We start from the raw sequence: 71,899 nt of genomic DNA on the forward strand, positions 1-71,899 counted from the left end.
CTTTTTTATCTCTCATTGTATATCAAGAATCTTTCCCTTAGACAACATCTTTTTATTTGTCGAAATTGTCCTTATATATGATATAAATATTACACTTTTACTTTTATTTTTATTTTTTTGAAATTTTAATATTTCAAATTTCCATATTTTTCTCGACTTAACATCATTATTAAGATAAATTGATAAATAAATTTTAGATTTATTTTTTATATTATTTTATAAATGAAAAAAATTAAATATTATCGAAAAAATAATATTTATACATAACATACAATATTAAATATATTACATGATTATATATACATGCAACGCGTGCGTGCGATTATGCTAGTTTAATAAAAAAAACTTGATCCATATTCACACTATCTTATTGCATGCTAGTAGAAAACTTGCCATATCCTATAATTAGGAATCATCCGAGTTTCTAAGCATGAAGTCCCAATCACAAAATAAAGTGCTCTAACATGCTAATTAGTGTTTTCGGAACCGAACCGAACCGGCCGGTTCGACCGGGAACCGGTTGCCGGACCGGTTTGGTCCGACCCCAGAAATCGAAAAACCGGTCCAATCGGTCAAAACCGGTCAAGAACCGATTGGACCGACCAAGAACCGAAAACCGGTTAAACCGGTTGAACCGGTTTTTTGAATTTTTTTTATTTTTTTGAAAATTTAATTTTTTTTATTTTTAAACCTTAGATTTAATATTTGTATATATAAATACATTATTATTTGAAACTTCTACTTCATTTTAAAAAAAATATTTTAATAATTATTGGTTTTTTTAAAAATAAATAATTTATAACTATAATTGATATTTTAAATATATTTACATATTTATTTAGCTTTCAAACTATGTTAAATATATATTTTATGTCTATTTATATAATTTTTGAGTTTTTAAAATTCCAAATATATTATTTATTATATTAATTTATATAAACGATTTTTCGGTTCGACCGTCCGGTTAAAACGGTCCGACCGGTTGAACCATTTTTTTTTAAGTAAACCGGCTCGATCACCTGTTCGGTTATGAAAACACTAATTATTGCTAATAGTTTCGAATTCAATAGCACTAGTCATTTTGTCTTATTTAGAGGATTATAAACCTTTCACAGAATTAGAATTCCTAAGCTAATACTGATTAATTCACTGCATCTTCTCGTTCATTACATTAGGAAATCTAACCAAGCACTTGAAATGCGACATTGATTAATGATGGTAGACGAAAAAATCATGGAGATCTTTTAATTAACTGTTTTTCAATTATTTAATAAAATTTGAGATGAGTTTTAATTATATCATAACTTAATTCTCAACACAACAAAAATTATCCGATTTAAATTTTTTACGACATCCAATTAAAGTTTTAGTCATTAAATATTTTCTTATTTACAAAAATAATATTCACGTTGTGTTTTTTTTTGGATATTTTTATTTATGAAAATGTCATTCACCTTTGTAAAATTGATGTATCTATTGCGTCCTTACTCTTATTTACGAAAATGCAACATTTTAAACATTTTTAAATTTAAAATATTACAATTTATGTTTTTGTTTTTGTTAAAAACACACACTATACAAACATAAAACATGTGCACTGGAATATTGATATATATATTTTTTGAGGTGGAATACTGATATATATTAGTGGCTAATGAAAATTTTACGTTACGTATTTAAATTTGTTTTACTTAAAATTTCAAAGAAGCACGAGGGCTACTCGAGTCATTTCACGAGTCCGGGCCAATTTTCTTGCCAAACCTTTTGCCAAATTTCCTCGCATGCTGATCGATCAGGATAAAAAACCCTAATTTTGGTAACGAACAAATCCAGAAAAGACGAAGAATTCTCTCTCGAAATTTTCGTTGTCGAAAACCCCGATTCAATTAACAAGCTGTCGACTTTGCAGATTCCCTTCGTATCGTCAGACGTCAATCAGTTTTTCATTAGATCTACTGACAGTCCTGTTATCGAAGATTCCTTTAAATGTTATGTAACTAAATCAAAAGGCAAGATTTTCAGTTTCTTTTTCCTGGGTATTTGCTATGGCGGATGCGCTGTCTGTGATTCCAGCAGCTGTTCTTCGTAATCTTTCCGATAAGCTCTATGAAAAGCGCAAAAATGCTGCTTTAGAGGTAATGCATTACGTACGACGATATGCGTGTTTTTATGTTTGTTTGTGTGAGCGTGCTTTTTTGGAAAATTTGTGGCGAGTTTGAAATATTAGGTTTACAAGTGTGTCGGACTTCAATTTTGTCAGATATTTTTATAATCTGGAGGTTTTGATTCGATCTAGGTGGAAGGGATAGTAAAGCAATTAGCCGGTTCTGGGGATCATGATAAAATCAATGCCGTGATCAATTTGTTAGCCAATGAATACACTTTCTCACCCCAGGCGAATCATCGGAAAGTATGCTACTCATTTAATTTCACAAGCAATGTTGGAGTTCATTCATATAGTATGTTAGCTGAAACGTTTTATTTGTTTGTTTCTATTTTTAGGGAGGGTTAATAGGATTGGCTGCAGCTACAGTGGCTTTGACATCAGATGCCGGGCAGCATCTTGAAGTAAGATTGTTAAAGTGATGATCCAGTTTCATATTTTTTTCCCTGTTTTTTTTCCACTCCTGGATTTTTGTATTTTTATTCTTTTATTGTAATTTGTAACAGTGCCCTTTTTAAATTTATAAGCGCCTCTAATAAATATATTTTGGTTTGTGTTTGTTTGTGCAACTGCTTATTATTTGACAGCGCTCAGGCAAGGAAAGAATTTTTACTTAACCAAATGTATATCAGATGACCCATCTAGTTATCTCATCTGTTCCACTGTTTTTAATGCCCTTTTTTAATTATATAAAGCCATTATGTCTTATTAATTTACATTAATCAGGTTAGTTTGTGGGAAGTTAATCACCTAATAATGCAATCACACAGTTGATTTGATTGTCTGGATTCTTGGAAAACTTGATTTCTTTGTTTCTTGATTTACCATCAATGCTTTAGAATTTAATAAACCACATGCTGCTGTGGTGATTGAAGATGAAAAGTTGCAGTTTTCATGAATATTCATGGCTGAATGCCTATTTTATTTCCTACATCTAAAGGTTTGGGCATAGTAAACACATTTAGATTCCTGCTTCAGGGAACTCAAAGGAAGAGCTTGCTAAGCTCCTTCCTTTTCAAATGTAGCAAGCAGTTAGGCATAAAAATGGCCAAGCAAGTTATGCTTCCCATCACTTTTGATCAGGGATGCTGCATAACATTTTATAGTTTGTTTACTTGGATGTACCTATCTTTTTACCTCAGTAAATTTGGCCGAAGTTAATGTTTTGAATTTTGGACTTTGTGATTCAACGATTAAGACTGTGGGTGAGGAAGTATGCATTGTAGTTTTGTTGAAAAATGTTGAAGTATCATGGACTCAAGTTAATTTTAAGGGCCCTTGGGAATTATTGATTCAAGAAAGAAATAATGATTTTAAAATAAAATAATTTTTACATGCTAAGAGCTAATGAATTGGTAAACTTTGGGTATAAGATGCTGTAATATGTTACCAACACACCTTGTAAATGTGAGATGCCTCAAAACCCACAAAGTACAACAGAAGGACCACACAGAGCCCAGGTTCGCCTTTTTGAGAGGAATTTCTAATTATTGGGCATGATTTCCTTAGCCCAAGTGTGTTATCTTTCTCTTATATTATGAATCCATTTGAGTTTCCTATAAAAAAAAAGTTGATCAATCTGTTTATTGCATTTTTATGTTAAAGTTGAGATGGATATGAATGCTAGAAACTGGTCTGAACTCTGAAATATCATAGAAGTGACATTTTCAAAATTGCACTGCATGTAACTTGGCCTTTTTGCTTCTTTGCTTGTGAAGTTAATTCATGTATAAAAATGAAGATATTTTCCACCCCGAAAATGAGTCGAGGTTGCCAGTTGGTAAGCAGCTTGCTCCTTTGGACTTGATATTAGTTTGATTCACCTTTAAGTGACTGCTGTTGTGTAAGAGTTGAATTCTCCATTTTGAGAATCAGAAGAATAGTAAAACAATTTCCCCCCTTGAAGTAAAACTATAGTGCATGTATCTGAGTTCTTACGTGCCATTTCTCTTATAGCTGGTTTACATTTCCTGCTCTTCTTTTACTTCCTATTTGTCTGGTTTATTGTTTATCGGGTTGTTTTTGATGAAGTTTCTTAATCTAATGCCTCTCTCTCCTGTGGTTGTTCCAGCAAATTGTACCCCCCGTTTTAACTTCCTTTAGTGATCAAGACAGCAGAGTTCGATATTATGCTTGTGAAGCTCTGTATAACATTGCAAAGGTACAAAACTGAGGACTTCTGTTATGTTCCATGTTTCCTTGTGTGATTTAGGTGTTGTGATTGCTAATTGACAGGTTGTGAGAGGCGATTTTATCGTGTACTTCAACCAGATATTTGATGCATTGTGTAAGCTTTCAGCAGATTCAGATCCCAATGTACAGAGTGCTGCTCATCTTTTAGATAGACTTGTAAAGGTATATGGTTTCTTTTTCCTGAGTTTGCATGCATGCATTAATTTGTGCATAACAGATATAGATACAATTTTTTCAGTATTTCTAATTTTGGCTGCTTGTAATGCAGGATATTGTCACCGAAAGTGATCAGTTTAGGTCTGCTGTCTCACTTACTTTGTTCACATAGCAGTGTATCAAACTGAATTCTTTGATATCTCTAATAATGCAGCAATTATTTTAACTTTCTACTGCTGCCATTTTCACCTGATTCAGCATTGAAGAATTTATTCCATTGTTGAGAGAACGAATGAATGTCCTAAACCCTTATGTCCGCCAATTTCTGGTAGGATGGATTACTGTTCTAGATAGTGTTCCAGATATTGATATGCTCGGGTTTCTCCCTGATTTTCTAGATGGTGAGAAGACCAAAATACTTTCACAATCTCTAGCTGTGTTCTTGCAGATGTAGGTTCTCACATTGGTGATGAAATTGCAGGCTTATTCAACATGCTTAGTGATTCTAGCCACGAAATAAGGCAACAAGCTGATTCTGCACTTTCTGAATTTCTTCAAGAGATCAAGAACTCTCCAGTAAGATTCAGTGATGCTACATCATTAATTTCTTTAGTTGTGATTAGAGACGAGCTTTTGTTGAGGAATTCTGCCTTTTAATGAGCCATGTGCATTAAAGGAAAAGAACCTTCTCCTGTAACCAATTTTTTAGGGTATATGAGTATATCCATAAATTTTGTTCAGTATATTCTTGCTCATAACTTAACTCTATGTTACTTTGCACACGCACCACTGAAATAAGTCAGTGAACATGGGACTTTTCTAGATTTATCAAACAGATGTAAGACAGCATGTTACAGAAGTTGAGAACGTCTTACAGGAACAATCCTTACCAACTGAGAGATGGTATTTGACTTGACGGCTCCCAAGCGTGTTATAATAGCTTGTATGAGGTCCACCCCACCCCGCCACCCCCCCTTCCCAAAAAAAATAAAAAAAAATAAAAAAATCAAGGACACAATCTTAGAATACTCAGAAACATAATAGCTTAATGATTCTGACCTACCAAAACGAGAATAACAATGAAAAAACGAGAAAGAGGGAAGATGCGGACATAATATAATCATCAGCTAAGATGACATCGGATATTGAATATCATTTGAATCCTAGATTTGAATATCAAAATGTTTCCACAATTTTCACATAATACCACATTTTACACCTACAACATGAGAAATCACAATTTTTGAGTTTTGGAATGTTTTTGAAAAAGGGAAACTTTGATCATGCAAAAATGGGTAACGTAAATTCTTGAGTTATATGTTTAACCTTTATAGATGAGGTTTTGAGAAGTTAAGAAAGATAATTCCTGTTCAATCTGTAAAATATTTTTAGAATGTATAGATCTTAAATTGGAAATATTTTTATTTCAAGCGAACACCGAGTGATTGACAAGGAATTGGAATGCATCGAACTTCTAATTGTGCTTACTCTTTATGAACTCGGCTACCTTGTCACGACTTGTATTTCATTACTAAACTCTATCTTAAATGAAGAAAACATGTTTTTTTATATCGAAACAATTGGGAACTAGTAAAACCCACCCATTTGGTATTTAAAATGATTGACACAGCTGTCGGAAGGCCTTTGTTGATTTTGTACGAACAAAAGTTGAAAGGTAGGGTAAGAAAGAATTTTGCTTATGGAGGCGTTCACTCTCTGGGAACCCTATTTCTTCGATCATTTATTGAATAATTTTTGCTATGTATATGGATTTTGCCCTAAATATTCTTGTCAGAACATACTTTCAGGTACCTTGTTCTTTGATTGATTTATCGGTGACAATCAGTTAGCCCCTTTGCTAATCATGCATACTTTTTGCTCAGAACACCTCTCTTTGCGATATCAATTTGGAACTCTTCAGCCTGATCCCCTCCTCCAGCGTTGTTCCTTCCTTCTTTAGGTTGAGAATCTAGGCGACTGTCCCTGATACCTAACATGATTGTTTCTCTCATTCTTATCAATGATCAATTCTAGCCCTCGGATCTAATATTAATCCACAACTTTGATATTCTTGATATCAAGTTGATTGCTTAAATAAGGATTATGTTTTGTGCCTCTGATAATTGACCTGTGTTATACCCATGGAGATCAACGTTTCCTGCAATTCAGTTTATACCTCGATTCGTGCTTATAAAGGGCATGACTTGTGACCGAAATTGGATAATGTGATGTCATATTGAAGACTTGATTACATTGTGTATGTTCCTAAAATAGGAGACACTTCCATAGATTTTGTGTTAGAATGCGACCTAAGTATTTCTATGTTTACTTTGCCCTCTGACGAGCCTTTATTTTTTCGATTATTGGTTTACCTTTTTAGCAATTACTTGAGAAGTGCTACTTTTGAAGTCTGTAGATTATGGTCGAATGGCTGAGATACTAGTGCAAAGGGCTGCTTCACCTGATGAATTTACTAGATTGACTGCTATTACCTGGGTAAGTACTTTTATGTGGTTTTATGATGTGTAGTAGTAAGATATTGTTTGGGTTACATTCTGTCAGATTTGGTTTTATGCACAACTTCTCTCTCCAGATCAACGAGTTTGTCAAACTTGGTGGGGATCAACTTGTACCTTATTATGCTGATATTCTTGGTGCAATTTTACCATGCATATCAGACAAGGAAGAGAAAATAAGAGTTGTAAGTTTCATTCTTCTTTTTGACTGAAAATAACGCTTCAACATTATATTCCACAGCTTTTGAAAGAACTGATTGACCTTAAGGACTTGTAAACTGAATTGTCATTTATTTGTTTCATGTCTTGCTTGACCTCCCCAATTAAAATTCTGTTCTTGCGGGTGCAGACTTATGTTACTGTTTGACGTTCAGGTTGCTCGTGAAACAAATGAAGAGCTTCGTGGAATGAAAGCTGATCCAGCTGAAGGATTTGATATTGGAGCAATTCTCTCTGTAGCTAGGAGGTATCTTTTGCCTATTTCAAGAGCTAGGTTTATGGTTTACTGTATTTCACTTGTGGTTTATTGACGACCCTTATAGAAGATGATCTGATATCACATGGTGCTATAGTTGCTTTTCCCAATGCCATTTGGAGTTTGGTGGACGAGTTGTGTTGAAAATTTTAACTTTTTCAATGTATCAGTCATCTGTCTACTGAGTGGGAGGCAACGCGTATTGAAGCTCTACACTGGATATCAACCCTTTTGAATCGACATCGAACAGAGGTGATGATGAATATATCCTATTTCCGAGGCACATTATTTAAAGGAAATTTTCATGACGCGTATTCATGGAACATGTACGCCTTTTAGTATTTGTGGGGTTTGAACTGATATAGCATCTCATCCGCACAATACTAATAGAATGAATCATCTACCATCGAAGAGTAAAAGATGATTTTCTGTGCAGTTATGCGCTATCAGACATTTTGCAAATTCAGTAAAAGCTTATTTGAATGCACATGTTATGCTAAATTTGAGGGTTAGGTTGCATATCTGCGATTAATTGTTTTGTATGAATTGGAGATTTTTGTACACATACTGTAGAAGTGAAACTTGGACACATATAAACTTAAGGTCACTGAAAGTTGGTGTCTAATCTTTACCCGGTTGGTGTCTAATCTTTACCCGGATAAAATATATTTGGTTGTGATCCATCTACTACCTTCAAAATCGTTGAACTTTCAATTGCATCATTTTGGAATTGATGTTTAGATTTCCACTTTCCATTTTCTTACTTGAAACAGGTTCTATCATTTTTGAACGATATCTTTAAAACTCTTCTGACGGCACTTTCAGATCCATCTGATGAGGTATTTTCTCCACTCGCTTTCCACATTTTCTCAATGCCTATTTTTAAAACCAATTTCTGCTTCAATTTCAGCTGTAGTCTTTTCGATGGAGACATTGTAAGAGTTAGTTTCTTTGCTTTTACAAACTATGCAGTCGAAGCTTAATTTTGCATGTAAGAACCATATGACAAGGGAAATGCTTTGCCTACATATTTCTATGTCTCTATTGATTTGATAGAGTTGATGCTTTACTCGCCTACACTAGTTGTGGAAATTCTCTATCACGATCTCCAGATTGGGGTTTCACTGTGTTGAGTTTACATTAACCCCAGCGCCGTTTAACTTACCATTTGTGGATGAGACCGATTGTATATGTGGCATGTCCAACTTCTTAAGATTCTTTACATTTGGCGTGCTCTTTTATGTTGGTTAACATTTTCATTTCTCATGATCAGAGATTTAATTTCTGCATAGTAACAAATATTCTCCTTGTTTTCCATTTGGTCTCAGGTTGTACTGTTGGTACTTGAAGTCCATGCATGCATTGCCAAAGATGAGATGCATTTTCATCAGCTCACTTTGTATTTAATTCAAACTTTTAGAGATGACTATTCTCTCTTGGAGAAGTGAGTCATTTGCCTATGCTTCTATGAATATACTGAAACAACTTTATTTGATAGTTTTTATAACCGTAGTAAAGTAACCCTTTGTTCTAACAGGCGTGGCGCTCTGATAATTCGTAGACTTTGTGTGCTACTTGATGCTGAAACTGTGTATCGGAAGCTTTCCATAATACTTCAAGGGGAACCAGATTTGGATTTTGCATCAATCATGGTTCAAGTACTATGTTGTTCACACCTGGATTATATAGTGCTGCATTCTTTTTGGTCTCGTCTACCGTCGATAGATAACCAGTTTCGATTTTACGTCTTTTGCTTATTTATGATTCCCAGTCATTGTATACCCCTTTGTGTTTATCTTTTATTTTTTTTGCTTCTTTCTATCTCGGGCACGGTTGGGGTCCATCGGTTGGTCAGCAAGAGATATTCCTTGTGTTTAGGTTTTATTTTTTTTTGTTTCTTTCTATATCGGGCACGGTTGGGGTCTATTGGTTGGTCAGCTAGAGATATTCCTGTGGATGTGACCCATTTTTTGGTTTTCAGGCTCTGAACTTGATTTTACTCACTTCTTCCGAGTTGGCTGGCATTAGAGATCTCCTAAAACAATCACTGTTGAATGATTCTGGAAAAAGTTTATTTCAATCTTTATATGCTTCATGGTGCCATTCACCAATGGCTATCATAAGCCTTTGCTTATTAGCTCAGGTACGAGCTTTGTTATTAGTAGTCAGCATGCCTTTACCTGCCTTTGCCTCTGCCGTGCTTTCTGTCAATGTTATTACGATTGTCTTCTTTTCTATGCAGACTTATCAGCATGCGGGTTCTATTATCCAATCTCTGGTTGAGGAAGATATTAATGTCAAGTTCTTAGTCCAATTGGATAAATTGATCCACCTTCTGGAGACTCCCACCTTTGCTTACCTTAGACTACAGGTAATTTTAGTAGATGTGGTTAACGATGACATATTTCAACTTTTTTCAACTACAGACATCACAATTTCAACTTACATCACTGACATAATTGGTTTCAGTAGCAACATTCTCTTATAAACAGACTTGGGATGCACATATAAAAGTTTTTCATGTATTTAAGTAACTATGTCAACTTGTGTTACATTTTTTTCTCTATTTAGCAGTAAAACCTATGCATGTGAAGTTATGCATGTAATCACTGCTTATTTTTGTACATGTTTGATCTGGTATTAATCCATTCACAGTAGATAAGTTATACCACAAGAAGAGGGACCATAGAAATTTTAGCTGTTGGAATCTGGTGTGAGCATTGGTATGGAGAAGTTGAGGGGCAATGCACGTTGTATTTGATCAAGAAAATGGTGTCCATTCGTCTTGCATAATAATGCTATGATGCGGCAACTTGTTTAGTCCTTGAATTCAATACTGAACAATTATAATGTCTATGTCTGAATTGAATGTCAGCTTAAGTTTGTTTCCAAGTCAGTTAGATCACTCTTTGAATACAATGTTAAACAGTTAATTAAGTACTGGATGGTATAAAGCAATATTGTCACAGCACTTTTCTTTATTATTTTTTGTCAAACATCACATGTACCAAACCTTTTATTTATGTCATCATATATCTCTTATTTGCCTATTGCAGCTTCTTGAACCTGGAAGATATATATGGTTGTTGAAAGCCTTGTATGGTCTTCTGATGTTACTTCCCCAGGTATATGGTTGCCAGTTTCTTACTTTAATCAGCATGTTAGAAATCTCAACTACAGATGATGGACTCATTACAGATTCCTTCTACATAGCTTCTATGGTTTATTGTTTGGAGTGTTTTTCAGGCATGTTGTTGATTCAATGTTTTAAATTTCAATTCCTCTTTACCGAACTATTTGCGTGAAATATTGGCCTAAGAAAAAAGGAAAAACGATAGTTGATGGGAAATTAATAAATCAGTAGGAGCATGCAGATGAAGAAATGATTGTGCGTCGGAAGAAAAGTGCAAATTAACCAAGGACAGGAAACAATTTGACACTAATTTCTTCCAACTTCAAGGAGAAACTGATTACAAATAATAAGCAGCTATCGACCACAAAGTCTGCTGGCCATCAAAAGATCTGTATATTTCTTGGGAGAGCTGGATAGTTGGTTGCTTAAAACCGAGAATGCATCAGCAGTCCTAACGAAGCCTGTCTTCACCCCCAAGAAATTTATTTTGGTTATTATTGTGGCCAGCTGATTTATTGAATTTCAATTATATCATCTCTGTTTTTACAATTACAGGAGGGATGAAGTGTGGCTTATGTTTTGCACTTAACGGTTTGTGTTGACCATTTCAAGCCTACATGTTGGTTTTGAAGAACTTCATAGACTGACTTCCATTATTTCTCTCTATCTTGCACAATCTTTAAATGCCTTATATCGTATTACATTCCTAAAAACTTTTGCAGGTTTCAATAGAAGTTAGTAGTGGTGTAGCGATAGAAATTTGGTGGCAATCTCATTTATTAGCGTGACTACCTAATGGTGACAAGAATCAACCTATATGATAGGAGATTAGAATGTTTTTTCTTGGGGTTGGAAAATCCACCACTGGGTTTTACTTATATCAAGATTAAAATGTTTTTTCTTGGGATGGAAAATCCACCACTGGGTTTTACTTTTATCAACTTGCGTATTATTCCTCAATTGATGGAGGGTCCCAGTTCAACTCACTAATATTTCCATATGTATATATGCATGAGCATAGGTCTTTTGAGTGCATTGATTCTCTCAATTACGCTCTTCATATTTTTTTGTTCTGCACTGCTGAAAGAATGATGAAAACTCAAGTATTTCTTTTGTGGGAAAAAATCTGTTCCAAATATTATTTTAAAAAACCGAAGCGAAAAACCTGTCCTATGAGAAATGAAGGGAGGCTTGTACTGTTCATTGGACATATTTTACTGAATATTCTCAATTCTTTATCATTTCATGCTCATTAATTCTGTTTGATAAGTCTCTTCTCACGCATTGATGCAGCAAAGTGTAGCATTCAAGATCCTCCAGACGAGGTTAAAAACTGTACCCCCATACTCTTTCAGTGGTGAACAATACAAGCGAATGTCACCAGGAAGTACTTTGTTGGAAGGTAATTATGTAGGTGGATCACAACTTTCAGATGGTGACACTGAAGATCCACATAACTTGCATGGCGGTATGAACTTTGACTCAAGACTGCGGCAGTTTGAGCATGTGCAGCAACAACATCGCATGCATACTAAATCTCAGGCACAATCGCGTTACAATTCTGCTTCATCTGGAAAGGTTTGTTGTGCTTTGTTTCTTGATATCAATATATAGTTTGCCATCTGGGAGTTTTATTCAATTGCGATATCTGTTCAATTTTCTTTTGAAAAGAAATAGATGGATTTATTTCTCATTTACGGACAACCGCTATCTTAAGATAAATTATACCTGAGACCAAGGTTAGGGTGAGACACTCATACAAAGTTGGATTCAGTCACTCAACGCTCTCTTGACTCTTGAATTGTGCTTATGTTCAAATTTTCTAGTGATGTTCTTTTCTGTTAACGAATGATTGTACCCCGCACCAAAAAGTTTGCACTATATTTGCTGATAATTAAAAAGTGAAATGTTACGCGGCCAATTGCTTATCTTTTGTTCAGGATGTACAAAGACCAGAAGAACCAAGTCGTCCTCCATCATCCCAAGAAATGAATAAGCCTCCTTCAGTGCTGTCACGCAGAGGTCCCGGGCAATAATCTTATGGACCGGTCTTGAGGTTATTTATAACTAGGATTCCATTATTCAAGACCGTTCGAGGTTTTCTAGCATATGTAAATTGTATATCCTATTAGCTTCTCTATTGAACCCTAAAGGGGTTGTTATGATTGGCAGTGGAAATTCCTTGGCTGGCTTGCCAAGTTATTCTTTTTCATCGACATATACACACCCATCTGGTTATGTTATTTTTATTGAGAAACCACATGGGAGAAAAAAAAAAGATAGATGTTGGGTTTAGGTTGTATTGAGTTTGGTTCTACTTATATCTCAATTCATTTGCTACAACTCAACGTTTCTTACATGGCTATGAATTATGATTCGATTATTCTACTCTTTTGATCCGAGTTTAAAAATTAGATAGGTGGCGACACGTCGGTTCTCAAGTTGAAAAAAAAAAATTGTTGATTCACACTTTTTCAAATTCACATCTATTTAATTGCTAATCATCTCTGATGGCTATTTCCAACGGAATTAAGAGTTGTAGAGAATTTAGTTTACGTAAATACACATGAAAATCGAAGAGTGTCACTTGTGAGATGGTTTAATGAATTTTTTTTTTTTTAGAATTTCATTTATATTTATAATAAAAAATAATAGTTTTGGAATAAAAAGTAATATTATTTTTTGAGTGACCAGGAGATTTTTCTCACGTAATCAACTCATGAGATTGTCTCGTAATATTGTTTTTACTTTTTTTTTTTATCGGTGACTTGAGAGATTCGTGATTGACTTTTAAGATTATCTCACTAAAATTGACTTGGAAGAGTGTTTCACAACAGTTAACGTTACGTAACCCATGCTTAAAATTTGTTGGATTTAACGTTTATTCTATATAAAGCATAGAAACTAGAAAACATACGAGTGCATTTACATCTGGATTCACAAACTAACTTAAACTCAATTTTACAAATCTACATGTTTGGCCTACAGCAGACGCGTGGGAAAAGACATCTACAGCAGCAGCCCTCCAAGATTTACCTAGTGTTGCGTAAATTTCGGGAATTTATGCAACTGGTGACTGCAAAAACCCAAGCCTCGGAGTGGTGACTCATAATGCATATAACTTATCATCAGAATTATACTCATCCAAATCAGAAATATTTGCGGAATATGACCAAGAGAACGATTTGCTTCCGCTTGCTCGCCTGATCCGTCTCTGAGAATCGCTACCGCACATTCCAAAATGCTGCCGGAAAACGAAGTAACACAAACTGATTAAAGTTCCCACGAGAATAGGAGCCCCGACGATGGTTATTGTCGTTGCCATCCAAGAACGTTTCTTCCCAACGACGACAAAAGATATAGATAGAAACGCCCCACAAGTGCTGATACAGGCGGCCCACATCATCTTATTCACCACTGAGACTACTTGCTTTTGAGCTCTGGTTTCCCAAGCAATCAAAGTGATCTGAACGACTACTACAGAGAGTGATAAGAAAAGCGCGGTGGAGTCTAAGAGACAGAATGCACGGAAAGCAACCGTTTCTGCAATACGTGACTCCCCTACTTCTGGTCCGTCCGGACGATACTGGCCAGGCAAGTTAAACAGAGCAAGAAAAGCAATGGATGCCACAAGAACAGCAACGACCGTGACAGAGTTGATGGTATTTTGAACGGCTTCTCTGTGAATTTTCTTGAGTTCTTTGGCAATTCCTGAAACTCGTCTCTGTGTTTTCTCGTTCTGTTTGATTTGCGAGTGGACTTCGTGTTTAATGTCACTAACGGTTCTTTTGAGTTCCATTGCTTCATCAGCTTGGCCGATATGCCTTGCGTGCTTGGCACCAGCCTCGACCAGAGCTTCCTTGATTTCCAGAGCCGAGTCTCCGTATTGAAGTTTCTCTGCTATGTCCATCGCAGTTTCACGTTGATTATTTATCGCATTGACCTCCACATGTGAGTAAGTCAGTAAAAGTCCAACTATCTGAAATGGAAAGACAATTTATTGGTTCAATAAGAATTCAACATAGAGTAAGGTAGTAGAATTTTCATGATAAGTATCACGCATCAATCAATATATACCTGAGACCTATTCTTCCGTGTGGCAATGTGCACAGCCGTATTACCCTTTTTGTCCCGTTCATTTAATATCGAATGATCGGCTTCCAGTAATTCATCTACCACAGATGTCTCCTGACCTTTAACAGCCATGTGCAAGGCAGTTTGGCCCTTCTTATCCTTGAGCGAGACAATACTTGGATCCCTTTGGACAAGTGCTTTTACGATGTTCAACCTGCCATATCTTGCAGTTGTGTGCAATGAAGTCTTCCCGTTTTTTCGAACAATCATCATGGAGCTCACATCTGCATCGAGTATCGCGTTCATTACATCTAAATGACCTTGGGAAGCAGCTGAATAGAGGGGGCTCGTGTTCGATGAGTTGCATAATTTGCAAAGCTCAGGCCACTTCTTCAGCAGTTCTTGAACGATTTCTAAACACCAGAATCAGGACTTGCCGTTAGTTGGAAAGATCGAAGAAAGTTTCAAACCAGTAGTTTTCCAGAAAATCGAAGTTTAATTTTGCAAAAACAGATCAAGTACACCAACACAAAAAAGAAACATCTAGATCCAGTTTCTCGCAATCATAAAATCTTCAATTTCGACAAAACATGACAATAAGCACACAATTTGGCATCAATTGCTATCTATTTTCTCATCATTTCATGTCTAACCTAACACTACCCCTTGATCAAGAAAGAAACACCGAATAATTTCTAAAACCTTCATAAAATTCAATCTGCATACCATCAAAATTAAGCACGAAAGCACACAATACACACACCACACACTCAAACACAAAAAGTAAAAGATATTCCAGTACAAGGAGTGAAAGGGACAATTTTTCTTATACCCAAATGGCCTTTGGCAGCAGCGACATGGAAAGCATCCATATCCCCTTTAGCCCTCATCTTAACAGTCTCCAAATCACAGAAACCAACCAAATAATTGAAAACCTCAACAAAATTATTCTCTGCAGATACATACAAAGCAGTCTGCTTCTCATCATTTTGAAGGGCCATCAAAACAGATGAATCAGACCCTTCATTCTGGATGATGCTATTGAGGGATTCCAGGTCATTAGATCGAACGGCCGAGAAGAATGATTGGTGGGTTATGAATCTCAAAGATTTTGAATCCATCAACTAGCTATACTGTAATCAAGCAAACAACACTCATAAACAAAGAAAAGCTTCGATCTTTGAACTGAATTTTTTACTCTGTTTTGCTATGTAAAGTAGTGGATGTGAGTTTATGTGAAAAGACTGTGAAGGTAGGGATGGCAATGGGGCGGGTGGGGACGTGATGTCTTCCTCATCTTGTCACCAAATTCAAATCCGATTCGCTTTAATCCTCGTTAATTTTTATCGGGGATTTTCTATTCTCTTAAATTTTTATCGGGGATTTTCTATACCCATCTACACGGAGATCAAGTCCCCATCCCCATATTCATACCCAAAAATATATATATTTATATATATTATAAATAAATTTTATTATATAAGAATATAAAAATTATTATTCAATTTTATAAAAAAATACCTAAAATATTTTAGATAAATTTTTATTATAATATTAACTTTTAAAATTAATAAAATATTTTAAATACAAAATATTTACATAAATCAAAATTAATATTTTAAAAAAAATACTATGCATAAAAAATTTATTAAGATTATATATTGTTTCTAAATTTATCAAAATAAATAATATATATATATATATATATTTAGACTAATATAAATACTTTATATTTGTACGTAACATGAATATGATTCAAATAATATTTTTATGTTATAAAAAACTACGTTATCATAAACGAATGTATTATATATAATGTATAAATATATATATAAACAAAATAATAATATTACTTTTAATTTTAATTTTTTAATAATATTTTAGATTTAATAAAATTTGATAATTAAAATATTTGTATTATTATTATTATTATTATTATTATTATTATCGGGCGTGGGTTTGAAGATGGGGATAGCATCCCCATACCCGCCCCAATATATTTCGGGAATTTTTAAAAATTTCCGAACCCGAACCCATACCCAAAAATACTCCCCTAAACTCACCCCATTTCGGGTTTTTCCCGCGGGTACCCGAACCCACGGAAAAAATTGCCATCTCTATGTAAAGGTAGTCATGATAGTGCTGAAAATGTAGGTGTGAAATGAGAAAAAGTCAATCTTCTTATCAATTATTAAAGTTGGGAAATGACATTTTCTTAACTTTTTTTTACGATGTGTGACATGTTCCACTAAACTTTATTATATAATCAACTAAATATTGGATTCAATGACCATTCTTACATGGAAAGTTATATTCTTTTTCCTTTTTTTTAAGGGTAGTTAGATAACCAATGTAAACTCAAACATGGGAAAATTGCAAATTTTATATCATGGTCATTTACTCATTTATTGTAAGCTTGAAGTAATATTTTATGCGGTGATTTGTTATGTTTATTTGCGAGAACTATAATGAATATAAGCCACTAATATTAACTTCAAAATTTGCAAATTTTACATCATAAATCATTTCATGAGCCCAAATTCAGGAGCCAAATATATGATCCAAACTGATAGTATTTTATGTACTTGTGAATAACGAAGATTTAATATTCCTTTCATTCTATGAATAGTTTTTTAGTTTATCATCAATCCCCACACTTGGAACATATTTAGTCCCATAAACTTTTATTTAGGCAAACAAATTGAGTAGTTTTTATTTAAATATCAAATAACGATCCGAATTCAGATCAATGACATGGATAACACTGTACTACGGGGGCTAAGAGCTTTAAGGGAACACATATTGGGGTAAGCCATGAATCCCTTGGTATGAATATTGATCTTCGATCGTGGCTTCATTTGTCTCTTTTGTCTGTTCACAATATTGTTCAGTTGTGGCATTTTTCCTTTGTTTTCTTTCTCCAACTGTCGAAGTTTCCTTTCGGTAGACAATATACCAGCAAATCTGTTAGAACAAATAAAATTAACCGATTAAGGATCAAGTAGAGAGAGCTAATTTTCAGCAGTTTTGGGGGTAAATATCGTAATAAGATAGTAAGATATATATATTCACCTTTTGAGAGCATTTGCATTCGTGCCACCATTTTTAACGGGTACGGATAAACCCGTCATGACATTAACCCTTGAAATCGGATCACTTAGAAGCTTCTCACCAATGGTGGCAAGTCTCTCCAAGTTTTCTATTGTTGCTACGTCCACTGAATTTTCAATCCCACTTAGCGTATCATCCTACATTAACAAATTTTAAACAAAAAAAAGTTATAAATGTTTAATTACCTCTTTCATATATCTATATATGTATGATGATGATAAGAAGATGTAGAAAAAAAACAAATAATTACTTGAATTCTTAGGTAATTATCCTCGGAGAAAAAAGCTTGGAAAATCAAGGCATTGTGAAAATCGACCATGTCTGCACTGGCTTGAGTGAATATCTCAAGCAACGGCGTGGTTCCTCCGTGAAGCAGCCAATCTAGGATACCCCATTTGCTAGCGATTCTGCTGTCGTACTTCTCCTCGACCTTGGCCGCACCCGTCCCTATCGATATCGTTAGAAGACGAGGGTAGTCCGCTGGTTTTATTTGGGATATGTCGACATTCTTGTCAAACATGTGTTTTGTCACCTCAGTTATAGCAATCAATGTCTGTTGAATTCTCATGATATATATATATATAGAAGAAAAACCGAAGTTTAAAAGTAGGCTTCACATTGAAAAGTTCATAAATGTATCTTGTATATGAGTTCAAAGTAATCATCGATCATGAGAGGCTTTAGTACAAAATCAACATGTATTTACCTCACAAAATTAATCACGATGAAACTATATACATTACCGGATTATTAGCAGCAACGCCACCATCAATGAGATTGTACTCGTAGTCGTAGCCATTTTCATCAGTTGTCTTGAATTCATGGCCGGGGAGAAATGTTGGAGCTGCCGATGTACTTATGCAAATGTCCGACAATTTAGCATCCAACCACGTGCATCTTTTTGCCTACACGAGGTTACAAACTTTGACTCAGTTGGATTCCATTCTTTTATATAATTATATTCACACACAATCGAACAAACATAACCACTACCAAATTTTATATACCATCTTTTTAAAATTCATTTTGAATTGACCAAAACAAGATTCCTCATATGACAAAGACTAGCAAGTATGTCATCATAATTAACTCAAGTGAAATTAACTAAACTTTAACTTGGAACAATGATTAATTCAAATATGCTCAATAACAGAGAATGAAGCATATATAAAAGGGGCCGGCCGGCAGGCATAAACGTAACCCTTTCTTATTATAATGAGAAATAAGCAAAATGGGTCCAAATTAAAAATTAATGGGAAACCTCGTAAGTGGAAAATATCACAGGCTGCAGACGCTTGATGTCAAAAGCTGGAATCACCACGTTTGTTAGAGCTTGGCTTAACTTTATATCTCTCAACTCTTCCTTCAATACGCTATGAAGATGTCTCCCGTTGTACAAAGGTCCCCACAGTGATTTGAACAATTTCCCGAAAGGAAACAAGGAGCTTCAAGATTATATCAACACGTACATCAAGATCATATATACAAATATATTGTGGCCAAAACAAGTGGATGAGACCATATATAATTAAACTTACTGAGTTTGTGGGAAGATTTTGGGACAATTCTCCAAGTAGAAAGGCTTGATGCCTTTGGCGGCGTAAAGGGGTCGATTATTTTGATCGGGAGCCGTGATCATGGCCGTGACCAGGCCGCCCGTGCTAGTCCCCCCGATCACGTCGAAGTAATCCGCCAGTCTCGCATTGTCTCCATCAAGTTCCTGCAACAAGCTAGCTACCATCCAATCAATACATACATATGGAAATTAAATGAATTTATAAGATCATGAAGGTTAATCTTGGAGTCTAGCTATAATATAAATATTAATTACCTGAAGTTGAGATTCAAGAAACTCAAGGATAACAGCTGGGATGATTCCTTTGATGCCACCTCCATCAATACTGAGGACTGTAATGAATCTCTGGTTTATTGGAGGATCAGATATTGGTTGCTCATGAAGGGATGAATTTTTATCCATTTGTCTGCTTAAATTAATTATGAGATCCAATATTATTGAATGAAATATCTATAATCTTTAGGCCTAGCTAGTATATAGTAGATGACAGTGATGGCCACTTTGATTAATTTTATTTATTTTTTTGTTACATATATATAAGTTTAATTTGTACAAGCAACTGGAGTGGAATAATTAATTGATTGATAGGCATCGTCTGAAAAGGGAACGTTGTTAGGTGCCTACCGAATGATTGACTTGGAATATTGGCTCAGATGCATGCTATGGTTAATTGGGATTTACTAAGCTTAATTAATTTGATGGTATTATCTAATCTTATTTTAAAATGTAATTATTTGATGCGTTACGAAATCAGTATTAATTAAGAGGGTTATTATAGTTATTAATCGTACCCAACAATTAATGTTCCCACCTCTCTCAAAATAAAAATAAAAATTGTTCCCACCAAAGTTGACTAATGAATATCTCTTTAATACTAATTAATGCACCTCATTATTACTATTAATAATACCTGAAATACCCGACTTAAAGAGTAAAAATGGTTTGGTATATTAAAGTCTTTTTTTTTTAGAGTTCAACACATGAGTATTATGATTATCCCATCTAATGTTCTATAATTTGCATGTCACGTCAATAATATATGATTAATTACGTCTATATGTAAAAATACAAATCATTAAATGCATGATTTAGTTATTACTCTTGGTGCAGAATTTCATTAAAATTCAAACTTTCTTTTTGATGTTTGCAATCACATATTTTTTACTGAAAAATCTCTTTTCATTCTATCTATCTGTCATTTCAATTTCAAAAATTGATTCTATAATTTTAGTTTCGATAATTTTTTTTTAAAAAAACATTTTATTTTAATTTATTTTTTTATGGATCACACACATCACATGTGACCCAACTCGTCCGTTAATATAAAACATATTTGCTTATCATTTTATTAGTAAAATCATATATATTATAATTAAATCCATTACTTTCACGTTTGTTTATACGATAATCAATTCGACTTGTTGATTTAAATAAATGTTATAAGATGCACCATGCTTTGTACTTGGTGACAATATAATATAATATATAAGCTCAACTGATCAAGTGGGTATGGTTTCTTAAAGTGTGCAAGAAAACTATATAAAAACTTATCCAGCTCCCCGTCCAGATCACACCTACACCTACCCTTCCTTGGCTAATATATCTATATATATTTATTTATACTAGCAAGGTGTACGTCAAAACGAGTGATCTTCTTTACTAATATTTTATCTAATATAATGACTTGTAAATAATTTGAATTGTTTGTTAAGTGTAACTTATTTAATATTGAAGCAAACTGAGATACTATGGAGTTAAAATCAATATTTCAAGGTTCATATATACAATCTGAAATAGTTGTTCCAATGTATTGAGGAACATATGAAACCTACGTATATATTACACAAATATATAACATTCTTCTCGTGAGAAGATTTCTGTTCACGTCTTCTGTTGATATGTGTTGATGTTGATTTGGGCAAATACAATCTAATCTTTTGATGCAGTGTTATTTTTTATTCTCGTTATGTAATCTCTCAATAATTCATTGTCTTTGACATCCATCATCTTCATTTTTTCCTCGTACGTCTTTGTTGCTGGGGATTTTTGGAGATCCTCTACACTTTGTCTCTTTTTTGTTATAATAATCCCTTTGGTTCTGCATTTTTTTTATTATTATTTTTTCTTGCAACGCTTATTTTTTTATTCAATTGTTTGTTGGTTTTTGGAACCATCAACCACTATAGCTAATATGTCTTTGTGCCTGTCCACGAAATTGTCGAATTTGAACAAAAACTTGCAGCCATCTTTTTGTATATTGATTAATTGATCATTACTTTGTGTATTGGGTGCAGATTTCTTCACAGTAAAAAAAACAATATATATTAGATAATTGAAGATTGGCATTCCATTGCTGTCATTTTATTATGGTTACATTTATCTATTCTCTCAATGAGCCTAATGTAACACCTCGTGGACGGTTATAGTGTGTATCATCTTACAAAATAGAGTATGGTGTGGATCAACCCAAAGAAATATGCATAAAAGTATTTGCCTCAATTGAAGGAACCCTAAGATTTGGTCTGTCTTTTGGGTTTGGAAAACAAAAACATTATTCAATATATCATCTAAGTGGTTTTGGTCTTGTGCTTTAATTTCTTCTTGTTTTATTTTAAGGGTGATTATATGATGAGTCAATCAAGCATAATTTTTGTTCACTGGAGCAGCGAGTTTATTTTTATTTGATGGTGGTACCATCGTTGTATCTTAAAATACAAACCCCTATACAACCTCAAAACACCATCGATTAAATATTTTTAATTGGAACTTTGTTTTCCAAAGACCTCGGCCATCTACTTGCAGATTTTGTCCTCTTCGTGACGAACAATGTCATTTGCTTTGTATAGATATACACTCTACTTCATTGTCTTAATCGGCATATATCTTCAATATATAATTTGTATAAGAAATTTCATATTTGATTTATTAATAAACGATTTTTCATGATTAAGATCAACTCAAAAATAATGACAATTTGGTTTCAGTATAATTATAAATATGTTTTGAATTTTTTTAAAAAAATAATAGGTGAAAAAATCTATTGGTCATTTGGTTGCAATTAAAACTACGGTGACAAATGCATTTAGGTGCACTATTCCATTGCGGTAACTGTAAATTTTCTTAAATTTTAATTATCACTCCGGGATCGAAATTTTCGTTTTTCTTATTTTGAAGATCAATAAATCCAATATTTCATTTGAATGTTTTAGTTGATAAAATTTGCATGAGTCATATTGTATATTTCTTCGATTTGGAAAGAATCAAATGTTATTCAATCTACAATTTATCTCGGAAAAACTAAACCGTGCTTTTAGATTTAGACTTAAGAGAACAATTCAAAACTAAAATTGATGCAATTAATTTGTTTCTTATGCTTTTACAATACAAAAAAGTTATGCAAATGACTTTACTTTATCATACAAATTGATTAGACATTTGATTCATGTTAAAAAAATCTGAGAACCTAAACTGAAATTTAAATTAATACCTTAGTGTTTTTTTTAACAAAATTGAATTAATACATTTTTCTCTAGTCTAACTGTTACCGTGCACATAAAACTGATATACTAAAAAATTAAAATTGATAAACTTTTAAAATGATGTAAACATTTCATGTGGGTAAATTGATGATGGTGAAGCTTTCATATTAATTATATATTTTAAATATTTGTACAGTTTATTAAAGTTAACTAACATTAGGGATATGTAAAAAAAAAAACTAACATTAGGGACAAATGGTGGAACATTTTTAAAATTCCGAAAGTACTTATATGCATCTAATTATATATATCACATTTTATTTTACATGTAATTTTTTTATCATTTCAATTTCAAAAATTAATCCTTTAAATTTTAAAATTTAAAAGATAAACTATTTAATTATTTTTAGATATATTGAGGGGATGGTAGCTTCTGTGTATATATGTTTCTATTTATATAATAGTCTGGTAATTAGATTAATTTGTGCGGCTTGTTGTACAAGTAATTAAAAGATAATATGAAGATTAATGGCTTGGGAGTTGGGAAGGAAGACAAGTACTCTGATTAACTTGTTTTTTCATCTTCCAAAACTCAGCAAATTAATCCATTTTTTTTTCTTTTCCAAGTCACCTAACGAATTAATATAGGAAGAAGAAAAAAGGAAAATCCACGATATTCCTATGCTCCTCAAAGTTAAAAACATTTGTGCGCCTAAGGTTTCGATCAGATTGAAATTATTAAACTAATATCACACAAGTGAAGGTGGCACGCTCTTGTGCGATTATTTAATTACTTACCTTGATGCACCTGATGATCCCAATATCAATACTCAACTGGATAGTCTTTTCGTTGCGTGACTATTCGACAAAAAATACCGAAGTTAACAAAACAACACAAAGAAAACACACAAGTGAACGGCATCCGAAAAGGCGTAATGAGAATTCAGACAGAAAACATATTATCAATCAAAACACATAGAAATGTTGAGACTAACATCCCAATACAAGTGAAAATAAAACAGTCCAACAGACTGATGACCAAGAAGAAGAAGAAGTTAACAACCATCTGAAAACAATAAAGTAGGCGTTCAGAGCAACTAATGACGGGAAAATCATACGTTAAATGAATTTGTACGAAACACAAAATATAAAAACTAACTCATTGGCAGCAGACGTGCCTACATGAATTGCCACGAAAGTTCCTGCCAAAACACATGAAAATCGATGACAAAATAACACTGAGAACAAATTAAAATGAACAGCAACAACCATCGGAAAATGAAATAAAAAAGAAGACACTACAAGAAAAATTCAAAACAACAACGGTTTTTATCCGTTGTTAAAGGCCATAAAACACTGTTGTTAAAGCCCATGTTGTTAAAGAGGGCGCTCAAAGACAACGGTTAAAAACCGTTGTCTTTTAAGGAAAAGACAACAGTTTTACAACGGTGAAAAACCGTTGTCTTTTCATTCAACGACAACGGTTTTTCACTGTTGTCTTTGAGCGTATTTTTTAAATAATGAGACTTTCAACAACAGTTTTAGAATATCTATGACAACAGTTAAAAAACGTTGTCTTTTTCAAATAAAAAAACAAAAAAAAAATTAAAATTTAATACACAAATTTGCATTATTATAACTTATTTAAAATTCAAATTTCAAAAATAAAATTTAATAAACAATTTTCCAACGTTTGAAAATAAGATTTACAACATTCTAAAATATAATACAACCGAAAAAATGACAAGAATACACTAATAACCAAATGTAAAGAAACCGCACTGCAACTCCCAGCGCTCCTTCATTTGCTGAAGTCTTTCTATTTTTTTCGGCTTACCGACATTTTTCCCAATACTCTTGAAGACACATGCTCAAAATAAAGATATATAATATAAATTAGAAACCATAATTATAAACCAAATTGTCTTTTGTTTTAACAAATAATATCTTCAAACTCATAAATTAGTTTAGAGAAAATATATGTATCAACTACAAAAAGTTCAAAAAATAAGAAAAATAAACTTTAAAATTTTACTGTGATAGAACATAAACTTTATAGAAATAATTAGGATGCCTGAAATCTCTTAACAACATTCCACTTAGTTAAGCAACAGTGTAAACATATCGGTGGAACAGGGGTATTGAAGCCAACACAATTTATGACTTCTACTTTGTTATCTTCTGTACAAATCAGTAAGTGTACTTACTTTTTGTGTCAGAGCGTTCAACTGATAGTTTCCTTGTCTTAGCAAACTGTAGCAATGCTGAAGGTGTAAGATTGTTTCCAGATAATGACCAAACACAATCAGGATCTGCATATGAATGTGCTGTGGCAGATGAAGCTAGGGGACTAGATGCATCTCATTCTCCGTTGTCTCATATGCCCAACAAAATATAAGACATACTTATCCATGTGATCAACATAAACTTTACATGTATATATAATGAGATCATACAGTTCAATTGAATGCTGGTTCATTCTTCTTCTGACAACTACTTAGAAAAGGTAGAAGGGAAACTTTGATGGTTGTATGTGTCAAATGATTTTCACCCTCACTTTCTAGGCGACAAAACAAATTAAAGGAATTCAATTCCCTAATAGAGCTCAACTTTAACATAAAAGTAAAATATGAATATCTAAACACGAAATAAATAATATTACAAAATGAAACAACCTATTAAACTTAATGTACAAGAATACCATCAGCATTTGCCCGACCATCAGTTATCGAAGGCAATCTCTGTTAAGACAGAAATTATTGTTAATACAATATATGGATCTGAATAACCAAACGTAAGAGAATATGATTTGATTACACAGGCTCAAGGCAGACACGGAAAAGGAGACTAAAAAATAAATAGAGCATCCAAGGGAGAATTAAATGTAGCACGGAAAGTACCATTGTTGAACACCCACATAGGTAATGGGCCCAAGTACTCGGAAAGCTGCAGAAAAGTGGTGAAAAAAGGAAATTAGGATACATTATCCTTGCTTATCAAATGTGAGGAAAATTGCTGATATACACCTGTAGATATTCAAAGTGACTGATCCCCTCACCGGTCCAGTATAGAGGTGCTGAAAATTCTTTACCTGCAAAGAGGAACTCGGCATTCATCTGGTTGGTCGCAAATCGAGGAGTGCAATCTGAAAAGTGCCACATACGGGAAACTGGGCATACCGATTCAGTTTCATCTAAGAACTATAGAATCTCGAGCTCAAGATCGGGATCATTCTTTTGCAAGAACTTCCATCCCTCAGTCTTCTCTACATTTTTGAAGTTACTAAAAAAGAAATAAAAAACTCGACGCCGCATCAGAAGAATACATGTGGTTTTAGACGATTATCAACTTCAATATATAAGATGCAAAAAAATTTCCAAGTTTGCAATAAAAAATTTCCAAGGTTGCAATAAATAAACCACATTATTCCTCGAGTCTTGCTATGGCCATGTACGTAGAAGAATCAAGAATAAATGTATGATTTCATGGTGTTTGGATTGGTTTTCATGGTGCTATTTAGGGATGCATATATTGCAACTTTATTTGGTTTTGCTTTGAAATAAATAATATATGCACTTCACATAACACATAATAAACAGAGATATCAAAAGCACACATAATAATTTATGATTTCCTAAATTCCATATCTAGTAGCATGAGCTTTGTTGAACTTTGGGGATATATGTCTGACATTTCATAAATGCACTTTCCACGAACAAAGATAAAAGCAAAACAACACTTTTGATTTTAATCTTTTTAGAGATCGATATGTTTTCAAAATTTGTTAAAATCCTCACAAGACTATCATTGAACTATATTTCCAAAAAAACTTTGCATTACATTTTGAAGGTAAAGATCATATTAACACTATATATGCAGTACTTTATGCAGCACGTAGAAACATGAAATTAAAAATTCATAAGAAAACACACTAATCAAACAATAATCTCATGCATTTGAGGTAAAGATCAGGCGCATCACACAATCTTGCAAGCTAGAGCATATCTGCTTCAGTTGTGGAACCATGTATACATAAATTTTTAGAGAAGCTGAACAAGACTGAAAATTATCAAGCCCAAGCTCGCTACAAGGAAATCATCAATACTCAAAATAGATCTACAGCCCCACAGACTCGATTCCACGGACCCAACTCCCCCACGTACAAACAGTGTAATATCATAAACATATATATAATCATATGATAATATATGTATTTATTTAGCCTTATGTACACCTAAATTAATGATATATACAGTGGCCCAATTTTTCTTTATCAGAATCCTTATAATATTTTATATGCTTCGCGTTTCAGCCAAATTTAAAAAAACCAAAGAATTCAGAGAGAGAAAAGCGAAGAGGGCCGTGTTCAACTGGAAACATAATATATGATTATAAATACGTATATATCCAACTAAAGACTCGTAGATCTGGAGCCTTAATTTGCCTGATGTGGGTTTCAAGTTTCAGCAGTATTTAAAGAAAGAACACATGAGAAGTATCGATTAAAAATATTGTAACATAGAAGAGAACCTGGAGCGGGAGAAATCGAAAACCTGGAACCGAGAGTTCTTGAGCCTCTCAAAAAGCCCTTTTCTTCTAGATCTTGGAAAAAGTCACTTGCCTCGCCTTAAGTTGTCAATCTTGTTGATCTGAATCTTTTGCCTCTTTGAGAAGACTGTGGGCAATCACTTTCACAGCCGTTAATGGAATCGCCGTGTACTACCTCCGCGGCCCGATGGCGAAAATCAATTTCCTGGACGATATCATCTGTTGCGGGCTTAAAGACCTCTAGGCCAACTCCATAGGTAGAAGGCGGCGGCCGTGGGAGCCAAATTCGAGGCCGTTCCATACACACACACTGGTCGCCGCCCCCACCGCCAATGAGGAGGATTGTGCTTCTAAGTCGCTGAAACCATGCTGGTTTCATCAACAAATTGATCTAAACAAAAGGTCGGAGCTGGAAGATCTACGATTTGGGGCTAGGTTATGTATGGGATGTGATTTGGGATTTTCCATCGATCAATCTTTTTAAAAAAAATCAGAAGAAGAAGAAGCTAGAGTATTTATGTTGTCTTTGAGGATCGAAGAAGAGGTTTTCGATTGTATTAGAGTACTACCATGGATCGATCTTTTCCTCAGGGTTCAAAGAAGAAGATGAGGAGTAGTACATATAAATTACCTCACATGTGTATATCCGAGTATAAAAGGTTTTTATTTTTTAAAAATAAAAATAAAAATAATAAAAATAAAAAGTTAAAAGACAACGGTTTTTAAAAACCGTTGTCTATGAGCGGGTTTTTTTAAAAAAAACACGCTCAAAGACAACGGTTTCATAACACCGTTGTCTTTGACATACATAAGACAACGGTTTTTACAAAACCGTTGTTTTTTTCAAGCAAAAAATAGTCAACAACAACAGTTTTTAATAAAACCGTTGTTAAATGAAAAAAGACAACGGTTTTTCCTAAAACTGATGTCTATTGCATGTTGTTGAATCTCATATTTCTTGTAGTGAGATGGTAAAATATTAAAACACAGAGAAAAGAAGAGAAACACATACCCCAACAAGAAACACATACAAGTGAATATAAATATAAATATAAAAAATGCTTGCATGCATCAATCATAAGAATTTAATGGGGTACACCATTCAAACAATCATTGACAGTCAAACTATGATAAAACTCATGGACTTATCGGCAATTCAATTAAGTATGCACACAATTTTCAATAAATATTTCAATGGTCATGCCAAACCATACACGAAAGTTCCTGCCAAAACACATGAAAATCGATGACAAAACAACACTGAGAACAAATTAAAATGAACGGCAACAACCATCGGAAAATGAAATAAAAAAGAAGATGGTAGAATATTAAAACACAGAAAAGATAAGAGAAACACATACCCCCAACAAGAAACACATACAAGTGAATATAAATATAAATATAAATATAAAAAATGCTTGCATGCATCAATCATAAGAATTTAATGGGGTACACCATTCAAGCAATCATTGACAGTCAAACTATGATAAAAGTCATGGACTTATCGGCAATTCAAGTAACTATGCACACAATTTTCAATAAATATTTCAATGGTCATGCCAAACCATACGGTAAAATCATTTAACTAATTATTAATTGGAGGTATAATCATGCAAGTAGTGGACGGTCAAACTAATAGTTGATCAATCAATGATGGTCAAACCATGGGTAAAAGAGAAGGGCAATAACATAAAAACACAATTAAACTGATATATTTATAAGGATATAGATATAGATATAGATATAGATATTCTGGGTCAAGTTAATTAAAAAGTTTGAAGAAACCTGCATGATATGATCATGAAATATATATAATATATATTTTATATATCCACATTTATTACGCGAAAATGTACGGTAGTTACGATTCCTTCTTCTCTGTCGTCCTTAATTATCATTATTATCATTTAAAGTAATTTGTTGATATATATATATATATATATATATATAGTTTTTTTCAAGTGCCCACCTATCATGCCCACTATCATGCCTATCAATGATGTGGTACTATTCTATTGGATGTGATAAAGATGTGGTCCAATAGAATAGTGCCACATCATTGGTGGGCATGATAGTGGGCATGATAGGTGGGCACTTGAAAAAAACTATATATATATATATATACTAGAAGTTGCACGTGTACCATTGTAAATTTGAAGTCTTATAATAGGATTGATTATTTCAATACTTGAAATAAAATGTAACAAATATAGATACTATTCATGCATGAAGAAAACGAAATTCAATCTAGCAATGTTTATGAATAGCATTGCATTTTATGAATATCAATGCATTTAAGAAGTCAGAAAATCAATCATGTTCTTTCTTAATTTTGATTGATGCAGATGGTCCCACCTTTATTTTTTTTTGTAACCACCCAAAGATTTTTCATCATAATTATGTAGTATTTTTTGCTTTTCCTTGCTTTTGGCCATTACATTTTCTTCCTTGAACAATTTTTTCTTGTTTCGTGCTTTTGCTTTGTGGGGTTTGTCCAAGGTTTTAGGCTCGATCTCAATTCCATCAACTATCGATCACAGGCATGTTATTATTTGTATCTACTTATTCTCCCATCATAAACAAAATTTTATAGTTATCTTTGACCACATCAACCAATGGATCAAGGGTTTTTTTTTTTTTTTTTTTTTAGTTTAAAAAAATAAAACAAATTCAAAAATAATGCATGCTATAAGAGATTGCAAAACTACTGCAATCCGCTGTGGTTGAGAGCGGATGCTGCTAGCATAAGCACACGGGGACTTGCAATTTTTGCACGTCCCTTAAGTAGGCCTTTCTTCCAGCATTGAGAAAGAGACCCGAAAGATCCATCAATAAGAAGTTGGTCTCCGTCAACATATCTATAGACTATTCGAGGCATCCTGCATATGATCAATCAAAATCTGCAACCCCCTCCCCCCTCATTTTTTTTTTGCTTTTAAATTAATTATATTTTGTAAAATTATTATTTATTTAGTATCATTATGATAATTTTTTTTCAAAAATCTGAATTTTAGTTCTAATTTTCGAATTTCATGATCGGGCTAAAAAATTATTAAAAAAACAAAAGAAAAAAATTACGGTTCAAAAAATTAAATTGATTAAATAATTTTTTTGATCAGATATATTTATAAAAAAATTATTTAATCTAAATAAACATATTTTCATTAAATTTATTTTATTTTTAAAATATAAATTTATTTTTAACTTAAATTTGGGTAGCAAAATTATATATTTATTTTAATTTGTTTGGATTTGTAAATGTCTCTCTGTTCTGTGGATAAATTTAGAGGAGTTGATTCAAATTTATTTGAGACAAATTTATGTAAAAATGCTAAAAAAAAATTTCAACCCAAATTCGAGCCGAAAAGAAACCATATCAAAAATTGTAAACTCCAACCGACCCGAATATATCCGAATTAATCCTCTAGGTTTATCCATAGAACTAAAAAGGCTTGCAGAGATCCAAACAAATTAAAATAAGTCAATAACTCAACTAATCAATTTTTTAATATAACAATAAAATTTATATTAAAAATATGATATAAAATAAATTTATCTAAATATGTTTATTTAGGTTAACTAATTTTTCTGATCACAAAGTCCTCATATACAACATTTTCTTTTTTTTTTTTAGTTTTTTAAATAAATTATATAATTAATAATATTTTGTAAAACCATTATTTATTTATTATTGACATAATAATTTTTTTATCAAACCTAGAGGATTAATTCGGATATATTCGGGTCGGTTGGAGTTTACAATGTTTGATATGATTTCTTTTCGGCTCGAATTCGGGTTGAAAATTTTTTTATTATCATTTTTTCATAAATTTGTCTCAAATAAATTTGAATCAACTTTTCTAAATTTATCCACAGAACCGAGAAAAAATTACAAATCTAAAAAAATTAAAATAAATATATAACTTTGCTTCCCAAATTTAAGTTAAAAATATAATTTATATTTAAAAAAATAAATTTAATGAAAATATGTTTATTTAGATTAAATAATTTTTTTATAAATATATTTGATCAAAAAATTATTTAATTAATTTAATTTTTTTAACCGTAAATTTTTTGTTTTGTTTTCTTAATAATTTTTTAGCTCGATCATCAAATTCGAAAATTAGAACTAAAATTCAGATTTTTGAAAAAAAAATATCATAATGATACTAAATAAATAATAATTTTACAAAATATAATTAATTATATAATTAGTTTAAAAGCAAAAAAAAAATACAAAAAAAAATTGGGGAGGGAGTTGCACATGGAGACGGGCAAAAATTGCAAGTCCCCATGTGCTTATGCTGGCAGCGTCCGCTGCCAGCATGAGCGGACGCTGCAAATACACAGCGGATTGCAGTAGTTTTGCAATCCGCTGTGGCATGCATTATTTTTGAATTTGTTTTATTTTTTTAAATTAAAAATAAAAAAACCCATGGATCAACAACCTTTGTTTTTATGAGTTAAGCTGCATCATTTATTAAACAAGCAACACATAAATAATATGTTTATTTTATATAATAGTAATTGAATATTTTACAAAGTAGTTATATGGTAGATAATGTGAACCTTTTTTCGGATATTGATGTAGTCTTGAATATGATGTCCAATGAACGTTGCTGCAACATCGTCGATCATTATGATTCTAGCAACATCATTTTATATCTTGAAATAAAATTAACATTTAATTAATTTTCATTTTTGTATATAAAGATGTATGATTATAAAAATATATATGAAAGTACATTACCTTGGCACTATCTTTATCTTTAACTTTTTGCAGTTCAAACAACTAAGACCATGTGTCGTCTCTGCAACTGGGTTGAAGCAATGATCGCATGCGTCATACCAAATTGATGATCTATTTTCTATTTCCTTTATTATACTTTCAAAAAAGTAATATGAATTCTACATCCAAAGAAAAATTGTATTAGCTTAATTCATTTTAATTGTGTAAATATTATTCGCTTGATATTTAAATCACTTCCGGTAATTATATATATTTTTGAATCATTTAGAATGAAAACCGTTGTATTATATGTATATTAATTTATAAGGAATTGTCCAAACCTCTGTGAAACTCCATTTCTTGCTGAATATCTCGTTTGTCGTTACTCTTGTTGCGGTCTCGAACATTTTCTTGGTGCAAATATTGTGTAGATGTTTTGTCTTTTGTCAACGTCCATCCTATGATAATATGTAAAAAAAACTCAAAAACAGATTTTGCAATTTCATTTTCAAAATTAATTCAGTGCAATAGTTGATTTTAAAAATGTGAATAACATAACATCATGGAGAAAACAGTTTATTCTCAAAGGCAAATATTTTTTTAAACCGTAACATAATTATAACCTATAATGTTTTTCTACATGGTGCAAAAGAAGTGATTATAATGATTACATGTACTTTCTGTTATATATATATATATACATCAATCAATCTAAAACACTTATGTTAAATAAATTTATCAAATGCAGTACTATAAGTTGATGAAAACTGTTGATATATAAGAAAATTAATCATTTACCATGAGTCTATAATTTCTTTATCATCACATTGAGGGTTGAAAAAAGACGATGTAGTTTGAGTAGACCCCCATTGAGCCAACACATGATTGGTGATAAATGGGTGTGGGCAGAGACGTTGAAGGGAGATTATACAGTCAAGAGTGGTTACAAATTATTAATGAATAACATTGTGTTGGACCCTATTGCGCCAACTTTTGATTGGAAGTTTATGTGAAAGCTAGAAGTTCCTGCTAAAGTGAAGAATTTTCTCTGAAGACTGTTTTCCTCTTGTTTACCAACGAAAAAATCTCTCTTATCTCGTAGAGTGAATGTGATTGAGTGGTGCTCATTGTGTCGTCACGAGCCAGAAGACGATTTTCACGCATTAGTGGCCTGCCCTCTTGCTCGAAACGTTTGGAGTCTTACTTCGGTTGGGAGTAACATGTCAGTCTCTCATTCTATCTTGGAGTGGTGGAATCGTATCGTTATGCGTCTCGAGCAACCAGATATTGAATTTGCTTCTATCGTCCTTTGGGTTGTTTGGCAGAACCGTAATGATGTAGTTTGGAATGGCAGAGGCAAGTTTGCAACTTCTATTTTTCAATCGGCCATTCAGATGTTATCTCTTTTTAAGACAACCTCGTTGTCTGCTGCTTCCCATCAGCAACCTCCTCAGCTCATTCACAATTCTATTTGGATGCCACCACGGGAAAATTTCTTGAAGTGTAATACAGATGTTGCGGTGGTTGAAGGGTACTTTTCTCCAACTATTGCTGAAGCTATTGGTGTTAGAGAGGCCCTTAGCTGGATGAAGACCAAAGGCTTCTCTCGTGTTTTTGTGGAATCTTATGCTAAAGTGGTGATTGATGCTCTTAACTCTGGGGAACTCGCCGACTCTTCTAGTTTGGGTCTTGTTTTACATGATTGCATTATCCTTTCCAAGGATTTTCGTTATTGTAATTTTGCTTTTGCGTATAGATCAACGAATCAAGCGGCTTATGCCTAATTGGTTAGAGAAGCTGTTTTTTTGACTGATCAAGGGAGATGGGTCACTCCATCTCCTTCTTTGATTTCCAATGTTATTATTCCGGACTTGTTGTAATTTTATCTAGTGTTTGTTTCAAAAAAAAAAAAAGTGATTGACGTTTAATAAAATAAATAAATTTATTTCCTTTTTCTATTAAAGATATTCATAACTAACTATAATTAATTATGTAATTTTTTTTTATTAATATCAATAATTTGATTGGAATATATATAATTTATTAAAATTATCGTCGAAGCATATATACTTATGATCAATATTATTCATTAACCATTTTTTAAATATTGTAAATCATCTATTTTTGCATAATATTGTTCATATAAGTGATTGATGTTTAATAAAATAAATAAATTTATTTCCTATCATAAACAAGAAGTTTTTTAACACGACTAAACTGTGATTAATTTGGATATATTTGGTGAAATTCTAGTTGTTTTATTGAGGAATATTATTTTTCTATTTTTTTTAGTATATAAACTTAATATACCGTATCAATACTTTTATATTAATAAGTAATATTTTATTATGTTTTGCAATAATTCTGTATTTATTATTCGTCGGATTTGAAATATATATATCAGATAATGTGAACGAATGCAGTTAATATTTTTTAAAAATATTTTCCTCAAGAAAATATTATTAATATTAATATTAAATTCTTTTTATACTTTCCAAGGATGATGAAAATTTTTTGGATAGACGTTTGCCGTTTGGAATACTCGTTAATATTAATATAAGATGGCTCTATCTATGTAGTGTGGAAGAAGAAAAATAGTAGTCAAAGAAGCATAATTAATGATGGTATGGTTTAATAATTAATGATAGTGTGGACGATTATTGAGAAATAATTAGTGAAGAGATGGAGGTTAATTAGGGCAAATCATAATTGAAACTCATATATTTATAAGGGTTATAGATTATAGTCTCTGTTGTTTAATTAATAGTAAATCTTCTGGAGAATGGGTTAAAAAACAGTGTAAACAAACATAAAAATTCAGGTGTGATCAATGTAGCACATGATAGCAATATTCATTATATTTATTTATATATAAAAACGAGTATCAGTACGTGTGTTCACACTTGGGATAATCATGTTTCCACACTGATGAAGATCATAGCTAGGACACACACACACACAACATATTTGCATGTTACATATACACACTGCATCATCATCGATTAAATTTTTGAGAACATGCTATCAATTATGTATACTAGCGCTAATGGCACACACAATATGTATGCATAAAAAACCGCTGCTCGTGAAAAAAATGGAGAATGAAATTTTTTTCTTGAGATCAAGTTTATCAATTTAAGAAAATGAAATATGTAACTTCATAAAACTTATAAGCAAAGTGATACCGGTTAAAAAAAGTTGAAAGTGGAGTGTTAAAGGGTATTTTTGAAACAAAAAAAGTTTCACCAAAAACAGTTATTAAACGGGTCTCTTTCTTTATTAATACTATAGATACACACACATGTAGTTAATGATGAATACGTACGTATGCATATTATATTCCATACATACACGTACACACACATATATACATAAATATATAAATGCACGCTTTCACCCACACATATATTGTACATATGAACTAGTATGTACTACTTAGCAATGGTTGTAGCAGTAGCATCGACGTCGGAAACCTTGGCAAAGACCACCTTGGAAGCCTTCGGTCTTGCAAACATCGGCGCACCTCACAGTCCTAAAGCATAGTCCCCAAAATTTTCTGCTCCTGTACGAACATACTTTCTTCTGATCCCCTCCAATAGTACTCTCCATGCCACTACTCATCACCACCTTTGTATCTGCATCCACACATGCAATTTCACACACACATATATATATATAGGGAAAATTGCAAATTTAGTCCTGTATGTTTGTCACTTTGCGATTTTGGTCCTTTATGTTTTCACATTTCAGTTTTAGTCCTGTATGTTTCGATTTTTGGCAATTTCGGTCCTTTTTCTTCGAAAATGCTGACGTGGCACTGTACACGTCAGCTCCACATCAGCATTGAATTTGTGCCACGTCAGCGCCACATCGGAAAAAGGACTAAAATTGCCAAAAAAATAAAGATAGCGGACTAAAACTGCAATCTGAAAATATAAAGGACCAAAATCGCAAAGTGACAAACATACAGGACCAAAAAATCAATTTTCCCAATATATATATCAAAATATGTATTAATTAATGACTGAGTGATCATCTTATTAATATATGTATATTTTTGTGATATATCCCATTCCAAAATGGAAAAGCTCAAAAAAAATCAATTAAGAAAATTAACCATTGACGATGAGGAGAAGCATTAGCAGGAAAACAGCAATATTTATCATGGTGAAATTCTCGGACAGCTTCATCTTCTTCATGATTAATGGCTAAAGTAATATTAATGGATATATAGATATATAATGCATGCATGTCTTTTATATAAACAAAACAAGATATACATGGGTTGGTGGGAGTTGTTTGTTCAGGATATTAATTACTTTAGAGATCGATACGGCTTTCGTAAATTCTTATTTAAACAATATAATATAATATGTGTTGAAAATATATATAAATATATATTATTATTTATTGTTGAATGTTGAAGGTTGAAAGTTGAAAATTGAGTTGTAAAATATTGAAAATTAGTGTGTGATGATGTAATTAATGATGTATTAATTTTTGACTAATCTCCAATTGAGATCTATAAATAGGTCTCTCCATTTGTATAGAAAAACACAATTGTGAAGAGAGAAAAATTTTATAAAGTGTAGAATTTGATAAATTTTGAGTTTTTGAGTTTTTACTTTTTACCGTAAATTTTTACTTTTTCACAACACGTTATCAGCACGATCACTCGAAGGTTCTCTATATTTTCCGACGCTCCAAAATACAAGAAGAAGTCAAAAATATTCAACAAGTAAGAATTTTTATTTTACTGTTTATATATTTTTATTGTGTATATATTAATATATAATATCATGTTATGAAAAAATAAGTTTTTTTCAAAACTTGTTATAAATCCTAGGAGGATGTTAAGACGACATCCCACACTCCCGGTAAGGGATACGACAAGTATAAAAGCCTCTAAGGTTTTTAAACAATAACGTGATATATATTTATTATGTATATATATATTAACTATATTAATATATAATTTCATGTTATTATATAAAAGGTTGTCTATGACACTGACCTTATAATAACGTGATATGATATATATTATTGTGTATTTATATACTAACCATATTTGTATAATCTCATGTTATTATATAAAAGGTTGTCTACGACACCGATCTTATAATAATGTGATATGATATACTATACCTGACTTTATACTAACTATATTGGTATAATTTCACAACATTATATAAAAAGCTGTCTACGACACTGACCTTATAATAATGTGATATGATATACATAATTATTTAATTATGATTATCATTATATGCATTACATGATTATCACGAATTTTTATTCAACACATACTCAATTTTTTCTTTACCCCCAACGGTCACAAACGGTAACAAAACGGCTAGTTTTTGCCCTATAAATATGTTCACTCAAACTCATTTTCAATCACACCAAATTCATTCTTTCTCTCAAAATATTTTATCCTCGGTTTTTTCGAAGATGGAGATGATGACATTTATAAGGATATTTTTCATAACGACTATGATCATCATGCTCACGAGTCTTTTACTCACCAGCGATTTTCCAACACATATTTTTTCTCTATTTGTATACGCACTTGTAATTTACGTTCTTCCATTATTTTGTATTGTCATATTTATGGAAATTAACTAATAAAATGCATTGTTATTTTCTAGTACCACCATGTCGAACTTGGCGAAACTCGAATTCATTGCACTTGATATAACCGGAAAGAATTATATGCCATGGACCCTCGATGTAGAAATGCATCTCGAGTCATTGGGTCTTAACGAAACTATCAAAGAAAATAACATATCATCCTCACAAGATAAAGCAAAAGCGATGATATTTTTACGCAGACATCTTGATGAGGGGTTGAAATGTGAATATTTGACCGAAAAAGACCCAATGATTTTGTGGAAAGGGTTAAAAGAACGTTTTGAGCATATACGGGAAGTTATACTTCCGACCGCACGAGATGAATGGAATACTTTAAGATTCCAAGATTTTAAAAAGGTGAGTGATTATAATTCTGCGATGTATCGAATTGTCTCACAGCTGAAATTTTGTGGGCATAATATTACTGAGATGGAAATGCTTGAAAAGACATTTTCCACATTCCACGCATCAAATATAACTCTACAACAGCAATATAGAGTGCGTGGATTTTCAAGATACTCAGAACTCATCGCATGTTTACTCGTGGCGGAAAAGAATAATGAATTGCTCATGAGAAATCATCAGTCCAGACCTACTGGTTCAACGGCATTTCCTGAAGCAAATGTCGTAAGTAAAAATGAAAACCAAAATCAAAGATATAGACAAGATTTTGGTCGAGGTCGTGGACGAGGACGTGGGCGTGGACGTGGGTGTAGAAATGATCGCGGTCGTAGTCGAGGCCGTGGATTTGAAAATAAAAGAGATAGTTATTTCAATAACTCATCTCAAAGGAACGTCACGAACCACCCACAAAAGAGGCAGCATGATAATACGGGTGAAAATGAAAATCATCCAAAAAGAACTGAGAGTGTTTGTTATAGATGTGGCACTCCAGGACATTGGTCAAGAACTTGTCGAGCCCCTGAGCATCTGTGTAAGCTCTATAAAGATTCAATAAAGGGGAAAGAAAAAGAGACCAATTTTACTGAAAACATTGATCATGCAAGTGGTTCAATGAATTTAGATGCTGCCTACTTTTTGAATGATTTCGAAGATATTGATTAAATATACTGGTGGGAAAAGAATGTAACAATGTAATTTTTATTTTATAAAACATATTATATTTTGCATGTATTGTTTGCATGTATCTTTCTTAATTCATTTTATTGCATATTGTTTTTGAAGATCATTATGGAAAATGCTATGATCAAAGATGGAATAATGCACTGGAAGTTTGCATACCAGATAGTGGTACAACGCACACTATCCTCAGAAATGAAAAATATTTCTTGGAATTAAAACCAACAAAAACAATGGTGAATACAATATCAGGTCCTGTAGACTTGATTGAAGGATGTGGCAAAGCACAATTTTTGTTACCTAATGGTACAAAATTTTTGATAAATAGTGCTTTATATTCACCACGATCACAAAGAAATTTGTTGAGTTTTAATGATATATATTCTCATGATTATGATACGGAAACAATAACCGAAGGAAATGAGAAATATATGTGTCTTACTACATATAAATCAGGAAAGAAATATGTAGTTGAGAAATTATCAATGCTCCCTACTGGATTGCATTATACACATATAAGTCCAATCGAATCAAATATGGTTATTGGAAATTATTCAATACTAACAAATTGGCATGATCGATTGGGACATCTTGGTTCAATAATGATGCAAAGGATTATAGAAAATACAAGTGGTCATCCACTGAAAGACCAGAAGATCTTTCAGAATAATAAGTTTCAGTGTAAGGCATGTTCTCTGGGGAAACTTATTATAAGACCATCACCAGCTAAAATCCAAAAGGAATCACCCATATTTCTTGAACGTATTCAAGGTGATATTTGTGGGCCAATTCATCCACCATGTGGACCATTTCGATACTTTATGGTATTGATCGATGCCTCTAGCAGATGGTCACATGTATGTTTATTGTCCACTCGGAATGTGGCATTTGCAAAATTGATGGCTCAAATAATAAAATTGCGGAATCAATTTCCCGAATATACGATCAAGAAAATAAGACTTGATAATTGTAACACCCGATATTTTTAAATACGTAAATCCGCCTGCATAATTAGGATATTTAATTATTTAAATTTATGATTTATGGGTTAAATAATTATGTGAATTATTTATGCATGATTTAAGTTATTTTTAAGCATTTAACCCATAATTAGTGATTTTTATGATTTTTAGTATTTTTATTATTTAATCGCGTAGACGGGACCGTGGACGGACGAGATGACAACTTTCTAGCCAAATTATTTTATGAGACTTTTGGAGCCTTAAAATATTATTTTGGGTTTTATTATCTCAAAATTTTAAGTATTTAATTTGATTTAATTTTAGGGGTCTTTTTTATCCAAAATTAGCCAAAATATTGACTTTTTAGTATTTTTAAAATTTCTCTAAATAATAATTTCGGGATTTTCACATGAGTTATCAGGTTTTTAAATATTGTTTAGGGTTTTAAATTTTATATATTGTGGGATTAAAACCCTTATTAATATTTTAATTAACCTAAAACTTTATTATTCCAAATTACCCTAATTCTACCCCCCAAACCCCACGCCTCCTAGCATTAGCCGCCACCCCCATCCCTTGTCTTCCTCTTCTTCATCAGATAGCCACTTCCAAGGAGAATCCATAGCCATTTTCGAAGGTTCCAAGCAAGCCATCGTCGTCCCGGCGTCCCGAAGTCCGTCCTACGCGTGTTAAATACATACCTCCGGTGTTAAGGCATGTTTTTCTCCACATTTCAAACCTATATCAGTATATGTATGCATGTGGGTGTGTAACATCAGAATCGATATATTTGACAACAAGCTTTTCGATTTTTCCTCCTAAATTGCTCTTGGTTTGGACTTTGGTGTTTGCATGCTCACGTTTTCATGTCCATGGCTAGGTGGGCTACTGGTCCACGGTTAGAGGGGTCCCTTGAGGTCCCTTGGGTTGAGTCAGGTCGGGGCTGGAGGCTAAGGAAGAAAGGAAACGAAGCCTTTCCTTTCTGAAGCTTCTGTCGAGCAGTTTAGGGTTCTGGGGAAGAAGGCTGAGATCTTTTTCCTCAGGCCACTATTTAGGGTAAGGTCGGTTGGGTTAGAACCCCATTTGCGTTTTCTAAGTTTTTGCAGAAGGTTGCATGGGCTTTCGTGGTCGGAGCTTCGAGGACGAAGGGTTTTCCCGCAGCTGCTCGGGTCTGCGCGACAGTGCAGAAGGGCCGGGTTGCAGGGCTTCGTTCTCACTCCATAGTCGACGGTTTGGGCTGATTCTTGGCTTGTTAGAAAGGTCTAGATGTGGGCTAGGTCCTAGGGGTGGTTCTCCGGCCGGTGGGTGGCCGGAGCATGGCGGCAGCCGGCGTTCTTTGCAACTGCTCGTGGCCGCAGCAGTGCAGGGAAGAGGGTGATCGAGTTGGGGCTTTGGGGGCTGATCCGGGTCGGGTCAAGGGCCTGGGTCGGGTCTAGGAAGTAGTGGGTCAAGTCGGGTGGGTTCGGGTCCGGGTTGGTGGGCCGGGCTCGAGTCTTTTTATTTTTAAAATATTTTATGAATTAATGGGTTTTTGAGGCAATTTAATTGAAATAAAATTATTTGGACTCCCAAATAATTTTATTTGGACTTTTAAAATTTTAATTAAGTTAGTCCATAAATTTTATGGGCTTTTGGGCCCATGAAAGTTATTGGGCCAGTCTTTGGGTTTTTGGGCCCAATGGGCCAGTTTAAGTGTTATTGGGCTTAGTGTAAATTTAATGGGCTTAATTAATTTAATTGGGCTTAGATTAATTAATTGGGCTTAAAGTTTAAGATATTGGGCTTAAGTATGTTAATGGGCCAGTTTAAGATATTGGGCTTAAGTATGTTAATGGGCCAGATTTAAGTTAATGGGCTTGAGTGTAGGGCCAGCAGTCCAGAACCATCCATGAGAAAATTGCATGTGTCCTGATTATATATTTAATTATTTTTATGCATTTAAGTTATTTTAATATTTATATGTTAGTAAGAAAATTAAATTAAATATATATGAAGGACACACAATTTATTTAAGTACATGCATTCATGAAATCAATTTTTTTATGCTATGATTTAATTTCTATGGTTGAGCAAAATAAAATATTTTAGGTGGAAATTGAAGTAGTGTGGCCATTTATGTATGGGCAGTTTCTGCCATTTATGTATGGGCAGTTTTCTGCCATGTATGTATGGGTGGTTCGCCACCAGCCTCGTACGATGGTTTCCTAGACTGATCAGTCGCACTATGGGTCACACTTACGGATAGGACCATTCGATGTTAAGAAAATAAATGCTCAACAATTCTAGTATGTATGATATTATGTATGTTATGTATGTTTATTTATGTAATTTATGTTATGAAATTTTCAAGCATGCTCATTCATGTATATGTATGTATTAGTATTAAATTGATTTAAATTATTTTAAACCCTTGTTAGTATGCATGTTGGGCCTCTAGGCTCACTACACTGATATGGTGCAGGTGAGTACGTAGAGGAGCAGGTTACTCCTACCGGTGGTGAGGATGTATGAGCAGCGCGGCAGTAGCCCCGTGACCGTGACAGTTTCTGAGTCACCGTGCATGTTGTCATGATACATTTTTATATTTTTAGGGTTGATGTTTTTGGATATTTTATTAAATATTTTTAGTGCATGCACACATTTTAATTATTTTATTTATGCAGTATATTTTAAATTATAGGGTTGACTCAGATATTTATTTAATTTAAAGAATGCCTTTTATTTAAGTATTTAATTATTTATTTATTTAGTCATGTATTTATTTTAAATATTTTATTCTGTGCATATATGTATGGGCATATATGTACATGTTTTATCTAGTAGTAAAAAAAAAAAAAAAAATTCCGCATATTTATTTATTATAGAGTTAGGGTCGTTTCAATAATGCTGGAGAATTTACTTCCCAGACTTTTAACGACTATTGTATGTCGATGGGAATTACTGTTGAACATCCTGTAGCTCATGTTCATACACAAAATGGATTAGCTGAATCATTGATTAAACGTCTGCAGTTGATTGCTAGACCAATGATTATGAGAACGAAACTCCCTATTTCTATATGGGGACATGCAATTTTACATGCTGCTGCATTGATTCGCATCAGGCCAAGTGCATATCATAAACACTCCCCATTGCAGCTTGTATTTGGCAAAGAACCAGATATTTCTCATTTGAGAATTTTTGGATTTATGGTGTATGTGCCTATTGCACCACCTCAAAGAACAAAAATGGGACCTCAAAGAAAGAATGATATTTATATCGGCTATGATAGTCCATCAATCATTAGATATCTTGAGGCTCAGACAGGCGATGTGTTTACAGCACGGTTTGCTGATTGTCATTTTGATGAAAATAACTTCCCAATGTTAGGGGGAGAAAAGAAACACATCGAAAAAGAAATCACATGGTATGTACCATCATTATTACATTTGGATCCTAGAACTAAACAATGTGATAAAGATGTACAGCAAATTGTGCATTTGCAAAGAATAGCAAATCAAATGCCAGATGCATTTGCAGACACAAAAGGGGTAACAAAATCATATATACCTGCTGTAAATGCCCCTGCTCGAGTTGAAATTCCAAAGAAACAAAATGAAGACATTCATGATGTCATAAAACGCCTGAAGCGTGGAAGGCCAATCGGTTCAAAGGATAAAAATCCTCGGAAAAGAAAATACATAGAGAAAAATGATGATCAGAAAATAGAAAATGGTGTTCCAGAAGAAACACACGATGATGAAAATATTTTGTCAGAACCACAAACTGACGAGAATCATGAAATCTCTATCAATTATATTAATACTGAAAAAATATGGAACCGAAAGAATGTACAAGATATTGATGAGATATTTTCGTACAATGTGGCATGTGACATCGTAAATGAAGATAATGAACCAAAATCTTTTGGTGAATGCAAAACTCGAAAGGATTGGTCAAAATGGAAAGATGCCATCCAGGTTGAATTAAATTCGCTAAATAAACGTAGTGTTTTTGGACCTATAGTCCTTACACCTAAAGGTGTTAAACCTGTTGGGTACAAATGGGTTTTTATTCGAAAGAGAAATGAGAAAAATGAAATAGTGAGATATAAAGCTCGACTTGTTGCACAAGGTTTTTCTCAAAGACCTGGAATTGATTATGAAGAAACATATTCTCCTGTTATGGATGCAATTACGTTTCGGTATTTGATCAGTTTAGCAGTGTCTGAAAACTTGGACATGCGTCTAATGGATGTTGTTACAACTTATTTATACGGATCACTTGATAGTGATATATACATGAAAATCCCTGAAGGATTTAAGATGCTAGAAGCACAAAGTTCAGAACCCAGAGAATTTTATTCTGTGAAATTACAAAAATCATTGTATGGATTAAAGCAATCCGGCCGAATGTGGTATAATCGGCTAAGTGAACACTTGATGAAAAAGGGATATGTAAATGATCCAATATGCCCTTGTGTTTTCATCAAGAAAACAACATCGGGATGCGTGATTATTGCTGTATATGTTGATGATTTAAACATCATTGGAACGAATAAAGAAATTCAAGAAGTGATGTTATACTTGAAGGAAGAATTTGAAATGAAAGACCTTGGAAAAACCAAGTATTGTCTTGGTTTACAAATTGAACAAAAAGAATGTGGAATTTTTGTTCACCAGTCTAATTATACAGAGAAGGTCCTTAAACGTTTCAATATGGATCAATCAAATCCTTTAAGTACTCCAATGGTTGTCAGATCATTGAATATAGAAAAGGATCCATTTCGTCCATGTGAAGATGATGAAGTTGTTCTTGGTCCTGAAGTACCATATCTAAGTGTCATTGGTGCCCTTATGTATCTTGCAAATTGCACTAGACCAGACATATCTTTTGCAGTAAATTTATTGGCAAGATTCAGTTCATGTCCAACGAAGAGGCACTGGAACGGAATTAAACATATATTCCGTTATTTACGAGGAACGACGGATTTGGGACTTTTGTATCCAAAAGATACAAATCAGAGAATAATTGGTTATGCTGATGCTGGATACTTATCTGATCCACATAAGACACGTTCCCAAACCGGATATGTATTTACTCGTGGAGGCACTGCAATCTCTTGGCGATCACAGAAACAAACACTTGTTACAACTTCATCAAATCATGCCGAGATTATTGCACTACATGAAGCAAGCCGTGAATGTGTCTGGCTTAAATCAATGACTCGGCATATCCAAACTTCTTGCGGATTATCAGTGGACAGGAATCCAATCACACTGTATGAAGATAATGCCGCATGTGTTGCCCAAATGAAAGAAGGATACATCAAAAGTGACAGAACTAAACATATTCCTCCTAAATTCTTTGCATACACTCAAGAGCTGGAGAAGAATAAAGATATTGATATCTGTTACATTCAATCAAGTGAGAACTCATCCGATCTCTTCACAAAGGCACTTCCCACGGCGATATTCAGAAAACACATTTATAATATTGAGATGCGCAATCTACGAAATATGTGAAGAATCATTCATGTTGACATCAGGGGGAGTTTACGTGGCTGCACTCTTTTTTCCTTACTATGGTTTTTGTCCCAATGGGTTTTTCCTAGTAAGGTTTTTAACGAGGCAGTATACAACACGTAATGGAGATAGTCATTCTATCATGATTATCATCACAAGGGGGAGTGTTGAAAATATATATAAATATATATTATTATTTATTGTTGAATGTTGAAGGTTGAAAGTTGAAAATTGAGTTGTAAAATATTGAAAATTAGTGTGTGATGATGTAATTAATGATGTATTAATTTTTGACTAATCTCCAATTGAGATCTATAAATAGGTCTCTCCATTTGTATAGAAAAACACAATTGTGAAGAGAGAAAAATTTTATAAAGTGTAGAATTTGATAAATTTTGAGTTTTTGAATTTTTACTTTTTACCGTAAATTTTTACTTTTTCACAACAATATGCAATATCACAACTATGACACTTTTACGTTTTTGAGTCGAAAAGCAGAATGGATGTACATGTGTCACTTCCTCTGGATTTGGGTGCTCATGAATTTTCGATCACTTTATGTTTTTCTTTGTTCAATAGAAAATAGAATCATCACAATTTTTAAATACATAAATATTACGTACTTTAGTTTAACTTCGAGATTCACAGTTATTTCTTTTCTTTTCTTTTCTTTTTTTTGAAAAAAAAACTTGAAATATATATTTAAGAAGTTTCAAATTAATCAATTTGAACTATAAAAGAATATATATTCATTCAAATATTGAATGACAAGAATTTTGATTTTTTGAAAATATTTATTAGTTTTTAAAATTTTTTGATAAATGTATTTATTATTTGCAAGGGTTGAATTTGGGCTCCACCGAGGCCCATGTAGAGCCATACTCGTGCTGCCTGGTAGGAGACCGGTTCCGGCCCATATTCGTCAGGTTTGGGCAGAGTTTTCCCAGGTACGATAATGGACAGCAGAATTTAGCAGTCGATTCAACCGCTGTACTTTAAGCTAACCTCTAATTTATTCGGTGATTAATTTCTTTCCCCTCAAACTTTGATTTCATGATTTGTTATAGAGATATTGCGTCTTCAAGTTACAGCAATTTTGGCTGAAGAAGAGGGTGTGTTTTATTTCGTGTTTTTAAGACGATAATGGACTGAGTTTAGGAAGCATGTTGTGGTACCGCAACTGTTCGATAAAATGATTATGTGGGCAAGCGCGCTTGATATTAACATATGAGCTTTGTTGATCCATGGGAAAATAGGTTGCTTGCGGTGCAGTCTGCAGAACCAACCATAATACCACAAATTTGGTTTCCAGGTTCAAGGTGAAGCAAGTCTCAACCGTTGGGTCATTACTCAAATGGACGCTTTGCTTCTGACTAAAAAATTCTGCTGTTTTAAATCACTTACCTCTGTTCGCCTGTTGCGCCACCTACGTTTGTTCGCCTCCATTGGCGATGGGAGGAATTCAAATTACACTCCTGAACTCATTCCAAACAGGTCTTTAAGTGGGCAGTCTTTACCTCACCACCATAAATTTCCAAAATCCAATCTTGGAAATGAAAATGAGAATCTACGTTCATGTAAGGGCATAGGTGATGATGATTTTGTAGAAAGACTTAAACTTGGCCTTGATCTCAAATCCAGAGATACAAAACTTGATTCTGCTTATAGTAGAAGTGAGCCATCAGAAAATGCTGAGCCACGGGTACCTCCGCACGGTGCGGATATGATATTCAAGAATATGAAAAAGACGAGGTTGATCCCTAATGCAGTAGCCATGCTTGATGGTTTGTGTAAAGATGGGTTGGAGCAAGAGGCAATGAAGCTATTTGGATTAATCCGTGAGAGTGGTTCGATGCCAGAAGTGGTGGTTTACACTGCTGTTGTCGAGGGTTTCTGCAAAGCATGCAAGTTTGAGGATGCCTTGCGAACTTTCAAGAAAATGCAGAGTAATGATGTGGTTCCAAATGCACATAGCTATGGCCTCTTGATTCGTGCTCTATGTAGAGGGAAGAGGTTGGATGATGCATTCAGTGTTTGCATTGAAATGTTGGAGGCTGGACATTCGCCGAATTTGGCTACTTTTATTGATCTGGTAGACGAGCATTGTCAGGAAAAGGGTCTGGAGGCGGCTGGAAATGTGATCCATGCTATGACGGAGAAGGGGTTTTCCATTGAAGAGAAAGCAGTTGAGGAGTATTTGGTTAAGAAAGGACCTTTCTTGCCTTTGGTTTGGAAAGCAGTCCTTGGGAAGGAGGCTTCGAAGAGGACTTCATAAACAGGATTTTTCTTATATTTTTGTTGGAGGAACCCTTGTTCATGTCTAGTTTATATATACAGGTCACTCTCGACACGCTTTTTTAGACATTATAAATGGTGCGAGGATAAAATATGTCATGGTTTTGTAGAAAAGAATTAGTGAGATTTGGCTTAGAATTCAAATGATTATCTAATTTTAAACATGAGTTAGTTAATAGTTGAATTTCGTATTGTATTAAATATTTATTACTGAGAAAGAAGTAGTAAACGATATTGAAGTAGTTTCTTCAGTCAAGTGAATTTGATCATTCATCCTAGATTAGACTTGCATGTTCTAAATCACATTAACTTCTTCTCACATTGCTCCAACAATGATAGGTGTCCTTGATCATGCTTCCATATTTGAATCTACGTCCATATGTACGTGGGTTAAATTCAGAATCTGTTCTGAATCCGAACAACATGGAATCACCACAAAAAATTAATTATACAAATAAAAAAATGCCTTGAATCCAAACAATCATTTATACAGATTCTCTCATAATCTCTTCATCCCACCTCTCTTCACCTCACATTGTTTCATTCTCCCATTTTTCATACAATCCGAACGACAACTCTTCCGTTGATTCGTTCTATTTTGATCATGGGATTTAAATCATTGTTCAACCGGAAGAAGAAACAACGCCGCGGTGGCGGAGAGGGGGAAGGACTGCCACTCACGTCGTCGGGGAAGGTGGAGCCCATAAACTCCAGATCATCGTCCCTGAATTCCCGCGTCAGGATGGAGGAGGAGTTGGAGCAAGTTTTCAAGAAATTCGACGTGAATGGCGACGGAAAGATCTCGGCGTCGGAGCTGGGTTCCATCATGAGCAGCCTGGGGAACGCCGCCACGGAGGAGGAACTGGACACCATGATCCGCGAGGTGGACTCGGACGGGGACGGGTTCATCAACTTGCAGGAATTCATCGAGCTGAACACGCAGGACATGGATCACGACGAGATCCTGGAGAATCTGTGGGACGCCTTCCAGGTGTTTGATATCGATAAAAACGGATCGATCTCGGCGGAGGAGCTGCAGGATGTGCTGATGAGCCTGGGAGAAGAATGCACGTTGGCGGAATGCAGGAAAATGATAAGCGGGGTGGATTCAGATGGGAATGGGGAGATCAGTTTCGAGGAGTTTAAGGTGATGATGACCATGGGATCTCGCTTCGATGCCGCCATTGAACCAAAGATCCATTGACACAAACTCCATCTTCTTCCCATTACATTTCATTTCATTCTCTGCCAGTATTCTTATTATTCAATTCTTCAGCCTTGTAGTATAGAACAAGCTCATCTTAACATAGAATGAAATTTTATTTTATTTTATTTCAAAAACAAGTTATTCGCAAAATTTTAATATTTATTTTGTTCTCTTTTCATTAAGCACGGTTTTTCCTATTCCAATTATCAATGCTTATACGTAGATGACTTATATTTCATTTCATGTCAATTCTCAAATTCGAGATTAGATTTAAGTTCGATAACTATTTATAAAAAATTCTTTTTCAACTCAAAAAACTATATAGATATATATAGGCTCGAATATTAAATTATTTAATATTTGTTTTAAGTAAATTAATTTAATACCCTACTCTCTCTTTCTGGGTTTTTATTATTGTTCTGAGATGAGTCGATTTTACCTATATTTATAATAAAAAATAGTACATTAGACATTAAAATTAATATTTTTTTAAAGATGACTCAAATAGAAGATTCGTCTGAGACCGTCTCACTAGAGTTTTTGTGTCTATTATTTAGTTATGAACTTCTAAAAAAAACTAAAAATATTAAGGTTATGTTTGTTTTTAATATTTTTTCTCTAGCAAAACTATGAACAATCAAACCTAGTTTTTTGTTTGTTTTTTTATAAGTGGGCTGAAGCCAGAGGCATATGTCTCAAATGACCCGACCCATCAGTGTAAATGATGTTTTAGGAGCTGGACTAAACATTGGCGAGTTAAAAAAAGGAACATGTCGAGCAAGATGATGTTAATGGCGGCCTCCTTGGCCCACACCCGCCCACTAACGACCGCCGCCGCGCGGTTGGTGCCGCAGCCACCGGACCTCATCAAATGGGTCCGTAGAGAAGGTGGGTTTGTGCACCAATCCATCAAGATTGCCCATCTAGAATCCGACCCGAATGAGTTGGGGCTCGGGCTCGTGGCATCTAGTAATATTCCGAAGGGCTCTGAACTCATTGCTCTACCTCACCGTATTCCTCTTAAACTTGAAGACAAAAATGAGGACTTCCCTGTATTGATGAATTTAGCTCGACATATTCCTGGTATGGTTTTTTGTTTCCCCTTCCCGGGGATAAATTAACTACCGTTCAATCTTTTCCGTTCTAGTGTCTCTATTAAACAATGCTAAGTGTATTTGATGCCCTTTTTATGTTTATGTTGGAGTTATGGATGATGAAGTTCTTGGTTGAATTAGCTTAGCAGGTTGTGCGGAGGCTATTTTTCCTTTTTTCCTTTGTACTTTGGCCCGTGTGTTTTGTATTTTTATTAGATAAGGATAATATTTGAGTTTTATAGATACAGAAAAAAGAAAATTTGACGAGCAATTTAATAAAAGAAGTTGAATTTTTTTTTTTTTTCATTTAAGACGGGGATAGTGAAGTGGTATCTTCTACCATCACTTGAAAGGATTCATCAAGAATTTGTGGGTTCAAGTTTTTTGAGATCTTAGCTAGAAAGTTTTGGCTATTTATAAGAGCTACTGTCAGTTTGAAATCACCAGCTTAAACTTCTTATGAAAGTAGCCAGTAATATTTTAAGCTTGTAGCATAATCGGGTATAATCGTTGCCCCAGCCCTGAATGCCTTGCATTAACTCTCAATGGAAGGACGTCAACATATAGAAGAGATATGTTTCATTTCTTTAACTTTGTGTGGGATAGAGTGGACTCGCCATGAAATTATGGTATATTTTGGTAACTCTGTGCCTTATAAACTAGGCGATTGAATTTTCTTTATGGAGTGAATTGGACACTTGGAGCATTTGACAGAGGAACTGTGGGCTATGAAATTGGGCTTAAAGCTTCTCCAGGAAAGAGGCAGAAAAGGTTCTTTCTGGTGGTCATACATCAGCAATCTTCCTGAAACTTATACCGTTCCCATTTTCTTCCCCGGTGAGGATATCAAGAATCTGCAATACGCGCCTCTTCTTCATCAGGTACTTGCAAATAGCCGTGCACATGCACATTCACACACACGCACACATATATGTGCATGTGTGAGAAGTCAAATTCAGGCTCCCGTGATGAGAACTCAAATCGTATATAATGACTGACAATCCCTTTTACACACTTACTATTCTTGGGTTTCTCCTGAAATTATCTCAAGCTCAATGGTTAATTTAGCAATGCTCTTGCTATTTTTGAATTGAGCCCCAATGTGCCAACAAAGTTGTGAAAATGTGTGTAATTGGACCAAAAAAACTCAGTGTTGTTCACTTTTTTGCCTCAGGTAAACAAGAGATGCCGGTTTCTTCTTGATTTTGAGAGATTATTGAAAAATGAGCTTGCAAAAGTCGAATTGGATGATCACCCTTTTGGTGGTCAAGATGTAGATGCATCATCACTTGGATGGGCAATGTCAGCTGTTTCATCTCGAGCATTCCGTCTTTATGGAGACAAACGTCCAGATGGAACCCATTTTGATGCACCCATGTTGCTTCCACTTGTGGATATGTGCAACCACAGTTTCAACCCAAATGCCGAAATATTACAAGAGCAAGAACCCAATAACAAAAATATACTTGTTAAGGTAGTCCTTCCTTCTGGCATGGCCTGTAACTCGCAACACCAATATATGTATGGTTGGCAACAATTGTTCCTGCTACGTTGGTATATGCCTATGTGGCATAGAGAAAGGTGCTTTTTAAATAAAGACTGAGCTGCAACCTTGCAATCAACTTTAGCTTTTCTCATAACGATAAATACATGGTTTTACATGCATGCTTATTGTATGTTTATCGAAATGATTTTTTTAGTTCGTTTTCTTGCTTGATTACTACCAGGTCATTGCTGCAGAACAGATTAAACAAGACGATCCATTAGTACTCAACTACGGCTGTTTGAATAATGATCTTTTTCTTTTAGATTATGGTTTCGTGATACCCTCGAACCCATATGACTGCATTGAACTCAAGTATGACTCATCTCTTCTAGATGCAGCAAGCACTGTTGCTGGGGTCTCAGCCCCAACTTTCTCTTCACCATCGTCATGGCAGCAACAAATTCTACACCATCTGAATTTAGATGGAGAAAAGTCTGATCTCAAGGTATCTGATTCAATCATTTTTTCTTTTAACTTCCTTCCACCATATTTCCAATGGTGCGCAAACATGCATATTTTGACCAACATGTATTAAACAAAATTATGCCTTTCTACTGAAAGGTGAGGATAGGAGGATCAGAGATAGTGGAGGGACGTCTATTAGCCGCCTTACGATTTCTCCTATCCACGGATAAAGAAGCCGTCGAGAAACTCGATTTAGATACACTTAAATATCTTGCTTCGGAGGCTCCTCTCGGAATCCCGACTGAAGTAGCTGCTCTACGAACCCTCGTCGCTCTCTGTGCCATCGCTCTGGAGCACTTCCCTAGTAAAATCACTGAAGACGAAACCATTTTGAAGAATAACATCTCTACAACAACCGAGTTGGCTGTTCGGTATAGAATCCAGAAGAAATTTGTCATTATTGATGCTATGAGGGACCTTACAAGGAGAGTGAAGCAACTATCGTCCAAGGTACCTATCGCTGTGCAATAGCTCTGTACTATGTGGGACGTTCATGGGATTCACGAGACTTGTTGAAATAATCCATTGTAGTGCTTTTTTTTTTTAATGCGTGTTTCCATTTTTTTTTTTCGTGTATAAATAAATGAGATGCATTGAAGCAGACATCAGAGGACTTGTTCTCTAATGGATAATTAAACTCAATACAAGAAATACGTGTATCCTGAGAGTTTAGCTGAAGGAGATCGATGTTTCCGATAATCATTAGACAAAATTATGAAGTTATTATGATACCGTAGCATATAACAGAGTCTTCCTAATTTAAATCAGATATATATTTACATCCTAAAACCCAGAAAAAAGAAAAAACTCAGAAAGAAAATGAGAACCAAGAATTACTATAGCAATCCAACCAAGAAAGTCCACCCACTTATCAATACTCTAGCAGTTGCCGACGGGGATTGACGGCCTCTTGGTCAATCCCAGAGGTGACCTCGACCGTTGCTGGCGGAGGGCCGGTGGTGGACGTATCTCCGGTGGCTGCAACTCTGAGGTGTTGATCTTCTCCATCTCCAGCTTAATTTTTCTAACTTGGCTATGAATTGCTACTCCTTGGTATCCATCTTCTGTTTGTTCCATGTTAGGCATTGTAGAGAGAAATGTTCACACCTTTTGTACCTAAATTCTAACTTCTAATGGCTTGAGTATTGGGATGCTTTTATATGTGCAAAATAATGATGAAAAATGGGACATGATTTCTTCATGAGTTGTGTTGGGATAATTGGTAAGCTAACTATTACTATCTGATTAGTTGCCCAAAAAAGCAGATTTTATGGGCCATAGATACCCTTTGACTCGATCGATAGAGAAAATAAAAGTGAACAAAAAATTGACTTCAACTTTTTCATGTTTAACGAGAAGAAGATGCTTTAGGTGTTCCAAAACAAATCAAAACAGGAAACAAGATCTTTTGCATTTACATCTTTGACCAATGTGAAAAGTCTTTCAAGTTTCGTGGTCAAAATTGCGTATAATATGTTGGCAAGTTTTAGTATCAAACATGTAACACGTGTCCAAATGTTATATTAATTAATAATTAATAAAACGGTAATCATATTTTGAGAATGTGAAAGAGCCGAAAATTGTCAAAAGACCAAAAGGGGTGGGCGGCCATATCTTGTTCTTGTGGCTGACCGAGAAAATTGCGTGACAGAGAAAATTAGTTAGAAGCTTTTGCTAGATTATCTAAGCTTCTTCTTCTTTGAAATATTATATTGTACCCATAAGTTTTTTTCTGAAACTGAAAAAACTTGGAGTCATCAACCCAGATTTCAGCCTAAAGTTAACGTGGCCCATTAAGAAGAAGCCCCTTAATTAGAGGTGATCAAAGTTTTTTATTAACCGCGGTCAATGTAGGAACCGAATTGCACTTTCGTTTTTTTTTTAAAACCACGATTAAAAATAATAATCATAAATCTCACCGCATACATTGTTCGGATATTTTTTTTGGTCAAGACCGCACCGCCTAGCTAAACCGCTTGTCGTAAATTTGGCTTAAGATTATAATAATTTATAAATAACGTACTCAATTAAAAAACCGTCAATATTCAATATATCTTAACTCTTTTGAAAACTATTCCTTCTACAAAGAGAACTCACATTCAATTCTTCATAAATATTCTTGAAATTAGTATTTTTTTTATTTGTTAGAGTATTTATTTGTTTACAGAATATTTTGTTTGAAGCTTGAAAGTAAAATAAAAATGATAACACAGCGTAAATATCATTTTGTTGTGAGTGTTTTGTTTTGTTTAATCTTTAACTTAGTTTTGAATTTGATTATTGTTTATCTAGTTTTTCTTTTCTTTTTTTACCATTTGAGTTATATTTTGTACTTGAATAACACTATATTGTTTTGTTTTCGAATCAATTTGAATATATGTTTTAATATTTTTCATTTAAAAAAAAATCGCAAACAGATTGCAACTGCTCGAAACCGCTCAAAACCAAAAAATTACTTCTATATGTAAAACCACAATTATTTTTTTTTAACATACTAACCGACCGCATATTGCAATTTGGTTTGATTTTTTTTTAAAAAAAAATACTGCAAAATCGAACAGTGATCACCTCTATCCTTAATCGTAGGACGTAATGGTTTTACTACTTTGCAAACATTGTATGTTACACAGAAATGAGATCCCATCTTAGAGCATTATGGATCTAAAGTAAAAGTGTGATTTATCAATACATATATGGCATAGTTTGGTCTGGGTGATAATGAAGGGATTAGATTATTTACCAAGCTTATCTCGTGTTTGGTTCGTTTTTACAAGGCCCTTGATTATATAAAAAGCCCGACACTGTACACACAAAAGCGTACGGATTCATGGATTACAAGTCACTCGGCGTGATAAATTGAACAGGAACTGTGATAAACTTTTAATTGACTTTGTTACCCTTTTAAACTATTTTATTTATTTTTTGTTTAATCAAAGTATTCCAATATTTTATATTCAAGTATTTTATAAAGGATTTACAGTATTTGGAAAAAAGAAAAATGATAGGTGATTCAGAGAGTATCAACTAATGAAGAAAAAAAGAACAGAAATAATTAATTATTTAGTAAAAGATGAATATGATATTAAATAAACTAGAATAATCAGAAAAAAAAAGAATACATATTGAAATGTAAATTTTTTTTAATCAAAAAATTAAAGAAAGAAAAATAAGAAGTTGACGAATAATAACGATCGGAATTGCTAAATATGAAATTTAGCTAAAAGATCTATAATATCTATTTCACGCGACTATGCAAGAAAAAATTTATTTGGTAAAATAAATTTTGAAAATATAATAAAATTATAGAATCGTTAACCCGGTTGTCGATTGATTTCACTGTTCATTATTTTAATTTTTCTAATTTTTCCCCAATTATTATTATTAACAGCAGCAATAATTGTTGTAAAAAAACAGCAGAAATAATAAATATTATTATTATTATTGAATTATACCAAAACAATATAAACGAATTAATAATCAATATAAAAATGAAGTAATAAGGTATATTAAATTGAATAATATGAAAAAATTAATAATGATATTATAAGAATGATAATTATATAATAAGAAATATTTTATCGTAATTAATGTCTAAAAACAATAGTAATAAAATCAAAACTAATCATCAAATAAAAACATCATGAGTCTAAGTATTAATATTAAAAAATAAAATAAAATTTTAATTGTAATTTTAATATCAATATTATTATTAATATCATAATCTTATTATTATTTTACATTTTATTTTAAATAATATATTATTATACATATCTATTATTTTATTATTAATTTTTTAATTATTCTTATAATTAAAATTATGTAATATTAATATTATTATTATTATGGAGGGTATTTTGGTCATTTGTACTCTACATAGAAAATTAATCAATAGTATTAAAATCATACCAAACACCAAAAAATTTGTCACACTGTACTATTTATCCTTATATTTCAACTTTTAGATACCGTTTGATATCATGGATGGGATGTGCGATAGATGAATAAAAATATGATAAGATGTTGATAAACAAGATATAGATATGAATAATATGTTGTTTTGTATGTTTTTTATTTTGTAGGATTATTGTGTTTATTCTCTTAATCACCATTGTCAATTTTACATAATTTTACTTATATGACACTCATCCTCCACTAATACCATGTGTTAAGAGATATTTGTCATCAAACCTATATCTAATGTTATACCGGGCCATGAGATATCATTGGATTAACAAAAAAATTAGAAAAACATGAAATGAGTAAAAATTTGTGTCTCATCACACTATTATCTCATGTACCAAACGGTAACTTAATCTCTTTATTTATCCATCTTTCGTTTATCCCATCCTTTGTAATTTTTTATTGGGCATGTATGTGGAGATAAATATTCATCTTTCAGGAATCGTTTGATTTGAGTGATTGTATTGTAACACCCGGTATTTAAATACGTAAATCCGCATGCATAATTAGGATATTTAATTATTTAAATTTGTGATTTATGGGTTAAATAATTATGTGAATTATTTGTGCATGATTTAATTTATTTTTTTAAGCATTTAACCCATAATTAGTGATTTTACGATTTTTAGTATTTTAATTGTTTTGATCGCGTAGACGGGACCGTGGACGGACGAGATGACAACTTTCTAGCCAATTTATTCCATGAGCATTTTTAGAGCCCAAAAATATTATTTTGAGATTTATTACCTCAAAACTTTTAGTATTTAATTTTATATAATTTTAGGAGTCCATTTTTATCCAAATTTAGCCATTTTAATGACTTTTAATTATTTTTAAAATTCCCTTAAATTGTAATTTCGGGATTTTAAATTGAGTTATCAGATTTTAACTTTTATTTGAAAGTTTAAGTTGTATATTTTTATATTTAAAACCTTTTATCTATATTTAATTAACCTATATTTTAATTAAAACAAAAACAAAACCTAATCTACCCAAACCCCACGTTATTTTCCATCAGCAGCCACCCCACCCCATATCCATCATCTTCTTCCTCGAACCACAGCCAAGGAGGTTCCATAGCCGAATTTCTTCGAAGTTTCAAGGTTGCTTGTCGTCCCGTCGTCCCGAAATCGTCCCACGCTCGTTTTTCTCTTCGTTTTCCGGTGAAAGGCATGTTTTTCTTCTGAATTTTCGTACCTATCAATTATTATGGTGTGTGTATGATGTATGCATCTAAATTTTTAAAGATTTTTCAGAACACGTTCGGCTTTCATGGAGTTGGGAATTTTCGTTAGGTTTGATTGATCCATGTCCATGTTTCTTAGCCATGGTTGCGTCTAGGCTGCTGGTCAGGGTTCCTAGGAGGTGTGGAGATGGCCTGGGCTCGAATGGCTCGAGTGGCTCGAGCCAAACGAGCCCAGGAAGCCAACTGATGCGGATGGGGTTTCTATGAGGTGCAGTTTAGGGTTTGGGGGAAAGAGGGTCGGCTGGGGCATGCAGGGCCGTGAACCAGCCGACCCATGGTCAGGTTAGGACCGGCAGGACCTTGGGAAGGTCCTGCCGGTGGCGACCGGGCTGGAGCGGCAGCATCCCTGGAAGGGCTGCTGCACGCAGCCGAGAACAGCCGAAGGGGGGGGAGGGTTCGGGTTGGGCTGGGGTGGGGTGCTGGGTCGGGTCTTGGGGTCCGGGTCGGGTTGGTGGTCCGGGTCAAGTCCGTGGGTCAGTGGGTTAAGTTAGTTGGGTCCGGGCTCGAGTCTTTTTATTTTTAAAGTATTTTATGATTTAATGGGTTTTTGGGCCAATTAATTAGGAATAAAATAATTTGGGTTCCATTTAATTATTTGGGTTAAGTTTAATTATTATTGGGCTTAATTAAATTAATTAAGTGAGTCTACTAATTTTTATGAGCTTTAGGGCCCATGGAAGTTATTGGGCCAGTCTTTGGGCTATTGGGCCAGATTAAGTTGTTATTGGGCCTAGAATATTTTAATAGGCATTAATTATTTAATTGGGCTTAGAATAATTTTTATTGGGCTTAAGTATGTTATTGGGCCAGTCTCAGTGTTAATGGGCCAGATTTAAGTAAATGGGCTTGAGTGTTTAGGGCCAGCAGTCCAGTACAATCCATGAGAAATTTGCATGTGTCCTGATTATATATTTAATTATTTTTATGCATTGAAGTTATTTTAATATTTATATGTTAGTAAGAAATTAAATTAAATATATATGAAGGACACACATTTTATTTAAGTACATGCATTCATGAAATAATTTTATGCATGATTTAATGTTTAAGGTTGAGCCATAATAAAATATTTTATGTTGGAAGTTGAAGTAGTGTGACAATTTAAGGGGGATTCGTCCCCATATGTGAAATATTGAAGGGCAGTTTACTGCCAATTTAAGAGGTGATTCGTCACCGCCACGTACGTTGGTTTTCACGCTGATCAGTATTTAATGTATGATTTAAGATTACACTACGGATACAACCATGCGATGTTAGAAATTTAACTGCTCAACAATGTTTATGAAACGACCCTAACTCTATAATTAATAAATAAATATGCGGAAATTTTTTTTTTTATATACTTACTAAATAAAATATGTACATATATGCCCATACATATACGCACAGAATAAAAAGTTTTAAAATAAATAAATAAATAAATAAACAACTAAATACTTAAGTAAAAATGCATTCTTTAAAATAAAATAAATATCTGAGTCAAATGTTTAATTAAAAGTACTGCATAAATAAAATGATTAAAATTTTCATGCACTAACCATATTCCATAAAATATTCAAAATTCCCAACCACTGAAAAATAATATAAAAATGTAGCATGCTGACAAAAATAAACATGCACGTGACTCAGACGTCTATCACGGTCACGGGGTCACTGCATGTCTGCTCATACATCCTCGCCTCCGGTGGGTACAACATCATCCTCAACGTCCTCACCTGCACCATACCAGTGTAGTGAGCCTAGAGGCCCAACATGCTAACATAACAAGGGTTTAAAAATAATTTAAATCAATTAAATACTAATACATACATATACATGAATGATCATGTTTAAAAAAAAGTACATAACATAACTTAACTTAAATAAACTTAAATAACATAATACATAACATTGTTGAGCAAATTAATTTTCTAACATAGCATGGTTGTATCCATAGTGTAACTTTAAATCATACATTAAATACTGATCAGCGTGGAAACCAACGTACGTGGCCGGTGACGAATCACCTCTTAAATTGGCAGTAAACTGCCCTTCAATCATATGGGGACGAATCCCCCCTTAAATTGTCACACTACTTCAACTTCCAACATAAAATATTTTTTTGCTCAACCTTAAACATTAAATCATGCATAAAATATTATTTCATGAATGCATGTACTTGAATAAAATGTGTGTCCTTCATATATATTTAATTTGATTTCTTACTAACATATAAATATTAAAATAACTTAAATGCATAAAAATAATTAAATATATATTCAGGACACATGCAAATTTCTCATGGATCGTACTGGACTGCTGGCCCTAACACTCAAGCACATTTACTTAAATCTGGCCCATTAACATACTTAAGCCCAATAAAATTGATCTAAGCCCAATTAAATAATTAAAGCCCATAAATAACCAATTCTGGCCCAATGGGCCCAAAAGCCCAAAGATTGGCCCAATAATTTTCACGGGCCCTAAAGCCATAAAAATTATTGAACTCACTTAATTAAATTAACTAAGCCCAAAATAAATAAATTTGACTCAAAATAATTAAATGGAGCCTAATAAAATTTTAAGATTTAAATAGGCCCATTAAACCTTTAATTAAACTTGAAAACTTAAAAATAAAAATACCCGAGCCCAACTAACTTAACCCGGACCCGGACCCAACTAACTTGACCCATGACCCAAGGACTCGACCCGGACCACCGAACCCGGCCCGAACCTATCTGCAACCCTAGCCCGAAACCCCCACCCATCTCCCGTTTCTGCCGCGGCCGAGAGCAGCAGCCACTCCTTGGCTGCTGCCGGCCTGCTCCGGCCACCCCTGGCCGGAGCGCCGCCGCCCAGACGTAGCCCACGTCTGGGCGGTTCGAACCCAGCCCTTAAACCCAAACCATGCAGCCCCAACCATCACTACCGAGCCCCCTTCCCACGAACCCTATTCTGCGCGTCTCCTCGGCCGAACCCTCCTTGGCAGATTTCTGGGCTCGTTTGGCTCGAGCCACCCGAGCCACTCGAGCCTAGACCCAACCTAGACCACTTGACGACAGTAACCAGCAGCTAGGAACGATCCATGAAGGACAAAAACGTGAGATGAATTAGCAACGAATACACATGCTTCAATCCAACAAAACCCACCGAGTTTTCTGAAAATTCTTTGAAAAAAATCCTACTGATCACGCACACACCCACATAATCACTAACATGGCACATTAAAAATGAAAAGAAACATGCCTTTGATTTTTTTTTTTACGAAGATATACGCGTGTACGGGCCTCGGGACGACGGGACGGTGAAGAATCTCCAAGAAAGCTCAAAGGAACACGGCTATGGAGGCTTGTATGCCTGCTGAAACGTGAGGATGGTGGAGGAGGATTCTGATGGTGGCGGCTAGGGGTTTGGGTCGTGGGATTAGGGAGTGATTTTTGGGTAGATGGTTAGGATAATTAAGATATGATTTGATATAATTAAATTTTGATAGATAATATACCATAAAAACACAAACTTTTAAACTTTAAAAAAAAATACGTACAAATCTGATAATAATTAGTAAATCTCGAAATAATCATTTAGGCTATTTATAAAAATTAATAAAAGTCAACAAAAGGACTTATTTTGGCTAAAAATAGGCCATTAAATAAATACCTAAATAAATACTAAACTTTTCTTGGCAAAAAGTCTTAAAATAATATTTTAAGGCTAAAAAACGTATAAAAATATTTTTGGCTAAATATTTTGGTATCTCGTCCGTCCACGGTCCCGTCTACGCGATCAAAACAATTACAATACTAAAAATCGTAAAATCACTAATTATGGGTTAAATGCTTAAAAATAAATTAAATCATGCACAATTAATTCACATAATTATTTAACCCATAAATCTAAAATTTAAATAATTAAATATCCTAATTATGCATGCGGATTTACGTATTTTAAAATACCGGGTGTTACAATTCTCCCCTCCTTAAATTGAATTTCATCCTCGAAATTAAAGTACTTACCCGAACAACTCCGGGTAGCGAGTCCTCATATCTGCCTCGGTTTCCCAAGTAGCTTCCTCCTCCGAGTGATTCAGCCACTGGACTCTGACCATCGGTATGACCCGCGTCCTAAGCCTCCGCTCCTCCCTTGCCAAGATCCGCACTGGCCTCTCCTCATATACTAGATCTGGTGGCAACTGTAAGGGCTCGAAATCCAACACATGCGACGGGTTGGAGACATATCTCCGAAGCATGGATACATGGAAAACGTTGTGCACTGCCGCTAACCCTGGAGGTAGAGCTAAACGGTAGGCCAACGTGCCAACTCTCTCCAAGATCTCGAATGGCCCTATATACCTCGGATTAAGCTTGCCTCTCCGGCCAAAACGCACTACTCCCTTCATAGGTGACACCTTCAGGAATACGTGATCACCTACAGCGAACTCCAAATCTCGTCGTCTGACATCTGCATAACTCTTCTGCCGACTCTGAGCTGTCCTCATCCGATCTCGAATCTGAGTCACTATGTCAGCTGTCTGCTGCACAATCTCAGGACCCAGCAAAATCCGCTCACCAACCTCATCTCAATGCACAGGAGATCTGCATCTCCTCCCATACAATGCTGCATACGGAGCCATACCTATAGACGACTGAAAGCTGTTATAGGTAAACTCCACTAATGGTAGTCTAGTCTCCCAAGAGCCCCGAAAATCATTGACACAAGCTCTCAGAAGATCCTCGAGAACCTGGATCACTCTCTCAGACTGACCATCAGTCTGGGGATGAAACGCTGTACTGAACAAAAGCCTCGTCCCCAAAGCTGTATGCAGACTCTTCCAAAACGCTGATGTGAATCTCGGATCTCTGTCTGACACAATAGACACTGGTATGCCATGCAATCTAACAATCTCTCTGATGTAAAGCTCTGCATACTGTGTCAAAGTATAAGTAGTCTTCACCGGCAAGAAATGAGCTGACTTGGTGAGTCTATCCACAATCACCCAAATCGCTGTGCAACCTCTGGCGCTCCTCGGTAAGCCAACCACAAAGTCCATCGTAATATTCTCCCATTTCCATTCCGGAATAGGAAGAGGTCTAAGAAGTCCTGCTGGACGCTGATGCTCTGCCTTGACTTGCTGACAAGTCAAGCACTCTGACACCACTCTCCCGATGTCACTCTTCATCCCGGGCCACCAATACAATAGCTGTAAATCTTTGTACATCTTCGTACTTCCGGGGTGAATGAAGTACGGAGATGTGTGAGCCTCTGCCAAAATCTCAGCTCTCAACTGATCGACGTTCGGTACCCACATCCTACCACGGTACTGAACGATACCATCCTCCACTGTATACAAGAGGTTACCTCTAGCCTCATCTCTCTGTCTCCATCGCTGCAACTCCTCATCAGTAGACTGTCCCTCTCTAATCCGAGCTCTCAGAACTGGCTGCACCGTCAACACTGACAAGCTCGGTGCATGGCCACTCGGATAACACTCCAAGCCAAATCTCTGAATCTCACTCTGTAGTGGTAACTGTACAGTCAAACATGATACCACTGACGACTTCCGACTCAAAGCATCGGCCACCACATTAGCTTTACCCGGATGGTAGCTAATGTCACAGTCATAGTCCTTCACCAAATCCAACCATCTGCGCTGTCTCATGTTCAACTCCTTCTGCGTGAAGAAGTACTTGAGACTCTTGTGGTCTGTGAAAATCTTGCACTTCTCGCCATACAGATAGTGCCTCCAGATTTTCAAAGCGAAGACCACTGCTGCTAACTCCAAGTCATGCGTCGGATAATTCTGCTCGTGAATCTTCAGCTGTCTCGACGCATACGCAATAACCTTACCACACTGCATAAGCACTGCGCCTAAACCTAGTTTAGACGCGTCGGTGTACACCACTAACTCCTCGTGTGGTACTGTCATCGCTAACACTGGTGCAGTAGTGAGTGCTTCCTTCAGCTGATCGAAGCTCCTCTGACAGTCTGAACTCCAAACAAACTTCGCATTCTTCTTGGTCAAGGAAGTCAAGGGTACTGCAATAGAGGAAAAACCCTTGATGAACTTCCTATAATATCCTGCCAAACCCAAGAAACTGCGAATCTCTGAAGCATTCTTCGGAATACCCCAATTCTGCACTGCCTCAACCTTAGACTGATCAACTGCAATCCCATCTCTCGAAATAATGTGGCCAAAAAATGCCACATGCTCAAGCCAAAACTCGCACTTGCTAAACTTGGCATACAACCGATGCTCCCTCAAAGTCTGCAAGGCCGTCTGAAGATGCTGTCTATGCTCCTCGATGCTCCTAGAATAGATCAAAATATCATCAATAAAGACTATGATGAACTGATCTAAATACGGCTGAAAGACTCGGTTCATGAGATCCATGAAAACCGCTGGAGCATTGGTCATCCCAAATGGCATCACTAAGAACTCGTAATGCCCATATCGTGTCCCGAAAGCAGTCTTGGACACATCTGCATCTCTGACACGCAACTGATGATAACCAGATCGCAGGTCGATTTTGGAGAACACTGAAGCTCCCTGCAACTGGTCAAATAAATCCTCTATCCTCGGCAGTGGATACTTGTTCTTCACTGTGACCCTGTTAAGCTCTCGGTAATCGATGCACAGTCTCATACTGCCATCCTTCTTCTTCACAAATAACACCGGAGCTCCCCACGGGGAAAAGCTAGGACGAACAAAGCCTTTCTCTAACAACTCCTGAATCTGCTCCTTCAACTCTTTCATCTCGGTAGGAGCAAGTCTGTACGGTGCCTTAGAGATAGGCACAGTGTCTGGCACTAAGTCGATGCTGAACTCCACCTCTCTCACTGGTGGAATTTCGGCAACATCCTCTGGAAAGACATCCGGAAAGTCACGAACCACCTCTATCTCTGATAATGAGCTGCTAGATGGCTCTGAAGTCGTGACAATACTCGCTAGAAACCCCTGGCAACCTCGTCTCAACAACTTCCTCGCCTGAATATGAGATATCACCTGAGGAATATCACTGTTCTGAGATGCATGAAAAGTGAACGGGTCGCCCACTGCAGGTCTCACTGATACTGATCTTCGACAAAAATCAATCGAAGCTCCATTGACTGTCAACCAGTCCATACCCAAAATAAGATCAAAACCACTCAAAGGCAAAACTACTACATCTGCTCGAATGGAGTATCCCTGCAGCTCTAACTCCAGTCCTCGAATAACCTTCGAGGTAGAAATAATCTGCCCTGACGGCATAGTAACATCATACCCACTGTCACTACTCTCAGGTGTGATGCCTACCCGCCTGATAAACTCCAGGGAGATAAACGAATGCGTAGCCCCTGAATCTAGCAACGCAAACGTGGAGTTGCCTCCAACTAGAATTCTCCCTGCACGCAGAAAATTCCCAACAGTTTCATATCACTACTAAATTTTTCCCAACGAGTCACTACAAATTCTTAATTCTAATCACAAGTAAAACATGCTTTCTATTCTAACATGCAGTTAAATAACCCAAATAACAAGAATTCCAAATTAAAGACTAAATTTTTAACCAAAGGAAAATTATTAAAATGCTAGGGATAAGATATACCGGTGATCAAGGAGGTGTCTGGATCTACCTCCTCAGCCTGCATCACAAACACCCTACCAGCGGTGTTCTTCTTCCTGGGGCAGTTAGCTATCTGATGCCCTGGCTCCCTACAGTGGTAGCAAACTCCTGCTCCCAATAGACAAGGTCCCGAATGCATCTTCTGGCACTTCGGGCAGGTAGGATAAGCTATGGCATTAGGGGCCCCGCCCCTCTGCTGCTGCGGCCTCTGCTGCTGTGGCCTCTGCTGCTGATTCGGGCCCTTAGCAGGCCCTGTATACTGCTTCTTCGCAGGAGGCTGCGAAGATGGTCGCTGGTACCCAGCCTGAAACTGCCTCTTCCCCTGCTGCTCTCTCTGGATCTCTCTCCGACCCTCCTCGGAACGCAAGGCTCTACTGACTGCAGACTCATAAGTAAGGACGTCTGCCATACGAACATCATGCCTGATATCAGCCTTCAGGCCCTCCACAAACTGTCTCAACTTCTCCTGCGGACTATCAGCAATCAAGGGCACAAAGTGACAGCCCCTCTCGAACAGCCTCACATACTCAACCACGGCCTTGTCCCCCTGACGGAGACTCATAAACTCACGGATCATGCGACTGCGCACATCCTCAATAAAGTACTTGGCGTAGAAGATACGCCTAAACTCTGCCCATGTCAGTGTAGGAAGGTCGACTCCTCTGACTGCACCCTCCCACCAGAGCGCTGCATCACCCCTCAGCATGTACGTCGCACAGTTCACCCTGTCGGTGTCTGTGATCCCCATATAAGCAAAGATGGACTCCAGAGAGCGAATCCATCCCTCCGCCACCAAAGGATCGGTGGTCCCCACAAATTCCTTGGGTCCCTTCTTCTGGAACCTCTCAGCAACGTCCTCCTCGTGGGACAACCTGGGACGAGTAGCCTGCTGCTCTAACAGAGCAGTAATCCCCGCCATCATATTTGCATTGGCCTGCTCCAATGCTGCAATAGGGTTCTGCGGAGGTGGAGGTGGAGGTCCCCCACGTCTGTTAACTGGTCTCGGAGGCATTCTGCACCACGACATATTTCTTTACGTAAATCGCCATGCATAACTAAGTTGTTTAGAATTAATGCTAACTTAAATTCAAAGAATTAAATCATACTATAAACACTTAAAACTTACAAACCGGTAGCGTGGATTTCTGAGCTCGCATAACAGTAATGACCATTCCAAGAACCTGGCTTTGATACCAACTTAAACGACCCTAACTCTATAATTAATAAATAAATATGCGGAAATTTTTTTTTTTTATATATACTTACTAAATAAAATATGTACATATATGCCCATACATATACGCACAAAATAAAAAGTTTTAAAATAAATAAATAAATAAATAAACAACTAAATACTTAAGTAAAAATGCATTCTTTAAAATAAAATAAATATCTGAGTCAAATGTTTAATTAAAAGTACTGCATAAATAAAATGATTAAAATTTTCATGCACTAACCATATTCCATAAAATATTCAAAATTCCCAACCACTGAAAAATGATATAAATGTAGCATGCTGACAAAAATAAACATGCACGTGACTCAGACGTCTATCACGGTCACGGGGTCACTGCATGTCTGCTCATACATCCTCGCCTCCGGTGGGTACAACATCATCCTCAACGTCCTCACCTGCACCATACCAGTGTAGTGAGCCTAGAGGCCCAACATGCTAACATAACAAGGGTTTAAAAATAATTTAAATCAATTAAATACTAATACATACATATACATGAATTAGCATGCTTAAAAAAAAGTACATAACATAACTTAACTTAAATAAACTTAAATAACATAATACATAACATTGTTGAGCAAATTAATTTTCTAACATAGCATGGTTGTATCCATAGTGTAACTTTAAATCATACATTAAATACTGATCAGCGTGGAAACCAACGTACGTGGCCGGTGACGAATCACCTCTTAAATTGGCAGTAAACTGCCCTTCAATCATATGGGGACGAATCCCCCCTTAAATTGTCACACTACTTCAACTTCCAACATAAAATATTTTTTTGCTCAACCTTAAACATTAAATCATGCATAAAATATTATTTCATGAATGCATGTACTTGAATAAAATGTGTGTCCTTCATATATATTTAATTTGATTTCTTACTAACATATAAATATTAAAATAACTTAAATGCATAAAAATAATTAAATATATATTCATGACACATGCAAATTTCTCATGGATCGTACTGGACTGCTGGCCCTAACACTCAAGCACATTTACTTAAATCTGGCCCATTAACATACTTAAGCCCAATAAAATTGATCTAAGCCCAATTAAATAATTAAAGCCCATAAATAACCAATTCTGGCCCAATGGGCCCAAAAGCCCAAAGACTGGCCCAATAATTTTCACGGGCCCTAAAGCCATAAAAATTATTGGACTCACTTAATTAAATTAACTAAGCCCAAAATAAATAAATTTGACTCAAAATAATTAAATGGAGCCTAATAAAATTTTAAGATTTAAATAGGCCCATTAAACTTTTAATTAAACTTGAAAACTTAAAAATAAAAATACCCGAGCCCAACTAACTTAACCCGGACCCGGACCCAACTAACTTGACCCATGACCCAAGGACTCGACCCGGACCACCGAACCCGGCCCGAACCTATCTGCAACCCTAGCCCGAAACCCCCACCCATCTCCCGTTTCTGCCGCGGCCGAGAGCAGCAGCCACTCCTTGGCTACTGCCGGCCTACTCCGGCCGCCCCTGGCCGGAGCGCCGCCGCCCAGACGTAGCCCACGTCTGGGCGGTTCGAACCCAGCCCTTAAACCCAAACCATGCAGCCCCAACCATCACTACCGAGCCCCCTTCCCACGAACCCTATTCTGCGCGTCTCCTCGGCCGAACCCTCCTTGGCAGATTTCTGGGCTCGTTTGGCTCGAGCCACCCGAGCCACTCGAGCCTAGACCCAACCTAGACCACTTGACGACAGTAACCAGCAGCTAGGAACGATCCATGAAGGACAAAAACGTGAGATGAATTAGCAACGAATACACATGCTTCAATCCAACAAAACCCACCGAGTTTTCTGAAAATTCTTTGAAAAAAATCCTACTGATCACGCACACACCCACATAATCACTAACATGGCACATTAAAAATGAAAAGAAACATGCCTTTGATTTTTTTTTTACGAAGATATACGCGTGTACGGGCCTCGGGACGACGGGACGGTGAAGAATCTCCAAGAAAGCTCAAAGGAACACGGCTATGGAGGCTTGTATGTATGCTGAAACGTGAGGATGGTGGAGGAGGATTCTGATGGTGGCGGCTAGGGGTTTGGGTCGTGGGATTAGGGAGTGATTTTTGGGTAGATGGTTAGGATAATTAAGATATGATTTGATATAATTAAATTTTGATAGATAATATACCATAAAAACACAAACTTTTAAACTTTAAAAAAAAATACGTACAAATCTGATAATAATTAGTAAATCTCGAAATAATCATTTAGGCTATTTATAAAAATTAATAAAAGTCAACAAAAGGACTTATTTTGGCTAAAAATAGGCCATTAAATAAATACCTAAATAAATACTAAACTTTTCTTGGCAAAAAGTCTTAAAATAATATTTTAAGGCTCAAAAACGTATAAAAATATTTTTGGCTAAATATTTTGGTATCTCGTCCGTCCACGGTCCCGTCTACGCGATCAAAACAATTACAATACTAAAAATCGTAAAATCACTAATTATGGGTTAAATGCTTAAAAATAAATTAAATCATGCACAATTAATTCACATAATTATTTAACCCATAAATCTAAAATTTAAATAATTAAATATCCTAATTATGCATGCGGATTTACGTATTTTAAAATACCGGGTGTTACAATTCTCCCCTCCTTAAATTGAATTTCGTCCTCGAAATTAAAGTACTTACCCGAACAACTCCGGGTAGCGAGTCCTCATATCTGCCTCGGTTTCCCAAGTAGCTTCCTCCTCCGAGTGATTCAGCCACTGGACTCTGACCATCGGTATGACCCGCGTCCTAAGCCTCCGCTCCTCCCTTGCCAAGATCCGCACTGGCCTCTCCTCATATACTAGATCTGGTGGCAACTGTAAGGGCTCGAAATCCAACACATGCGACGGGTTGGAGACATATCTCCGAAGCATGGATACATGGAAAACGTTGTGCACTGCCGCTAACCCTGGAGGTAGAGCTAAACGGTAGGCCAACGTGCCAACTCTCTCCAAGATCTCGAATGGCCCTATATACCTCGGATTAAGCTTGCCTCTCCGGCCAAAACGCACTACTCCCTTCATAGGTGACACCTTCAGGAATACGTGATCACCTACAGCGAACTCCAAATCTCGTCGTCTGGCATCTGCATAACTCTTCTGCCGACTCTGAGCTGTCCTCATCCGATCTCGAATCTGAGTCACTATGTCAGCTGTCTGCTGCACAATCTCAGGACCCAGCAAAATCCGCTCACCAACCTCATCTCAATGCACAGGAGATCTGCATCTCCTCCCATACAATGCTGCATACGGAGCCATACCTATAGACGACTGAAAGCTGTTGTTATAGGTAAACTCCACTAATGGTAGTCTAGTCTCCCAAGAGCCCCGAAAATCAATGACACAAGCTCTCAGAAGATCCTCGAGAACCTGGATCACTCTCTCAGACTGACCATCAGTCTGGGGATGAAACGCTGTACTGAACAAAAGCCTCGTCCCCAAAGCTGTATGCAGACTCTTCCAAAACGCTGATGTGAATCTCGGATCTCTGTCTGACACAATAGACACTGGTATGCCATGCAATCTAACAATCTCTCTGATGTAAAGCTCTGCATACTGTGTCAAAGTATAAGTAGTCTTCACCGGCAAGAAATGAGCTGACTTGGTGAGTCTATCCACAATCACCCAAATCGCTGTGCAACCTCTGGCGCTCCTCGGTAAGCCAACCACAAAGTCCATCGTAATATTCTCCCATTTCCATTCCGGAATAGGAAGAGGTCTAAGAAGTCCTGCTGGACGCTGATGCTCTGCCTTGACTTGCTGACAAGTCAAGCACTCTGACACCACTCTCCCGATGTCACTCTTCATCCCGGGCCACCAATACAATAGCTGTAAATCTTTGTACATCTTCGTACTTCCGGGGTGAATGGAGTACGGAGATGTGTGAGCCTCTGCCAAAATCTCAGCTCTCAACTGATCGACGTTCGGTACCCACATCCTACCACGGTACTGAACGATACCATCCTCCACTGTATACAAGAGGTTACCTCTAGCCTCATCTCTCTGTCTCCATCGCTGCAACTCCTCATCAGTAGACTGTCCCTCTCTAATCCGAGCTCTCAGAACTGGCTGCACCGTCAACACTGACAAGCTCGGTGCATGGCCACTCGGATAACACTCCAAGCCAAATCTCTGAATCTCACTCTGTAGTGGTAACTGTACAGTCAAACATGATACCATTGACGACTTTCGACTCAAAGCATCGGCCACCACATTAGCTTTACCCGGATGGTAGCTAATGTCACAGTCATAGTCCTTCACCAACTCCAACCATCTGCGCTGTCTCATGTTCAACTCCTTCTGCGTGAAGAAGTACTTGAGACTCTTGTGGTCTGTGAAAATCTTGCACTTCTCGCCATACAGATAGTGCCTCCAGATTTTCAAAGCGAAGACCACTGCTGCTAACTCCAAGTCATGCGTCGGATAATTCTGCTCGTGAATCTTCAGCTGTCTCGACGCATACGCAATAACCTTACCACACTGCATAAGCACTGCGCCTAAACCTAGTTTAGACGCGTCGGTGTACACCACTAACTCCTCGTGTGGTACTGTCATCGCTAACACTGGTGCAGTAGTGAGTGCTTCCTTCAGCTGATCGAAGCTCCTCTGACAGTCTGAACTCCAAACAAACTTCGCATTCTTCTTGGTCAAGGAAGTCAAGGGTACTGCAATAGAGGAAAAACCCTTGATGAACTTCCTATAATATCCTGCCAAACCCAAGAAACTGCGAATCTCTGAAGCATTCTTCGGAATACCCCAATTCTGCACTGCCTCAACCTTAGACTGATCAACTGCAATCCCATCTCTCGAAATAATGTGGCCAAAAAATGCCACATGCTCAAGCCAAAACTCGCACTTGCTAAACTTGGCATACAACCGATGCTCCCTCAAAGTCTGCAAGGCCGTCTGAAGATGCTGTCTATGCTCCTCGATGCTCCTAGAATAGATCAAAATATCATCAATAAAGACTATGATGAACTGATCTAAATACGGCTGAAAGACTCGGTTCATGAGATCCATGAAAACCGCTGGAGCATTGGTCATCCCAAATGGCATCACTAAGAACTCGTAATGCCCATATCGTGTCCTGAAAGCAGTCTTGGACACATTTGCATCTCTGACACGCAACTGATGATAACCAGATCGCAGGTCGATCTTGGAGAACACTGAAGCTCCCTGCAACTGGTCAAATAAATCCTCTATCCTCGGCAGTGGATACTTGTTCTTCACTGTGACCCTGTTAAGCTCTCGGTAATCGATGCACAGTCTCATACTGCCATCCTTCTTTTTCACAAATAACACCGGAGCTCCCCACGGGGAAAAGCTAGGACGAACAAAGCCTTTCTCTAACAACTCCTGAATCTGCTCCTTCAACTCTTTCATCTCGGTAGGAGCAAGTCTGTACGGTGCCTTAGAGATAGGCACAGTGTCTGGCACTAAGTCGATGCTGAACTCCACCTCTCTCACTGGTGGAATTTCGGCAACATCCTCTGGAAAGACATCCGGAAAGTCACGAACCACCTCTATCTCTGATAATGAGCTGCTAGATGGCTCTGAAGTCGTGACAATACTCGCTAGAAACCCCTGGCAACCTCGTCTCAACAACTTCCTCGCCTGAATATGAGATATCACCTGAGGAATATCACTGTTCTGAGATGCATGAAAAGTGAACGGGTCGCCCACTGCAGGTCTCACTGATACTGATCTTCGACGAAAATCAATCGAAGCTCCATTGACTGTCAACCAGTCCATACCCAAAATAAGATCAAAACCACTCAAAGGCAAAACTACTACATCTGCTCGAATGGAGTATCCCTGCAGCTCTAACTCCAGTCCTCGAATAACCTTCGAGGTAGAAATAATCTGCCCTGACGGCATAGTAACATCATACCCACTGTCACTACTCTCA

The 71,899-nt window shown here is 35.4% G+C and overlaps 8 protein-coding genes across 9 annotated transcripts; 5 read left to right on the top strand and 3 right to left on the bottom strand.

The window, feature by feature from the left end:
• Positions 1 to 1,737: 1,737 nt before the first annotated feature.
• LOC140879856 (protein VAC14 homolog) lies at positions 1,738 to 12,886 on the top strand. The gene is made up of 20 exons (XM_073283794.1): positions 1,738 to 2,135; positions 2,297 to 2,410; positions 2,503 to 2,568; positions 4,236 to 4,325; positions 4,400 to 4,519; positions 4,626 to 4,654; positions 4,772 to 4,914; positions 4,995 to 5,089; positions 6,923 to 7,009; positions 7,107 to 7,214; positions 7,404 to 7,495; positions 7,675 to 7,756; positions 8,278 to 8,343; positions 8,833 to 8,948; positions 9,042 to 9,162; positions 9,486 to 9,647; positions 9,747 to 9,875; positions 10,561 to 10,629; positions 11,931 to 12,215; positions 12,578 to 12,886. The coding sequence occupies exons 1-20, from the start codon at positions 2,046 to 2,048 to the stop codon at positions 12,671 to 12,673; spliced, it is 2,160 nt and encodes a 719-aa protein (XP_073139895.1). The 5' UTR covers positions 1,738 to 2,045; the 3' UTR covers positions 12,674 to 12,886.
• Positions 12,887 to 13,510: 624 nt separating this feature from the next.
• Positions 13,511 to 15,997, bottom strand: LOC140882945 (ankyrin repeat-containing protein At2g01680). Its single transcript, XM_073289207.1, has 3 exons — positions 15,544 to 15,997; positions 14,715 to 15,124; positions 13,511 to 14,616 (listed from the first exon to the last, which is right to left on the bottom strand). Exons 1-3 carry the CDS (start codon positions 15,830 to 15,832, stop codon positions 13,744 to 13,746), a joined length of 1,572 nt encoding a protein of 523 aa, XP_073145308.1. The 5' UTR covers positions 15,833 to 15,997; the 3' UTR covers positions 13,511 to 13,743.
• Positions 15,998 to 17,310: 1,313 nt separating this feature from the next.
• Positions 17,311 to 19,892, bottom strand: LOC140882303 (patatin-like protein 2). 2 transcript variants are annotated; one of them, XM_073288238.1, is made up of 7 exons: positions 19,654 to 19,857; positions 19,361 to 19,552; positions 19,084 to 19,267; positions 18,566 to 18,727; positions 18,073 to 18,375; positions 17,784 to 17,959; positions 17,311 to 17,675 (listed from the first exon to the last, which is right to left on the bottom strand). In XM_073288238.1, exons 1-7 carry the CDS (start codon positions 19,716 to 19,718, stop codon positions 17,453 to 17,455), a joined length of 1,305 nt encoding a protein of 434 aa, XP_073144339.1. In that variant the 5' UTR covers positions 19,719 to 19,857; the 3' UTR covers positions 17,311 to 17,452. The 2 variants fall into 2 exon arrangements, with proteins under 2 accessions (XP_073144339.1, XP_073144338.1); XM_073288237.1 differs by having other exon boundaries at positions 17,312 to 17,675; positions 19,361 to 19,542; positions 19,654 to 19,892.
• Positions 19,893 to 33,374: 13,482 nt separating this feature from the next.
• On the top strand, positions 33,375 to 33,938 carry LOC140878266 (uncharacterized). Its single transcript, XM_073281865.1, has one exon. The coding sequence runs from the start codon at positions 33,375 to 33,377 to the stop codon at positions 33,936 to 33,938; it is 564 nt and encodes a 187-aa protein (XP_073137966.1).
• A 12,275-nt stretch (positions 33,939 to 46,213) lies between these two features.
• LOC140884349 (uncharacterized) lies at positions 46,214 to 47,745 on the top strand. Its single transcript, XM_073291082.1, has one exon. The coding sequence runs from the start codon at positions 46,686 to 46,688 to the stop codon at positions 47,604 to 47,606; it is 921 nt and encodes a 306-aa protein (XP_073147183.1). The 5' UTR covers positions 46,214 to 46,685; the 3' UTR covers positions 47,607 to 47,745.
• A 364-nt stretch (positions 47,746 to 48,109) lies between these two features.
• Positions 48,110 to 48,953, top strand: LOC140884839 (probable calcium-binding protein CML25). Its single transcript, XM_073291714.1, has one exon. It carries the CDS (start codon positions 48,231 to 48,233, stop codon positions 48,828 to 48,830), a length of 600 nt encoding a protein of 199 aa, XP_073147815.1. The 5' UTR covers positions 48,110 to 48,230; the 3' UTR covers positions 48,831 to 48,953.
• Positions 48,954 to 49,524: 571 nt separating this feature from the next.
• On the top strand, positions 49,525 to 52,651 carry LOC140882344 (uncharacterized). Its single transcript, XM_073288293.1, has 6 exons — positions 49,525 to 49,916; positions 50,642 to 50,808; positions 51,102 to 51,401; positions 51,655 to 51,918; positions 52,035 to 52,400; positions 52,541 to 52,651. The coding sequence occupies exons 1-6, from the start codon at positions 49,604 to 49,606 to the stop codon at positions 52,568 to 52,570; spliced, it is 1,440 nt and encodes a 479-aa protein (XP_073144394.1). The 5' UTR covers positions 49,525 to 49,603; the 3' UTR covers positions 52,571 to 52,651.
• A 164-nt stretch (positions 52,652 to 52,815) lies between these two features.
• LOC140882345 (uncharacterized) lies at positions 52,816 to 53,198 on the bottom strand. Its single transcript, XM_073288294.1, has one exon. The coding sequence runs from the start codon at positions 53,022 to 53,024 to the stop codon at positions 52,818 to 52,820; it is 207 nt and encodes a 68-aa protein (XP_073144395.1). The 5' UTR covers positions 53,025 to 53,198; the 3' UTR covers positions 52,816 to 52,817.
• Positions 53,199 to 71,899: the final 18,701 nt, after the last annotated feature.

This window comes from Henckelia pumila, chromosome 2 (genome assembly GCF_033568475.1).
Source record: "Henckelia pumila isolate YLH828 chromosome 2, ASM3356847v2, whole genome shotgun sequence".
Taxonomy (NCBI): Eukaryota; Viridiplantae; Streptophyta; class Magnoliopsida; order Lamiales; family Gesneriaceae; genus Henckelia; species Henckelia pumila.

Bases quoted from the DNA above. Each gene is read 5' to 3' on its own strand.
- LOC140879856 (XM_073283794.1), top strand. From the start codon at position 2,046: ATGGCGGATGCGCTGTCTGTGATTCCAGCAGCTGTTCTTCGTAATCTT. The intron at 2,136-2,296 runs GTAATGCATTAC...GATTCGATCTAG, and splicing joins GCAAAAATGCTGCTTTAGAG to GTGGAAGGGATAGTAAAGCA. The intron at 9,163-9,485 runs GTACTATGTTGT...TTTGGTTTTCAG, and splicing joins TTGCATCAATCATGGTTCAA to GCTCTGAACTTGATTTTACT.
- LOC140884349 (XM_073291082.1), top strand. From the start codon at position 46,686: ATGGACGCTTTGCTTCTGACTAAAAAATTCTGCTGTTTTAAATCACTT.
- LOC140882303 (XM_073288237.1), bottom strand. From the start codon at position 19,800: ATGGATAAAAATTCATCCCTTCATGAGCAACCAATATCTGATCCTCCA. The intron at 18,376-18,565 runs GTAATGTATATA...AGAATTCAACAG, and splicing joins GCGTTGCTGCTAATAATCCG to ACATTGATTGCTATAACTGA. The intron at 17,676-17,783 runs GTGAATATATAT...TTGTTCTAACAG, and splicing joins AATGCAAATGCTCTCAAAAG to ATTTGCTGGTATATTGTCTA.
- LOC140878266 (XM_073281865.1), top strand. From the start codon at position 33,375: ATGTCAGTCTCTCATTCTATCTTGGAGTGGTGGAATCGTATCGTTATG.
- LOC140884839 (XM_073291714.1), top strand. From the start codon at position 48,231: ATGGGATTTAAATCATTGTTCAACCGGAAGAAGAAACAACGCCGCGGT.
- LOC140882345 (XM_073288294.1), bottom strand. From the start codon at position 53,024: ATGCCTAACATGGAACAAACAGAAGATGGATACCAAGGAGTAGCAATT.
- LOC140882945 (XM_073289207.1), bottom strand. From the start codon at position 15,832: ATGGATTCAAAATCTTTGAGATTCATAACCCACCAATCATTCTTCTCG. The intron at 15,125-15,543 runs GTATAAGAAAAA...TCTGGTGTTTAG, and splicing joins TGCTGCCAAAGGCCATTTGG to AAATCGTTCAAGAACTGCTG. The intron at 14,617-14,714 runs GTATATATTGAT...TTTCCATTTCAG, and splicing joins CACGGAAGAATAGGTCTCAG to ATAGTTGGACTTTTACTGAC.
- LOC140882344 (XM_073288293.1), top strand. From the start codon at position 49,604: ATGTCGAGCAAGATGATGTTAATGGCGGCCTCCTTGGCCCACACCCGC. The intron at 50,809-51,101 runs GTACTTGCAAAT...TTTTTGCCTCAG, and splicing joins ACGCGCCTCTTCTTCATCAG to GTAAACAAGAGATGCCGGTT. The intron at 51,919-52,034 runs GTATCTGATTCA...TTCTACTGAAAG, and splicing joins GAGAAAAGTCTGATCTCAAG to GTGAGGATAGGAGGATCAGA.